The following is a 72,089-nucleotide window of genomic DNA, read 5'->3' on the forward strand; positions in this document are numbered from 1 at the left end:
TGCCTCGACCTAGGTTGTGCAAAACTAAACATGGCGGTGTTCGCCTTAGCAATCTCACTAGGATAAAGACCTCCATTCCAGTCATTATTGAAAGAGATCGTGATACCTCACATCTCAAAATGAGGCTACTTAATGTTAGATCCCTTACCTCAAAGGCAATTATAGTCAATGAACTAATCACTGATCATAATCTTGATGTGATTAGCCTGACTGAAACATGGCTTAAGCCTGAATTTACTGTTAAATGAGGCCTTTTGTTTTCGTCTTTTGAGCTTCTATGAAATCATGAAATGATTGAAATCATGAAATCTATGCAGCCTACTCAATCACTTTTTATAGCTACTGTTTACAGGCCTCCTGGGCCATATACAGCGTTCCTCATTGAGTTCCCTGAATTCCTATCGGACCTTGTAGTCATAGCAGATAATATTATATTTTTTGGGGTGATTTGCATTCAAAGAACACCATACCTACTGTGAAGCATGGGTGTGGAAACATCATTTGGGGCTGTGTTTCTGCAAAGGAACCAGGACGACTGATCCGTGTAAAGGAAGGAATGAATGGGGCCATGTATCGTGAGATTTTGAGTGAAAACCTCCTTCCATCAGCAAGGGCATTGAAGATGAAACGTGGCTGGGTCTTTCAGCATGACAATGATCCCAAACACACCGCCCGGGCAACGAAGGAGTGGCTTCGTAAGAAGCATTTCAAGGTCCTGGAGTGGCCTAGCCAGTCTCCAGATCTCAACCCCATAGAAAATCTTTGGAGGGAGTTGAAAGTCCGTGTGGCCCAGCAACAGCCCCAAAACATCACTGCTCTAGAGGAGATATGCATGGAGGAATGGGCCAAAATACCAGCAACAGTGTGTGAAAACCTTGTGAAGACTTACAGAAAACGTTTGACCTCTGTCATTGCCAACAGGGTATATAAGGGTATATAACAAAGTATTGAGATAAACTTTTGTTATTGACCAAATACTTATTTTCCACCATAATTTGCAAATAAATTCATTAAAAATCCTACAATGTGATTTTCTGGATATTTTTTTTCTCATTTTGTCTGTCATAGTTGTGTACCTATGATGAAAATTACAGGCCTCTATCATCTTTTTAAGTGGGAGAACTTGCACAATTGGTGGCTGACTAAATACTTTTTTGCCCCACTGTAGGTGACCAAGAAGTAGGGATGCACAGGTATGGATAGCCATAGCCTATTGACTAAAAAGTGTAGACATTTTACAATCAGAGTTCTTTGTAGTATGTTAAACACCGTCATTTAATTCTTAGCAAAGGTATGGAGAGCATATTGTATAGTTCTCATCGGTAACGCAATGAATGCTGGGGAGTATTTTTGAACTAATAATGTATTATTATTTTGTTTTTGCTCAATCTGATTGGGTGGGCTTGGCGGGGCCTGGCTCCCCAGTGGGTGAGCCTGTGTCCACCCAGGCCTATGCCCCTGGCTGCTTATAAGGCAAAAGACCCAAACAGAGATCAATGTTTGGAAAGCTGATTGTTTCGCATGCGTTTATGAACATTGCAATCCCACCTGTGTGGTTAACAGGGATGTTGGCTACTACCAATGACATGTATACTGATATGATATAATTTTTGAACTGAAGAATAACATTCATTCCTATGGAGGACAGGTCATTCTAATGAGAACCAATATGGCTTCAGGGCCTCTCATTGACCAATACATAGCATCAGCAATCTAGTGTTTATATAGATCATTGGCTAGGCCTACTACAGTGCTCTTTTTATTCTGTTTGTGAAGCAGTAGCAATTTCCTACGTAAAATATCTGATTAATTTTATTGCAATAAATTATTTTAGAGACCACTCTTTTTAAACAGGGTTTATTGTGCATGGTGTGACTACTGCAGCCCTTCTCACCACCGCCCGATTATATTACATACCGTGTATAGCAGAGACAGAGGCCCCTGAATCGGCAGATTTTCCGAGTCTGATGCGCTTCGATAAAGGAAGGTTGGGGGACATCTGCGCGCTCGGTGAGTCTCATTAGTGCATCATCTGGCAGCATTTGGAACAGTGTGTGTATTTTCGTGGTCGTTTCCGTTTCATTTCATTACAAATTCAATGTCTCTCTTCCATTTGGATTCATTTTTCTATCGTGAACTGCTGTAGCCCTACAGTACGTGCGTGTGTCCAGTTTCAGTAATCTTATCGCTCAAAACCGATGCCATATTAGGGCTAGGCCTACTCCATCTAAATAGCAGTTATGAATTTCTATTTTGCAGTATTTGCCTTTATGGCACTTTGCATTTGCATCGAAGGAGGCAAGAGTCGGATTTGAAAACGCTCACTTCTATGATGGACGCTCTGGTTCTTATTAGTGAGTATACTGTGTCTGAGGTCATGTCAGCGTGTTTTGTGTTAACATGTTTTTTTTATAGCCTATGACATATTACATGCTGATGTTGATGCAGTAAAGCCAAGGCTACCAGAAACAGATTGCTAACATTTTTTTTTCAGGTGTCTGATTTGTCTGCATTTTTGCCCTGTTGGACCACTCTTATTATGCTTTATATCCTCACAACAACATTCAGCACTCAATGCAATACCTCATGTCATTCCATTCCAACATTTAACACAGCAACACATTGATATGTTTAATATGATAGCCCTGTAGGCCTATCTATAGGCTATTTAAAAAAAAAAGCTATAGCCTCATCCTGCCCATCATCACCCCATTCCTCTACATTGAATGTGGTCATTCATTTGTTATGTTAGCCTAAATAGTATTCAACCCAGACCTAAAGGAAACAGGCATGTTTTAAATACACTGAGTGTACACCTTCCTAATAAGTTGCACCTCAGAAGAGCCTCTGTTCATCGGGGCATGGACTCTACAAGGTGTCGAAAGCGTTCCACAGGGATGTTGCCCAATGTTGACTCCAATGCTTCCCTCAGATGTCAAATTGTCTGGATGTCCTTTGGTTGGTGGACCATTCATGATACACATGGGGAAACTGTTGAGCGTGAAAAACCCAGCAACATTGCAGTTCTTGACACACTGAAACCGGTGCACCTGGCACCTACTATCATACCCCGAATGGAATGTTCCTTTAAGCCTAGTGCACACCAAATCCATTAACTTCAATGGGAGGCAATCTGCACTGCTGCGACTCATCTGCCGGACTAGGTTGCAGTGTATGAAGTGTGTCGCATGCGTGGAATTTTTCCAACATGCTTTGCCATGCTGTATCAGAAACAGAAGTAGATAAACCACAGAAGAAGGTGCTAACGTGTAGTGTGATTATTTTTGTTGTGATGCAGTGCATGGTTTGCGACAGTTATGTACCGTATGGCAATGTAATGATGCAGCCTGTGATGTAGTGGTAAAAAAAATAGGTGGGTAATGTCACGCTGGTATAAAGGATTTGGAGACAGGCACAGGAATACACAATAGGGGTTTTTAATATACACAAAACAAACACATATACAAAAACACTGGGCTGTACCCAAACAAAAGAGCGAGGGTAACCTTGTTGAACGACACGGGCCGATAACCGTAATACACAATTTATAAAGTTATAACCGCTGCACCACCGCGTAGGTACTCACACAACCAAAGGACATGGGAACAGTAACCGACAGAGGGAACAGAGGGCACATATATAGCATACTAATCAGGGGAAATGGGAACCAGGTGTGTTTAATCAGACAAGACAGTCCGGGGTTTATGACAATGAAACCTGTTCAGTGAAGCCTAGAAAACCGGTGAGTAGACCTTCGGAACTGGAGAACAGAATGAGCAGCAGTAACGGGGATCCGTTACAGGTAAACTCTGTTCGAGGTGAAAAAAGTAACACACCATATACTTTCAATGCATTTTTCCGCAAACGGTGGGTTAACTGTAAAAAAATAAAAAAAATTTAAAAAAGTAGGTAGCCAAGCTAAAGCTACGTAGTGCTCGCAGGCCACTACACATAGACAACTACCCACAATCACAGGTGGGAAAAAGGCCTGCCTAAGTATGATCCCCAATCAGAGACAACGATAGACAGCTGCCATTGATTGAGAACCACACTCGGCCAGAAACAAATAAATAAAGAACATAGAATTCCCATCCAAATCACACCCTGACCAAACAAATAGAGACATAAGAAGGCTCTCTAAGGCCAGGGCGTGACATGCACTTAGAGTTTGGACTTCTGTTTTGAAGCAATAAAACTGACAATTGTTCATTTTTGATTAAAAGTACTGATGATGGGTTTACTGTTGTTTGTATGTGTGTGCTTAGCGTGACTTTCACCCTGATATTAGCTACTAGGTAGCTACTAGGTAGCTACTTCACGCGCACCTGCGCATAATCAGACTCACCTGGACTCCATCACTTCCCTGATTACCTTCCCTATACATGTCACTCCCTTTGGTTCCTTCCCTAGGCGTTATTGTTTCTTTTTCAGTTTCATGTCTGTGCGTTGTTTGTGTTTCTTGTTTTGTATTATGTTGCGTTTATTTATTAAAACACTCCCTGAACTTGCTTCCTGACTCTCAGCGCACATCGTTACAGTACTGTAGATATGTGGTGGAGTAGGGGCTTGAGGGCACACAGTGTGTTGTGAAATCTGTGAATGTAATGTTTTTAAAATTTTATTAACTGCCTTAATTTGGCTGGACCCCAGGAAGAGTAGCTGCTGATTTGGCAGATCCAATTGGGATCCATAATACAAATACCCTTCACTACTCCACTGATCGCTGATGACATTTCAGTGATGTCATTTCAGTAGCTTTGACACAACCTGGTCTTTTCAACTAATCTGTGAGCTAATGAGTCAGTGTACAGTTTATCGTGTATGCGTGTGCGTGTGCCTTGAAGGAAGCAATAAGCACATGGACATTCTTTGGAAAGACTGTATCGAAGGCCTGTCAATCAAAGCAACAGCTGGGCACCACAGAGGAGAGTGAAAACAAATGACAAGAATGTTGCTGTTGCAGCTAGCTCTCAGTCTCACATCAGAATTAGATGTTCATCCATGTTTCTCAAACGTCAAATTTCAAAGTGTTTAAGGTTAAGTTTAGGCATTAACTTGGAATGGTTTGGCATAGGCTTAAAACAAAAATCTAAAAAACAACTTTCTATCTCTGGATTTGAACTTGCAACCTTTGGAATCAGAGGCTTACACCCATCCACAATCCCCTTCCACAACACCCTAGCAAAACCAAAACCTACTTGAAGGTAAGTGCCTGGTTTCCACGTCATCTCCCGACGTCCTCCGACATGGAAGGACATCGAATACTGACTTGTATCACCGGTGACCAGGCTGGCTGTTGGCCATACCACTATGTGAAGTGCTTATGCAAGGAGAATTAGGGCTCCTGAAGTGCAGACACAGATAGCAATAGAGACATAGGCACATTTCAAAGCCAAGGGGTAATTTATGTTTGATGTAACAGAGAGTTTGCAGTGGAATAGGTCTTTGAGATTGTAATCTATAGTCTATACTACATAGCCCAAAACAAGTGACAGATGGGCATCTGCACTATATCCAGGTGATGAGGATGATAGACATTCTCTGTATAAAGATTTCCCAATATGTTTAAATAATCATCTTATTTCTATATTGATAGATACCAGGCTTGGGGTCAATTCCATTTCAGCTCAGTCAATTCAGGAAGATTGTAAGGAGTAGGTCTGTTGGTGATGTAGTAGTAGTACTATTGTAGTAATTGAGTTATGAACTTTATTGTAGACCGACTATTGTTGACTATTATTTTAATGTCATTAAACAATTTAGATACTTATGTTTCACCTAAATGGCCTAAGAGCCACTTTGAGATTAGGGACATTTGGCTCCTTGTCGACAAATAGTTTTTCTAATTATACTTTTTGATTAACAGTGAGAGTAAAGAAGGGGAAAAAATAACAAGTAAAGAAGGAAAACAATATTTGCTTTTTTGTCTTGTCATATTGGATGACATCCACTGATGCAAATGCACCACACATTCTCAAGCCTTCTCTCCATAGGCTAGAGGTGTCTTCATAGTCTTCACAAAATCTGTTCTTCTTTAAAAGTTGAACGTTTGTCTAAGAATTGCATACATATTTTCTAAACAAAAACAACACAAGATATGACTGATAAATTACAAACGCGTGCATTACAAACAAAATATCTCCTCTTGAGATGTTGCCTGTTGGCGAGGTTTTCGGTTCTTGATGCATTCAGAAGTTGGGACAGGAACGCGGTTGCATGCACTCTCATTCATGAGCATGCTGTTCTAAAGACACATCAGCAAGAAAGATGTGTCGGCATCGAGTAATTGTCTCTGGCCCCCTCCCAGTTAGGGGAAGTGATGAGCTCTACAGCAGTCTCACAACTCAATCGCTGGTTGAAATAAGTTTTCTGCCCCTCCCAACAGATATAATTTGTAGATAATTGGCCCTCTTTCTGGGACTCACCCACAAACAGAACCAAGCCTGACCTGCTGAGGAGTGACGGACTCCATCCTAGCTGGAGGGGTGCTCTCATCTTATCTACCAACATAGACAGGGCTCTAGCTCCACTATGAAATAGGGTACAGGCCAGGCATCAGGCTGTTAGCCAGCCTGCCAGCTTAGTGGAGTCTGCCACTAGCACAGTCAGTGTAGTCAGCTCAGCTATCCCCATTGAGAGTGTCTGTGCCTCGACCTAGGTTGTGCAAAACTAAACATGGCGGTGTTCGCCTTAGCAATCTCACTAGGATAAAGACCTCCATTCCAGTCATTATTGAAAGAGATCGTGATACCTCACATCTCAAAATGAGGCTACTTAATGTTAGATCCCTTACCTCAAAGGCAATTATAGTCAATGAACTAATCACTGATCATAATCTTGATGTGATTAGCCTGACTGAAACATGGCTTAAGCCTGAATTTACTGTTAAATGAGGCCTTTTGTTTTCGTCTTTTGAGCTTCTATGAAATCATGAAATGATTGAAATCATGAAATCTATGCAGCCTACTCAATCACTTTTTATAGCTACTGTTTACAGGCCTCCTGGGCCATATACAGCGTTCCTCATTGAGTTCCCTGAATTCCTATCGGACCTTGTAGTCATAGCAGATAATATTATATTTTTTGGGGTGATTTGCATTCAAAGAACACCATACCTACTGTGAAGCATGGGTGTGGAAACATCATTTGGGGCTGTGTTTCTGCAAAGGAACCAGGACGACTGATCCGTGTAAAGGAAGGAATGAATGGGGCCATGTATCGTGAGATTTTGAGTGAAAACCTCCTTCCATCAGCAAGGGCATTGAAGATGAAACGTGGCTGGGTCTTTCAGCATGACAATGATCCCAAACACACCGCCCGGGCAACGAAGGAGTGGCTTCGTAAGAAGCATTTCAAGGTCCTGGAGTGGCCTAGCCAGTCTCCAGATCTCAACCCCATAGAAAATCTTTGGAGGGAGTTGAAAGTCCGTGTGGCCCAGCAACAGCCCCAAAACATCACTGCTCTAGAGGAGATATGCATGGAGGAATGGGCCAAAATACCAGCAACAGTGTGTGAAAACCTTGTGAAGACTTACAGAAAACGTTTGACCTCTGTCATTGCCAACAGGGTATATAAGGGTATATAACAAAGTATTGAGATAAACTTTTGTTATTGACCAAATACTTATTTTCCACCATAATTTGCAAATAAATTCATTAAAAATCCTACAATGTGATTTTCTGGATATTTTTTTTCTCATTTTGTCTGTCATAGTTGTGTACCTATGATGAAAATTACAGGCCTCTATCATCTTTTTAAGTGGGAGAACTTGCACAATTGGTGGCTGACTAAATACTTTTTTGCCCCACTGTAGGTGACCAAGAAGTAGGGATGCACAGGTATGGATAGCCATAGCCTATTGACTAAAAAGTGTAGACATTTTACAATCAGAGTTCTTTGTAGTATGTTAAACACCGTCATTTAATTCTTAGCAAAGGTATGGAGAGCATATTGTATAGTTCTCATCGGTAACGCAATGAATGCTGGGGAGTATTTTTGAACTAATAATGTATTATTATTTTGTTTTTGCTCAATCTGATTGGGTGGGCTTGGCGGGGCCTGGCTCCCCAGTGGGTGAGCCTGTGTCCACCCAGGCCTATGCCCCTGGCTGCTTATAAGGCAAAAGACCCAAACAGAGATCAATGTTTGGAAAGCTGATTGTTTCGCATGCGTTTATGAACATTGCAATCCCACCTGTGTGGTTAACAGGGATGTTGGCTACTACCAATGACATGTATACTGATATGATATAATTTTTGAACTGAAGAATAACATTCATTCCTATGGAGGACAGGTCATTCTAATGAGAACCAATATGGCTTCAGGGCCTCTCATTGACCAATACATAGCATCAGCAATCTAGTGTTTATATAGATCATTGGCTAGGCCTACTACAGTGCTCTTTTTATTCTGTTTGTGAAGCAGTAGCAATTTCCTACGTAAAATATCTGATTAATTTTATTGCAATAAATTATTTTAGAGACCACTCTTTTTAAACAGGGTTTATTGTGCATGGTGTGACTACTGCAGCCCTTCTCACCACCGCCCGATTATATTACATACCGTGTATAGCAGAGACAGAGGCCCCTGAATCGGCAGATTTTCCGAGTCTGATGCGCTTCGATAAAGGAAGGTTGGGGGACATCTGCGCGCTCGGTGAGTCTCATTAGTGCATCATCTGGCAGCATTTGGAACAGTGTGTGTATTTTCGTGGTCGTTTCCGTTTCATTTCATTACAAATTCAATGTCTCTCTTCCATTTGGATTCATTTTTCTATCGTGAACTGCTGTAGCCCTACAGTACGTGCGTGTGTCCAGTTTCAGTAATCTTATCGCTCAAAACCGATGCCATATTAGGGCTAGGCCTACTCCATCTAAATAGCAGTTATGAATTTCTATTTTGCAGTATTTGCCTTTATGGCACTTTGCATTTGCATCGAAGGAGGCAAGAGTCGGATTTGAAAACGCTCACTTCTATGATGGACGCTCTGGTTCTTATTAGTGAGTATACTGTGTCTGAGGTCATGTCAGCGTGTTTTGTGTTAACATGTTTTTTTTATAGCCTATGACATATTACATGCTGATGTTGATGCAGTAAAGCCAAGGCTACCAGAAACAGATTGCTAACATTTTTTTTTCAGGTGTCTGATTTGTCTGCATTTTTGCCCTGTTGGACCACTCTTATTATGCTTTATATCCTCACAACAACATTCAGCACTCAATGCAATACCTCATGTCATTCCATTCCAACATTTAACACAGCAACACATTGATATGTTTAATATGATAGCCCTGTAGGCCTATCTATAGGCTATTTAAAAAAAAAAGCTATAGCCTCATCCTGCCCATCATCACCCCATTCCTCTACATTGAATGTGGTCATTCATTTGTTATGTTAGCCTAAATAGTATTCAACCCAGACCTAAAGGAAACAGGCATGTTTTAAATACACTGAGTGTACACCTTCCTAATAAGTTGCACCTCAGAAGAGCCTCTGTTCATCGGGGCATGGACTCTACAAGGTGTCGAAAGCGTTCCACAGGGATGTTGCCCAATGTTGACTCCAATGCTTCCCTCAGATGTCAAATTGTCTGGATGTCCTTTGGTTGGTGGACCATTCATGATACACATGGGGAAACTGTTGAGCGTGAAAAACCCAGCAACATTGCAGTTCTTGACACACTGAAACCGGTGCACCTGGCACCTACTATCATACCCCGAATGGAATGTTCCTTTAAGCCTAGTGCACACCAAATCCATTAACTTCAATGGGAGGCAATCTGCACTGCTGCGACTCATCTGCCGGACTAGGTTGCAGTGTATGAAGTGTGTCGCATGCGTGGAATTTTTCCAACATGCTTTGCCATGCTGTATCAGAAACAGAAGTAGATAAACCACAGAAGAAGGTGCTAACGTGTAGTGTGATTATTTTTGTTGTGATGCAGTGCATGGTTTGCGACAGTTATGTACCGTATGGCAATGTAATGATGCAGCCTGTGATGTAGTGGTAAAAAAAATAGGTGGGTAATGTCACGCTGGTATAAAGGATTTGGAGACAGGCACAGGAATACACAATAGGGGTTTTTAATATACACAAAACAAACACATATACAAAAACACTGGGCTGTACCCAAACAAAAGAGCGAGGGTAACCTTGTTGAACGACACGGGCCGATAACCGTAATACACAATTTATAAAGTTATAACCGCTGCACCACCGCGTAGGTACTCACACAACCAAAGGACATGGGAACAGTAACCGACAGAGGGAACAGAGGGCACATATATAGCATACTAATCAGGGGAAATGGGAACCAGGTGTGTTTAATCAGACAAGACAGTCCGGGGTTTATGACAATGAAACCTGTTCAGTGAAGCCTAGAAAACCGGTGAGTAGACCTTCGGAACTGGAGAACAGAATGAGCAGCAGTAACGGGGATCCGTTACAGGTAAACTCTGTTCGAGGTGAAAAAAGTAACACACCATATACTTTCAATGCATTTTTCCGCAAACGGTGGGTTAACTGTAAAAAAATAAAAAAAATAAAAAAAAGTAGGTAGCCAAGCTAAAGCTACGTAGTGCTCGCAGGCCACTACACATAGACAACTACCCACAATCACAGGTGGGAAAAAGGCCTGCCTAAGTATGATCCCCAATCAGAGACAACGATAGACAGCTGCCATTGATTGAGAACCACACTCGGCCAGAAACAAATAAATAAAGAACATAGAATTCCCATCCAAATCACACCCTGACCAAACAAATAGAGACATAAGAAGGCTCTCTAAGGCCAGGGCGTGACATGCACTTAGAGTTTGGACTTCTGTTTTGAAGCAATAAAACTGACAATTGTTCATTTTTGATTAAAAGTACTGATGATGGGTTTACTGTTGTTTGTATGTGTGTGCTTAGCGTGACTTTCACCCTGATATTAGCTACTAGGTAGCTACTAGGTAGCTACTTCACGCGCACCTGCGCATAATCAGACTCACCTGGACTCCATCACTTCCCTGATTACCTTCCCTATACATGTCACTCCCTTTGGTTCCTTCCCTAGGCGTTATTGTTTCTTTTTCAGTTTCATGTCTGTGCGTTGTTTGTGTTTCTTGTTTTGTATTATGTTGCGTTTATTTATTAAAACACTCCCTGAACTTGCTTCCTGACTCTCAGCGCACATCGTTACAGTACTGTAGATATGTGGTGGAGTAGGGGCTTGAGGGCACACAGTGTGTTGTGAAATCTGTGAATGTAATGTTTTTAAAATTTTATTAACTGCCTTAATTTGGCTGGACCCCAGGAAGAGTAGCTGCTGATTTGGCAGATCCAATTGGGATCCATAATACAAATACCCTTCACTACTCCACTGATCGCTGATGACATTTCAGTGATGTCATTTCAGTAGCTTTGACACAACCTGGTCTTTTCAACTAATCTGTGAGCTAATGAGTCAGTGTACAGTTTATCGTGTATGCGTGTGCGTGTGCCTTGAAGGAAGCAATAAGCACATGGACATTCTTTGGAAAGACTGTATCGAAGGCCTGTCAATCAAAGCAACAGCTGGGCACCACAGAGGAGAGTGAAAACAAATGACAAGAATGTTGCTGTTGCAGCTAGCTCTCAGTCTCACATCAGAATTAGATGTTCATCCATGTTTCTCAAACGTCAAATTTCAAAGTGTTTAAGGTTAAGTTTAGGCATTAACTTGGAATGGTTTGGCATAGGCTTAAAACAAAAATCTAAAAAACAACTTTCTATCTCTGGATTTGAACTTGCAACCTTTGGAATCAGAGGCTTACACCCATCCACAATCCCCTTCCACAACACCCTAGCAAAACCAAAACCTACTTGAAGGTAAGTGCCTGGTTTCCACGTCATCTCCCGACGTCCTCCGACATGGAAGGACATCGAATACTGACTTGTATCACCGGTGACCAGGCTGGCTGTTGGCCATACCACTATGTGAAGTGCTTATGCAAGGAGAATTAGGGCTCCTGAAGTGCAGACACAGATAGCAATAGAGACATAGGCACATTTCAAAGCCAAGGGGTAATTTATGTTTGATGTAACAGAGAGTTTGCAGTGGAATAGGTCTTTGAGATTGTAATCTATAGTCTATACTACATAGCCCAAAACAAGTGACAGATGGGCATCTGCACTATATCCAGGTGATGAGGATGATAGACATTCTCTGTATAAAGATTTCCCAATATGTTTAAATAATCATCTTATTTCTATATTGATAGATACCAGGCTTGGGGTCAATTCCATTTCAGCTCAGTCAATTCAGGAAGATTGTAAGGAGTAGGTCTGTTGGTGATGTAGTAGTAGTACTATTGTAGTAATTGAGTTATGAACTTTATTGTAGACCGACTATTGTTGACTATTATTTTAATGTCATTAAACAATTTAGATACTTATGTTTCACCTAAATGGCCTAAGAGCCACTTTGAGATTAGGGACATTTGGCTCCTTGTCGACAAATAGTTTTTCTAATTATACTTTTTGATTAACAGTGAGAGTAAAGAAGGGGAAAAAATAACAAGTAAAGAAGGAAAACAATATTTGCTTTTTTGTCTTGTCATATTGGATGACATCCACTGATGCAAATGCACCACACATTCTCAAGCCTTCTCTCCATAGGCTAGAGGTGTCTTCATAGTCTTCACAAAATCTGTTCTTCTTTAAAAGTTGAACGTTTGTCTAAGAATTGCATACATATTTTCTAAACAAAAACAACACAAGATATGACTGATAAATTACAAACGCGTGCATTACAAACAAAATATCTCCTCTTGAGATGTTGCCTGTTGGCGAGGTTTTCGGTTCTTGATGCATTCAGAAGTTGGGACAGGAACGCGGTTGCATGCACTCTCATTCATGAGCATGCTGTTCTAAAGACACATGCAAAGAATCAGTTTCGTCCAGGTCTTGAACCAAAGAGGCGACCCAGCTAGCACATTTGGTTCCTTGAATGTTGTGGTTATGTTACAGTGCTTTGCAAAAGTATTCATGCCCCTTGGATTTCTTCACATTTTATTGTGTTATAAAGTGGGATGAAAATGGATTTAATTGTAATTTAATTGTAAATATTATCTAAAGATTGATAGAAATGAAATAACTAAAATATAGTCAATACATGTAATAAAAGCCTTTGGCAGCGATTACAGCTGACCTGTGCGTCTTCTTGGGTAAGTCTCTAAGAGCTTTACACACCTGGATTGAAAAATATAATCCCATTATTATCTTCATCATTCTTCAACCTCTATCAAGATGTTGTGGATCATCACTAGACAGCAATTTTCAAGTCTTGCCATAGATTTTCAAGCAGATTTAGGTCAAAACTGTGACCTGGCCACTCAGGAACATTCACTGTGATAAGCAACTCCAGTGTAGATTTGGCCTTGTATAGTAGGTTATTGTCCTGCTGAAAGGTGAATTTCTCTCCCAGTGTCTGGTGTGAAGCAGACTGAAGCAGGTTTTCCTCTAGGATTTTGCCTATGCTTTTCTACATCCCGTTTCTTTTTATCCATGAAAACTCCCCAGTATTAACCGATGTCAATCAATTTGCCCCAAACATAATGCTTTGAATTTAGGCCCCAAAGTGTATTCCTTTGCCATGTTTTTTTTTGCATTTATTTTAGTGTCTTGTTGCATAGGCCTCTGCTCCCGAGTGGCGCAGCGGTCTAAAGCACTGCATTTCAGTGCTAGAGGTGTCACTACAGATTCTGGTTCTATTCCAGGCTGCATCACAACCGGCCATGATTGGGAGTCCCCTACGGCGGCGCACAATTGGCCCAGCGTTGTCAAGGTTGGGGTTTGGCCAGGGTAGGCTGTCATTGTAAATAAGAATTTGTTCTTAACTGACTTGCCTACTTAAATAAAAGTTAAATAAAATACAAGATGCATATATTGGAGTATTTTTATTCTGTATTTATTTTAATTTTTTTACTCTATCATTTAAGTCATTATTGTCGAGTCACTACAATGTTGTTGATCCCATCCTCAGTTTTATCCCATCATAGCCATTGAACTCTGTAACTGTTTTAAAATCACCAATGGCTTCATGGTAACAGCCCTGAGCAGTTTCATTCCTGTCCTGCAGCTCAGTTTATAAGGATGACTGTATCTTTTGTGTGTCTGGGTGGTTTAATACATAATCTACAGCATAATTGTTAACTAGACCATGCTTAAAGAGATTTTTAACGTCTGATTTGATGTTGTTACCCATCTACCAATCACTACCCTTCTTTATGATGTCAACCCCTATTATTTCACACAGTGTGAGTCCATGTAACTTGTTATGTGATTTATTAATTAAGCCAAATTTTACTCTTGAACTAATTTAGGCTGAATAATTATGCAACAACTATATTTTAGTGATCTAGTTTGTATTATTCTTTTAAAAAATAATTATTGCAGAGTATTTTGAGTAGATTGTTGACAAAAAAAAAAAGACAATTAAATACATTTTGCAGCACAATAAAATGTGAAGAAATCCAAGGGCTATGAATAGTTTCCAAGGCACTGTATATTTTTGGTTTAACATTGATTTCGGGTACGAAGCCATAGGTTTCCTGACCAGTAAACCCAAACGTTTTTTAAACCTTCTGAGAAAAGAAGTGAAAATGTTGCCTGTTCTGGGAATGTTTAATTTTAGCTTGCAGGGAGGTTCTGAGAATGTTTTACTCTGGTTCCTTTAAAGTTTCCTGGGAGTATGATGATGCTGAGAATGGAAGGTATATGTTTTTAGCTAACTTTGGTAATGTTCAGAGAACGTTCTAATAATGTTTTCTTGTGATTTTTTAATGTAGTTTTCTTAACTTTCTTGGAAAATTTGAGAGCATGAATTTAAATAGAACCATGTGGAAACCTGTGGGAAACGTTATGCTGAAGTACTGACATTTCCACAGTTGAATGTTGTTTCTTAACGTTCTTTGAACTATACAGAACAATAAAGTGTTGGTGCCATGTTTCATGAGCTGTAATAAAAGATCCACGAAATGTTCCATACACATAAAATGCTTATTTCTCTCATTTTCTCTCCCAATTTTGTGCACACATTTTGTTTACATCCCTGTTTGTGAGCATTTCTCCTTTGCCAAGATAATCCATCCACCTGACAGGGGTGGCATATCAATTAAACAGCATGATCATTACACAGGTGCACCTTGTGCTGGAGATAATAACAGGCCACTCTAAAATGTGCAGTTTTGTCACAAAACACAATGCCACGGATGTCTCAAGTTTTGAGGGAGTGTGCACTTGGCTTGCTGACTGCAGGAATGTACACCAGAGCTGTTGACAGACAGAGAATGTAATGTTCATTTCTGTACCATAAGCCACTTCCAATGTCGTTTTAGAGAATTTGGCAGTACGTCCAACCAGTCTCACAACCGCAGACCACGTGTAACCACGCCAGCCCAGACCACGTGTAACCATGCCATCCTGTAATAAGCCCTTTTATTACAGAAAAACATGACCATGACCAGGAGAGTGGAGGCAGCAAGAAAAGGGAGCCAGCGATTTGAGGGAACACGGCTGGCAAGGAAGCCCGAGAGGCAGCCCCAAAAATGTATTGGCGGGGGCACACGGGCAGATTGGCGGAGTCAGGTAGGAGACCTGAGCGAACTCCCTGTGCTTACGTACTGGCAGGCACCGTGTTATGCGGTGGAGTGCACGGTGTCTCCAGTGCACGTTCACAGCCCGGTACGTTACATCGCAGCTCCTCGAATCGGCCGGGCTAGAGTGGGCGGAGGGATGGCATCTGGTCTCCAGTGCATCTCCTCGGCCCACGTTATCCTGCTCCAACTCTGCGCACTGTGTCTCCAGTGCGTCTGCAGAGCCCAGTGCGTCCTGTGCCTGCGTCCTCACCCTTCACTCCGGCGCTGCCGGAGTCTGCCGCCTGTCCGGCACTGCCGGAGTCTCCCGTCTATTTGGGGCCCTGCAAGGGTCCCCAGTCCGAGGTCGGCGGCAAGGGTCGCCGCTCCAAAGGTGCCACTTAAGTGGGCCAAGACTATATGTGGAGTGGGGTCCACATCCCGCGCCAGAGCCGCCACCGCGGACAGATACCCACCCAGACCCTCCCCTATGGGTTTAGGTTTTGCGGCCGGAGTCCGCCCTGACCGTAGATTGCTTTGTAGGTTTCTATTTTTAGTTTGGTCAGGGTATGATGTGGTTGGGGAATTCTATGTTGTAGGTCTAGGTTTTCTTTTTCTATGTGTTTGGCCTGGTATGGTTCTCAATCAGAGGCAGCTGTCTATCGTTGTCTCTGATTGAGAGCCATACTTAGGTAGCCTCTTTTCCCATTTTGAGTTGTGGGTGATTATTTTCTGGTTAGTGTTTGTTGCACCTGTCAGAACTGTTAGTTTATCGTTTTGTTGTTTTTGTTTGTGTATTCATTATTGATTAAAAGTATTATGGATACGTATCACGCTTCACTTTGGTCCTCCTCTCCTTCCACCAACGAAAATCGTTACACCCTGCTTTAGCCCACTGCTGTAAAAGGCTAACCAGCCAAGTTTGAACCTCCGACTGTGCCCTTGGGTATGTGATTTCACCATGAAAATGAAAGATACTCACGAGTGCTGTCCTGTTTGCCTGGAGTGGAAACATGCTCAGGAGGCATTTGGCTCTGACCAGTTTGTATGACCATTGTCTTTGGCTGGGATCAACTTTCATTGGGTATCAGGCTGACTTTATGATTGGGCCTGCTGGCAAAGGGTCTTCCGGTGAAGCGACCTCTGGAATGGGCTTGTCTGAGGCCGGGAGAGAGCAGCAGCCGAGGTTGGAGTTGATAGCGGTGTCGTCCCAGCCGATGATGTACTATCCCTGGTTGGCTCTGGAAGGTTTTCAGGGTATGAATCGGATGACAGTCTGGGGCAGCTTAAAGCCCTGGCGTTGCTTATGTAACAGTATAACTTTAGACCGTCCCCTCGCACGAACCAGGGACCCTCTGCACACATCAACAACAGCCACCCACGAAGCATCGTTACCCATCGCTCCACAAAAGCCACGGCCCTTGCAGAGCAAGGGGAACCACTACTTCGAGGTCTCAGAGCAAGTGACGTCACCGATTGAAACACTATTTAGCGCGCACCACCGCTAACTAAGCTAGCCGTTTCACATCCGTTACACTCGCCCCCCTTTTGACCTCCTTATTTTCCGCAGCAACCAGTGATCCGGGTCAACAGCATCAATGTAACAGTATAACTTTAGACCGTCCCCTCACCCATACCCGGGCGCGAACCAGGGACCCTCTGCACACATCAACAACAGTCACCCACGAAGCATAGTTCTAAAACATGCATTGATTTTGCAGAGAGCCACATCAAGTTACAGAAATACTCATCATAAATGTTGATGAGAATACAAGTATTACACATGGAATTACTTCTCCTTAATGTGTCAGATTTCAAAACTGCTGTTCACAAATGCTCTCCATCCAACCTCACTGAGCTCGAGCTGTTTTGCAAGGAGGAATGGGAAAAAAATGTCATTCTCTCGATGTGCAAAACTGATAGAGACATACCCCAAGCGACTTACAGCTGTAATCGCAGCAAAAGGTGACGCTACAAAGTATTAACTTAAGGACGCTGAATAATTTTGCACGCCCAATTTTTCAGTTTTTGATTTGTTAAGAAAGTTTGAAATATCCAATAAATGTCGTTCCACTTCATGATTGTGTCCCACTTGTTGTTGATTCTTCACAAAAAAATACAGTTTTATATGTTTATGTTTGAAGCCTGAAATGTGGCAAAAGGTCGCAAAGTTCAAGGGGGCCGAATACTTTCGCAAGGCACTGTATTTGGAAATGTCCCAATGGTTCATGCATTTAAAACAAGATTTGCAATGTCAGTTACCTGTGTGATATAATCTGTCTGAGTAGTAAAATGTTAATAATTTAACATATCTTCTGCATGTGGTAAGCTCTTACCTACCTACCTACCTACCTATGTACGTATGTACTTACTTACTTAGTCCTCTTCTTTCCTATGCAGAACATAAGGCATTCCACATGTAAGCTACTTGCCTAGTACTTATAATAGTTTCTACCCCCGGATCACCATCACCCTCAGAAACCATGGCACAGCCCACACCTCTGGAAGCCTCTCTGGGAGCTCTCATCATGACATTCGACAAGCACGCTGGTAGTGGAGATGCTAAGACCCTCAACAAAAAAGAGCTAACCAACCTCATCAAGGCAGTGCTGCCCAACATCGCTGGGGTGAGTCATTGCAACACCTTGGGACAGTTTCCTGGACACAGATTAAGCCTATAGTCCTGGACTAAAAAGCACTTTTGATGAAGTGTATCCATTGAGTAAAGCTTTTTTTTTAAGTCCGCCCTTTTATGAGATGGAAAATGCTTTTCTAATGCTAACTTTTATTGTTAAAGATGTAGCCCGGGAACTTAAGTACATATCATATCATACCATTTTTTGGGCTGGATGTAGGATATCATACAAAATGGATGATATTTGAGCAAAACGCTACTGAAGTTCTATCAACACATTGACTGTAGTACTTGCTCTGGTAAAACACTCGACCACTGCTACAATGAGATATAAACGGACACGGCAACTGAGTTCATCAGGAAGTGTATAGGAGATGTTGATCCCACTGTGACTATTAAAAACTACCCAAACCAGAAAACGTGGATAGATGGCAGCATTCACACAAAAATGAAAGTGCGAACCACTGCATCTAACCATGGCAAGGTGACTGGAAATATGGTTGAATACAAACAGTGTTGTTGTAAGCAATCAAAAGGGCAAAATGTCAGTACAGAGACAAAGTGGAGTCGCAATTCAATGGCTCAGACACGAGACGTAAACGCCAGCAAAAAAAGAAACGTCCCTTTTCAGGACCCTGTCTTTCAAAGATAATTAATACAAATACAAATAACTTCACAGATCTTCATTGTAAAAGGTTTAAACACCGTTTCCCATGCTTGTTCAATGAACCATAAACAATTAATGAACATGCACCTGTGGGACGGTCCTTAAGACACTAACAGCTTGCAGACAGTAGGCAATTAAGGTCACAGTTATGAAAACTTAGGACACTAAAGACTGACTCTGAAAAACACCAAAAGAAAGATGCCCAGGATCCCTGCTCATCTGCGTAAATGTGCCCTAGTCGTGCTGCAAGGAGGCATGAGGACTGCAGATGTGGCCATGAGGCTGGACTGAGGGCTTGTAGGCCTGTTGGAAGGCAGATCCTCATCAGACATCACCGGCAACAACGTCGCCTATGTGCACAAACCCCCCGTCGCTGGACCAGACATGACTGGCAAAAAGTGCTATTCACTGGTGTATTGCTGTTTTGTCTCAAACAGGGGTGATGGTCGGATTCGAGTTTATCGTCGAAGGAATGAGCATTACACCGAGGCCTGTACTCTGGAGCGGAATCGATTTGGAGGTGGAGGGTCCGTCATGGTCTGGGGCAGTGTGTCACAGCATCATCGGACTGAGCTTGTTGTCATTGCAGGCATTCTCAACGCTGTGTGTTACAGGGAAGACATCCTCCTCCCTCATGTTGTACCCTTCCTGCAGGCTCATCCTGTCATGACCCTCCAGCATGACAATGCCACCAGCCATACTGCTCGTTCTGTCCATGATTTCCTGCAAGACAGGAATGTCAGTGTTCTGCCATGGCCAGCGAAGATCCCATTTAGCATGACCTGTTGGATTGGAGGGTGAGGGCAAGGGCCATTCCCCCTAGAAATGTCCGGGAACTTGCAGGTGCCTTTGTTGGGAGAGTGGGGTAACATCTCACAGCAAGAACTGGCAAATCTGGTGCAGTCCATGAGGAAGAGATGCACTGCAGTACTTAATGCAGCTGGTGGCCACACCGGATACTGACTGTTACTTTTGACTTTGATCCCCATTTGTTCAGGGACACATTATTTCATTTCTGTTAGTTACATGCCTGTGGAACTTGTTCAGTTTATGTGTCAATTGTTGAATCTTGTTATGTTCATTCAAATATTTACACATTAAGTTTGCTGAAAATAAACACAGTTGACAGTGAGAGGACATTTATTTTTGTTGCTGAGTTTATGTGGCAGGGTCTACAGACAATCACGGATTACAAAGGGAAAACCAGCCGCGTCGTGGACACCAACTTCTTGCTCCTGGACAAGCTAAACACCTTCTTTGAGGATAACACAGTGCCCCCAACACGGCCCGCACCCAAGGGCTGTGGGCTCTCCTTCTCCGTGGCCGATGTGAGTAAGACATTTACATACACAGACCAGATGGCTGGAGTGTTTACGGATATATTATTTTCCTATCCCAGTCTGCTCTCCCAACTTGCTTCAAGATGTCCACCATTGTTTCTGTACCCAAGAAAGCAAAAGGTAACTGAACTAAATGACTATCGCCCCTTAGCTTCTGTCATCATGAAGTGCTTTGAGAGGCTAGTTAAGGATCATATCACCTCTACCTTTAGGGAACAGGGGAGTCATTTGTTTAACTGAATGCATTCAACTGAAATGTGTCTTCCACATTTAACCCAACCGTGGGTTAACTGCCTTGCTCAGGGGCAGAACAACATATTTTAACCTTGTCAGCTCAGGGATTTGATCCAGTAACTTTTTGGGTACTGGCCAAACGCTCTAACCACTAGCCTACCTGCCGCCCCAACCTTATCTGACACCCTAGACCCACTTCAATTTGCTTACCGCCCCAATAAAGCCACAGACGATGAAATCGCCATTGCACTGTACACTACCTTATTACATCTAGACAAAAGGAATACTTACAGTGGGGAGAACAAGTATTTGATACACTGCCGATTTTGCAGGTTTTCCTACTTACAAAGCATATAGAGGTCTGTAATTTTTATCATAGGTACACTTCAACTGTGAGAGACGGAATCTAAAACAAAAATCCAGAAAATCACATTGTACGATTTTTAAATAATGAATTTGCATTTTATTGCATGACATAAGTATTTGATCACCTATCGACCAGTAGGAATTCTGGCTCTCACAGACCTGTTAGTTTTTCTTTAAGAAGCCCTCCTGTTCTCCACTCATTACCTATATTAACTGCACCTGTTTGAACTCGTTACCTGTATAAAAGACACCTGCCCACACACTCAATCAAACAGACTCCAACCTCTCCACAATGGCCAAGACCAGAGAGCTGTTTAAGGACATCAGGGGTAAAATTGTAGACCTGCACAAGGCTGGGATGGGCTACAGGACAATAGGCAAGCAGCTTGATGAGAAGGCAACAACTGTTGGCACAATCATTAGAAAATGGAAGAAGTTCAAGATGACGGTCAATCACCCTCGGTCTGGGGCTCCATGCAAGATCTCACCTCCTGGGGCATCAATGATCATGAAGAAGATGAGGGATCAGCCCAGAACTATACGGCAGGACCTGGTCAATGACCTGAAGAGAGCTCGTACCACAGTCTCTAAGAAAAAAATTTGTAACACACTACGCTGTCAGGGATTAAAATCCTGCAGCGCATGCAAGGTCCCCCTGCTCAAGCCAGCGCATGTCCAGGCACGTCTGAAGTTTGCCAATGACCATCTGGATGATCCAGAGGAGGAATGGGAGAAGGTCATGTGGTCTGATGAGACAAAAATAGAGTTTTTTGGTCTAAACTCCACTAGCCTTGTTTGGAGGAAGAAGAAGGATGAGTACAACCCCAAGAACACCATCCCAACCGTGAAGCATGGAGGTGGAAACATCATTCTTTGGGGATGCTTTTCTGCAAAGGGGACAGGATGACTGCACCGTATTGAGGGGAGGATGGATGGGGACATGTATCGTGAGATTTTGGCCAACAACCTTGTTCCCTCCGTAAGAGCATTGAAGATGGGTCGTGGCTGGGTCTTCCAGCATGACAACGACCCGAAACACACAGCCAGGGCAACTAAGGAGTGGCTCTGTAAGAAGCATCTCAAGGTCCTGGAGTGGCCTAGCCAGTCTCCAGACCTGAACCCAATAGAAAATCTTTGGAGGGAGCTGAAAGTCCGTATTGCCTAGCGACAGCCCCGAAACCTGAAGGATCTGGAGAAGGTCTGTATGGAGGAGTGGGCCAAAATCCCTGATGCAGTGTGTGCAAACCTGATCAAGAACTACAGGAAACATATAATCTCTGTAATAGCAAACAAAGGTTTCTGTACCAAATATTAAGTTCTGCTTTTCTGATGTATCAAATACTTATGTCATGCAATAAAATGCAAATTAATTACTTAAAAATCATACAATGTGATTTACTGGATTTTTGTTTTAGATTCCGTCTCTCACAGTTGAAGTGTACCTATGATAAAAATTACAGACCTCTACATGCTTTGTAAGTAGGAAAACCTGCAAAATCGGCAGTGTATCAAATACTTGTTCTCCCCACTGTATATAAGAATGTTGTTCATTGGCTATAGCTCAGCATTCAACACCATAGTACACTCCAAGCTCATCATTAAGCTCGGGGCCCTGAGTCTGAACCCCAACCTGTGCAACTGGGTCCTGGACTTCCTGACAGGCCGCCACCAGGTGGTTTGCTGATCCTCAATACAGGGGCCACTCAAGGGTGCATGCTCAGCCCAATCCTGTACTCCCTGTACACCCATGAAAGCGTGGCCACGCACGCCTCCAGCTCAATCATCAAGTTTGACACAACAGTAATAGGCCTGATTACCAACAATGACGAGACAGCCTCCAGGGAGGAGGTGAGGGCCCTGGTGGAGTGGTGCCAGGAAAATAACCTCTCCCTCAACGTCAACAAAATGAAGGTGCAGATCGTGGAGAAGAAGGCTCTACAGCGCCTCTTCGTCCTCAAGGGGCTGAAAAAAATTGTCTTGGCCTCTAAGACCCTCACAAACGTTTACTGATGCACAATTGAGAGCATCATGTTGGGCTGTATCACTGCCTGGTACGGAGACTGCACCGCCCACAACTGCAGGGCTCTCCAGAGGTTGGTACGGTCTGCCCAACGCATCACTGGGGGCACACTGCCTGCCTTCCAGGACAGCACCTGATGTCACAGGGAGGCCAAAAAGATCATCAACCATCCGAACCACGGCATGGTCACCATTATCCAGAAGGCGAGGTCAGTATAGGTGCATCAAAGCTGGGACCGAGAGACTGAAAAACAGCTTCTATCTCAAGGCCATCAGACTGTTAAATAGCCGTCACTAGCCGGCCACCACCCGGTTACTCAACCCTGCACCTTAGAGGCTGCTGCCCTAATATACATAGACATGGAATCACTGGCCACTTTAATAATGGAACACTAGTCACTTTAATAATGTGTAGATATTGCTTTACTCATCTCATATGTAAATACTGTATTCTATTCTACTTGTATTTTAGTCAATGCCATTGATCGTCCTAATATTTATATATTTCTTAAATCCATTCCTTTACTTTTAGATTTGTGTTTATTGTTGTAAATTGTTAGATACTACTGCACTTTTGGAGCTAGGAACACAAGCATTTCACTACACCCGCAATAACATCTGCTAATAATGTGTATGTGACCAATACAATTTGATTTGATTTGACATAGCGCACAATTGCGCAACATTTTTATGGACCATTTTGTCTAGTGAGCACTATTTTCAAAACTACTGGCTGAAATTATACAAAAGCTCTGTAGCATCAATGTAGCCCTTTCCCGCAGTCAAATGGCTAGTGGCTTCATGGGTGCAATGTTATTAATATTTTGCATAATTTCCTAATTAATAAACTTTACTTTTTTTAAACAGACAAAAATATAGTGTTTCTATGGCAAACAGTTTTGGTATATAAAGTGTAATATTGGGATGCAAACTCAAAATAATACATTTCAACTCTATATCTGACATGGTACAGGTGACTTCTTTTTTTTAAGCCCATAACCATGCGTGTGAGGTGTATACTTTGGTAGATTTGTTTAAGACTACCAAGAAAGACTCTGTATGACCCTGCTTTAGCCCACTGCAGTAAAAGCTTTTAAGTGTGTCATGATTTTAATCAAAAATACACTCGAAAAAAGTTTTATTGAACTTTGACTGACTTGCTATATTGCATGGTGTCTCAGCCATTCAGTGCGAATAACAGTTAAATACAGAAATCCTAATGTATTGTGTCTCCCTTGTGATCTTATATCCCATGCCTGTCACGCCCTGACCTTAAGTTATCTCTGTTTTCGTTATTATTTTGGTTAGGTCAGGGTATGACGAGGGTGGGTATGCTTGTTTGGCTTGTCTAGGGTTTTTGTATTTCTAGGGTTTTTTGTAAGTCTAGGTAATTGTATGTCTATGGTGGCCTGAATTGGTTCCCAATCAGAGGCAGCTGTTTATCGTCTTCTCTGATTGGGGATCCTATTTAGGTTGCCATTTTCCCTTTTGGTTTTGGGGGTTCTTGCCTATGTGTGGTTGCCTGTCAGCACTTGTTTTGTATAGTGGCACGTTTGTGGTGTTTTGTTAGTTTGTTCAGTGTTCTTTCTTCATTAAAAGAAGAATGTATGCATATCCCGCTGTGCCTTGGTCTCAATGCCCACATTCTCTTGACATGAGCGGAAGGGTGTTTGACTGTTTTGGTTGTATGTTGTGTGGAGTGTCAGTCATTAAGTGTGAATGACAACAAAATACAGAAATCCTAATGTTTTGTCTTCCTATATTATATTGATATAAGCAGAATGATGACAATGCTGGACCAGAACACTGACGGTTCTGTGGACTTCAAGGAGTACATCACCCTGATTGGATCCCTTGCATGTGCAACTGTGTTCTATAGTGGAAAATGCATGCTGCCATATGCTTTGTACAGTGTATTACATTACACTAGTGCACCCTGCCCTTCTGAGCGGTAAATAATTTGAAATTAATCATTTGATTCAATGCAATTCTCCCCTCCTGTAAATCAAATATGTATCTGTTCAGATTTTTGGTATCTGGATAGGCTACCAATGTTATCATCTCTGGAGGAATGTGAAAAAAACAGCATATTTCCCTTTGGATCATGGCACTTGCTTTCATGACCGTTAAGTCAGCAAGATGTGCGAAATGGCCGCTTGCTGCCTTGTGTGTCGCTGACTTGGTGGAGTGTGTTTTGATAGGCCTACCATGAACCCATGTTATCAATATCTATTAAAAAACGTATTCTACAATAGAAATAGTGTAACAGCTTTCTTCGGTAGAAGGAGAGTCAGACCAAAATGCAGCGTGGCTATTGAGATTCATGTTTAATAAAACATAAACACAAATCAATACAAAAACAATAAACGTAATGTGAAAACCGAAACAGCCTAAACTGGTGCAAACTGACACTAAGGACAATCACCCACAAAACACTCAAAGAATATGGCTGCCTAAATATGGTTCCCAATCAGAGACAACGATAAACACCTGCCTCTGATTGAGAACCACTTCAGACAGCCATAGACTTAACTAGAACACCCCACTAAGCTACAATCCCAACACACCACATACAAAAACCCATGCCACACCCTGGCCTGACCAAATAAATGAAAATAAACACATAAATACTTTGACCAGGGTGTGACAAATAGAGTTAGGCCTACTATTGTGATGCATGATTGCAATGCAATTCCCCCATTTAGCTAATCAAAATGTGTCTGGATATACTGGTAGTATTTTCAACTCCAGTGCATTAAAAAAAACTCCCATTGGCCTATTTCCTGTCGGATCATGGAGCATGCTTTCTCTTTAAAATTATATGTTTTGATAGGCCCATTATGAACCCATGTTATCTATATCTATTGTAAAAACAGTAGGCCTGTAGGTTAGGGCTGGCCCAGCATGTCTGATGCGCAGGAAGCACATCCAAACTAGGAGTGAGATGTACATTTCACCTCTCACAGAGTGGGCTGACTAATCTACCAGCTCACGTTTGTTGCCTATGTTTAGGCCTAGAGCTTGTTTGACTCATTATGTACAGTACCTTGCTTTATTTAACAGCATTATTTGAAAGGCTTTGAGGGTTAGTTTAAGAGTTGGGGAAAACAGGGCAGTGAGCCATGAGATCTGCCTTTGCAAATGTTATGCACAGGGAATAGGGTGCTATAAACGCAGCAGCACTGTTGATAGTATACCTTGGATTGCTGCATGTTGCATATTAATACTTCTAATGTGATGCATAATTGCCATGGTAATTTGGATTGTCCAGTCAATGCGCAATTGATTCTACAGAATCAAAATTGGGCTACAAGTGCTTACATAATTTATATTGTGACAGCATGATATCCCAGGGATACCGGATATTCCAAAACACAAAAAACAGGAAAATAAATAAACACAAAACACAAGGGGACGTGCTTTCTTTAAGCCTAAAATGAAGAAAATCAATGACCAAATCAACCGCAGTTGAGAGGCTTACAGTATTATAATATACTGTAGATTCTACATTAATAAATGGCTGTTTCATTTTCATTTGTTTGTGTTTTCTTTGTGAATAGGTTTTGTGGATTAAGGAATTTATAAGGAATGAAAGGTTTTATGAATAAAATAAAAAACTAACTAGTAGGCTAATCCTGTACTCCCTGTTCACCCACGACTGCATGGCCAAACACGACTCCAACACAACAGGGGTAGGCCTGATCACCGACAACGATTAGACAGCCCATAGGGGGGGGGGGGGGGGGGGGGGGGGGGGGGTCAGAGAACTGGCAGTGTGGTGCCAGGACAACGACCTCTCCCTCAATGTGAGTAAGACAAAGGAGCTGATCGTGGACTACAGGAAAAGGCGGGCCGAACAGGCCTCCATTAACATCAACGAGGCTATAGTGGAGCGGGTCGAGAGTTTCAAGTTCCTCGGAGTCCACATCACCAACGAACTATCATGGTCCAAACACACCAAGACAGTTGTGCCCTCTTTTCAGTCTCGCCCTCAGGAGACAAAAGATTTGGCATGGGTCCCCAGATCCTCAAAAAATTATACAGCTGCACCATCGAGAGCATCCTGACTGGTTACATCACCACCTGGTATGGCAACTGCTCGGCATCTGACCGTAAGGCGCTTACAGAGGGTAGTGCGTACGGCCCAGTACATCACTGGGGCAAAGCTTCCTGCAATCCAGGACCTATATAATAGGTGGTGTCAGAGGAAAGCCCATAAAATTGTCAGAGACTCCAGTCCCCCAAGTCATAGACTGTTTTCTCTGCTACTGCATGGCAAGTGGTACCGGAGAGCCAAGTCTAGGACCAAAAGGCTCCTTAACAGCTTCTACCCCCAAGCCATAAGACTGCTGTGCAATTAATCAAATAATTACTTTTTTTGTATACTGCTGCTACTCGCTGTTTATTATCTATGCATAATCGGTTCACCCATACCTACATGTACCTATTACCTCAACTAACCTGTACTCCTGCACACTGACTCTGTACCTGTACCCGTGTATATAGCCTCGCTATTGTTATGTTATTGTGTTACTTTTTATTATTTTGTATTTTTTTACTTTAGTTTATCTGGTAAATATTTTCTTAACTCTTCTTGAACTGCACTGTTGGTTAAGGGATTGTAAGTAAGCTTTTCATGGTAAGATCTACTACACTTGTTGTATTCGGCGCATGTGACAAATAAAGTTTGATTTGATGCTAAAATTGACTTTTGGGCACTAGAGTCCTCTATACATCTCTATGGGTTAACCCACTTGATGGGAATTGTAAAGTGGCTCATATAGCAAGAATCGCGACACTGCCCCCTCTGAATGCACCTTCCAGTTTTTTACTTCTCCGCCTCTTCACACGTCGGTGGGGCAGGGAAGAGAACCTGGGTCGCTGGATTGAAAGGCAAACACCATCGCGCTAATAGGGTTAACTCACCCGGTGGGAATTGTGTAAATGACTCATATAGTGATGATCACTACAAAATATGTTATCTTTGCTGTTAATAAATGGGCCAAAGACCCAAGTACGTTTTGTAAAGCATTTACGAACATTTGCAATCCCAATTGACAGTGGTAAACAGGCATGTCCTGTTTACCATTTTTTTACACCAGTAATTTATTACGTAAAATATACATTTAACTGAGGCCACTTTAACATGGTTTATTAGGCTACACATGCTCTGACTACTGTAGCCCTTACCCCCGCCCCATTATATTGCAGTGTACCAGCAGAGACCGAAATCCCTGAAGCGTGGCACCGTGTCCAAAATTGATGCGATTCCGTAGAGGAGGGCGGGAGAAATCTATCAAGAGGGCGGGAGTAGCATATCAAGCGCATAATCTGGCAAACACTCTGAAAGGGGTGTGTGCATTTTCATGATCGGATTATCGTTTAGACCTAAATTGAATTTCGTTACAAATTGAATTTCTCTCTTCCATTTGGATTGATTGTTCTATTGCGTTGTATAATGTAGGCTATAGCCTTACGCGCTTGCGTCCATTTCCAATTTTATTGCGCAAAACATATGCCGTATTAAAGCAAGGCCTTCTCCATCTAAATAACGTGATCATCCAGGAGTTATGAATATCTATTTTGCAATATTTGCCTTCATGGCACCTGTTGTTATTGTTATGATAACGGTAGGGGTATCATGTGTAATTCATCGAAGGAGGCACAGTCGGATTGAACGCTCACTTCAATGATGGACGCTCTGGTTCGTGAGTAGCCTGTGTCTGTGATCGTGTCAGTGTGTGATTTGTCTGTGTTTACACGTGTTGTTGTTTTCCCGTTGTAGTTATAGCCTATGACATTTTATAGGCTAATGATGATGCATGCAGACAAATCTTCCTTTCACCCCTCCTTGTGGCGGGCAGAAATACCCCCTCCCCCCACCCCCCTTCAGTTTCTATCCTCTCCGGGAGCATCGCTCCGATTACCATGGAAGAAACCTTCCTATCATGGCGCCTAGATTCCAGGTGAAGGTAAGAAATGCGCTGTTCTGGTAACCAAGCCGGTAACATACAGACATCGCATTGCACAGCAATTTGCGCTGTAATAGGCTATTTGGACAAATTGCTTGTGAGGACCAGTGGTATGTGGAGGATCCTGCCTGCACTCTAAAAAAATGTTGTTTTTATGGTGATTAACTGTCTGCCAGTAAATTAGGGGAGACCAGGGTTGTTTGTAACATAGTATAGTTGTAACACTCTCAATATCTCCAATCAGGAACAAGCTAGAATTATGTGACTGGCTGTGCACATGCTCAGTTTAGTCCTCAACCCTCATGTGAAGAAACACGGACCTGTGATAGACAGCAGATTTCATTGACAAGAATCTGATTTGGAGGTAAGAAATACTTTTTTTTACCAAAATTGTTTTTGTGATGGCATTACCTGCATTGTAGTTAGATTCACCAAATTTGTATCAGGTTCATAACCAGTGTGTGTAGATTGATGTAAGATAACAATGCAAGGGTCAGGGTTAGTTGTAACAAGCCTTCAGGGGTATGGGTTCAGTGCTGGGAATGCAAATTATGGGCCTGTCATGCCAAATAGTGTCCGCCCCCCGCATCGCAATACGATTTGATGTGATTGTCTAACAAGTTGGAAGACAAGGGTTGTTGAAATACTAGTCTAAGTAAATTTGCTCTGTTTTCTTTCTCTCTGTTTCTCTCTCTCTCTTTCTCTCTCTCTCCATCTCTCTCTCTGTCTTTCACTCTCTTCCCACCTCCCGCTCTCCCTCTCTCACTTTCATCTTTTCTGTCTGTCTGTCTGTCTGTCTCTCTCTCTCTCTGTCTAGCGAAGAAACTTAGCTAAGGGCAGTTGGAGCTACCATAATTGCTCACACCTATCCATTTGATTGATCAAGGTTAACTTGTAGCTAGATACCTCAATATGACAGACATAACTAAATGTATAGCTAGCAACACGTAGATGACCAACCAGATGGCTAAGTGTTGAAAACGGTTGTTCAATAAATCCTTCCAGTGATCTAATTGAAGTTAACTATTAAACTTTACCCTGTGAATTTCTCTGCCCTACGAATGTTGCAACTCTTGTTCAAGATCAGCGATGCCTTCATAGTATTCCACCTGATTGGAAAGATAAAACAAAATCTCCTCGAGAGATGCCATTAAAGTGCAAGCTACATACATTCAGAAAGCTACAAAAACAGTTAGCTAGCTATCGTTAGCTAAATAAAACTGGCTAGCTAGCTGACAAATCAGGCTGAAGTACAGTGCATTCTTAAAGTATTAAGACCCTCACCCTTTTTCCACATTTTGTTATGTTACAGCCTTCCTTATTCTATGGATTAAATAAAACAATTTCCACATCACTCTACACACAATACCCCATGATGACAAAGTGGAAACAGGTTTTTAGGCATTTGCTAATTTATTGCAAATAAAAAACAGAAATACCTTATTTACATAAGTGTTCAGACCCTTTTCTATGAGACTCTAATTGAGCTCAGAGCATCCTGTTTCCATTGACCATCCTTGAGATGTTTCTACAACTTGATTGGAGTCCACCTGTGGTAAATTTAAATTGATTGGACATGATTTGGAAATGCACACGTCTATATAAGGTCCCACAGTTGAAAGTGTATGTCAGAGCAAAAACCAAGCCATGAGGTCGAAGGAATTGTCCGTAGAGCTCAGAGACAGGATTGTGTCGAAGGCACAGATCTGGGGAAGGGTAATTTCTGCATCATTGAAGGTCCCCAAGAACACAGTGGCCTCCATCATTCTTAAATGGAAAAAGTTTGGAACCATCAAGATTCTTCCTAGAGCTGGGCGCCCGGCCAATCAGTGTAATTGGGGGAGAAGAGCCTTGGTCAGGGAGGTGACCAAAAACCCGAAGGTCACTCTGGCAGAGCTCCAAAGTTCCTCTGTGGTGATGAGAGAACCTTCCAGAAGGACAACCATCTCTGCAGTACTCCACCAACCAGGCCTTTATGGTAGAGTGGCCAGGCGGAAGCCACTTCTCAGTAAAAGGCACATGGCAGCCTGCTTGGTGTTTGCCAAAAGGCACCTAATGGACTCTTAGACCATGAGAAAGAATATTCTCTGGTCTGATAAAACCAAGATTGATTGAACTTTTTGGCATGAATTCCAAGAGACACTTCTGGAGGAATCCTTACACCATCCCTATGGTGAAGCATGGTGGTGGCAGCATAATGTTGTGGGGATGTTTTTCAGCGGCAGGGACTGGGAGACTAGTCAGGATTGAGAGAAAGATGAACAGAGCAAAGTACAGAGAAATCCTTGATGAAAACCTGCTCCAGAGTGCACCCGACCTAAGACTGGGGCGAAGGTTCATCTTCCAACTGGACAATGCAGGAGTGGTTTCGGGACAAGTCTTTGAATGTCTTTGAGTGGCCCAGCCAGAGCTCGGACTTGAACCCGATCAAACGTCTCTGAAGAGACCTGAAAATCGCTGTGCAGTAACGCTCCCCATCCAACTTAACAGAGCTTGAGAGGATCTGAAGAGAAGAATGGGAGAAACTCCCCAAATACAGGTGTGCCAAGCGTGTAGCATCATCATACCCAAGTACTCAGTAAAGGGTCTGAATACTTAAATGTAATATTTATTTTATTTTATTTATTTTTGCTAAAATTTCTAAAAACACATTTTGGATTTGTCATTATGGGGTTTTGTGTATAGATTGATTTAATATTTTTTTAAATCCATTTTAGAATAAAGCTGTAACGTAACAAAATGTGGAAAAAGTCAAGAGGTCTGAATACTTTCCGAATGTACTGTAAATACATAGCTAGCGATGTCAATCTAAAATCAATCTAAAAACAGCTTACATTTTTTCTTCCTATTTGACAATATTTTCTTATATAAAGACAAATATCAAAGAAATAGTTTTTTTTTCCTTTTCAGTATTTTCGGTCTTCTGAAGCAGTAGGTAGTCAGCAAGTATTCACCGTAAAAACAACGTCCTTGTAGAGCGATTCTGAGGTAATATATTTGCTCGGACCGAGTGAGCACTTATGAGGTGAAATAGATCTAGAACGTCGTCCCTCTTCCGCGACGCTACAAGGTAAAATAGAGTCAAGCAACCAGCATAGCAAAGGACTCTTTGTTTCATTACGTAGGCCAGTCAGAATTTTGAAGTTCAAGCAACAGCCCTATCAATGGAACCTAGAGGTCATTGAATCCCATTGTGACGCAGGGGGAAGGGACACTTTTTGGCATGACAGGTCCCACCAAGCCTGTACCCCAGGAATACCCTACCACTGTCACAACTGTGACTCTGATTCAGTGAGCATGTCCAAGATTCAGTCACACACACACACACACACACACACACACAGCACCCCTCTGTCTCTCTCAAACTCACTCACTCACACACACACGCAAACACACACCACAAACATTCAGCTGTTTTGTTCCGTTGTTTAGTTGTCAGATGTTTTTGGTTAGTTGAGAAGGGACAGTTAATGGAGTGTAAAAATACTAAACATTTTATGATTTGTATTATTTATTATTTCTGCCACACAAAAATATATGTTAAACATGGCAATGTTGTTCTCATGGTCTGAATAAAGGATTTCAATATTTTGTTGCATGTCATGATTTATGCAATTTTGCAAACTGTTTCACCCCAAGCCCTGTTACATCTGACCCGGGAGGTGGTGTAAATTGTCATTTCACTCCTTGTATTTGAGGAAAAAGTCACACCTTGTCAGTTTGATTTAGAGAAATAACACCTATACCAATTCGTATCAAATTTTGAATTTAGTACCTCAAACAATCTCTGAGAAATTGACAAAAATGCAAAAATGTTACAGCCATCCCTGGTCTTCCCTACATACCATTTTGGGGAGGGGGGGGATTTTTTTAAATCGGCTGATTAGACTGAAAAACAAAATAGTACATTGATCATTAGGGTAGAATGCAGGAAGTAAATACTTTTAAACATTTTTGAGAAATTATTCTTCTCTTAATGATTTTTTTCCTTAAAGTGTACTATTCATATCTGTTTAGTTCTTTACCTACACACGCTACTTTGTCATAAAAATACTTAGAATGTCTCAAACATGAACATTAATTTACTGTTCATGCATTCACAAGAGTTCAAATGTCAGTTACTTGTGTGATATCATCCTCTGAGTAAATGTATGAATTTAACATGTATATTCTGCATGTGGTAAACTCCTACTTTACATTACTGTATGTAGTTTCACTTACTTACTGACTTAGTCCTCTTTATTCTGATGTAAAACATAAGGCATTCCACAAGTAAGCTGCTTGCCTAGTAGCCTACTTATAATAGTTTCCACCCCCAGGATCACCATCACCCTCAGACACCATGGCACAGCCCACACCCCCAGGATCACCATCACCCTCAGACACCATGGCACAGCCCACACCCCTGGAAGCCTCCCTGGGAGCCATAATCATGACATTCCACAAGCATGCTGGCAGTGGAGATGCCAAGACCCTCAGCAAGAAAGCTAACCAACCTCATCAAGGCAGAGCTCTCCATCATCGCTGTGGTGAGTCATTGCAAGACCTCGGGCCAGTTTTCCGGACACAGATTAAGCCTATAGTCCTGAACTAAAAAGCACTTTCAATTAAGATTATCAATTGAGCATGCCTTTTTTTGTGAAGATGGGAGCCGCAGTGAGGACAAGGCCGGCCCAACCGCTGTTGTTATTTTTTTTGCTTTGTTGACAATGCATTGGTGAGGAGCGTCGTGCAATGTGATAAAAAGGAAATGCATTACGTATTGTGCTGTTCTATAGCGCGTGCAAGGATATCCGTGTGAAAAGTACAAATTGTTTGCAGTAACGTTTTTTGTTGTAATATCGCAAACGGTCGTGCCAGTTTTAAAGTCCAGTACTAGGCTTAATCTGTGTCTGGGAAACTAGTCCTTCACAAACTAGCAAATGCTATTTTTTTATTGTTATGTGTTGTGATTTTAATAAAACATTTACATGAAATAAAGTTGAATTGAGATTGACTGATTATAATGCATGGATTCTCATTCATTTAGTAGCCTACTAATGACAGCAAAGTATAGATATCCTAATGTATTGTCTTCCTTGTGATCCAATCTCCCCCCCCCCCCTACTAATGACAGCAAAGTATAGATATCCTAATGTATTGTCTTCCTTGTGATCCAATCCCCCCCCCCCCCCCTACTAATGACAGCAAAGTATAGATATCCTAATGTATTGTCTTCCTTGTGATCCAACCCCCCCCCCCCCCCCCCCCCCCTTCACGTTCTCTTGACATGTGCGAAGTGTCAGCCATTCAGTGCGATTGACAACAAAAGACTGAAATCCTAATGTATTGCGTCTTCCTTGTGATCTTGTATTACGTTGTCATGAGCAGAAGGGTGGTCCTGAAGGGGATGACCTGATGACGATGCTGGACCAGGACGGCGACGGCGCTCTGAACTTCATGGAGTACTTTACCCTGATTGTATCCCTTGCCTGCATGTGCAACTGCGTCTTGGAAGGGAAAATGTGTTTGCATTTCGTGAAAAAACCTGCCTGCCTCCATCTGCTTTCTACAGTGTATTGCATTAGGCCTACATGTCACACTAATGTCTCATATCTCATTGGGTAAATGGGTAAATGCCCTCCTCCCTGTGTCCACACGCATGCACGCACGCCCGCACAGACACAAAGGGTTGAATAACTCGGCAATAATTATGAGACTGATCATCAAATACATGCACCCACATGGATTCATTGTCAGAAAGTAGCTCAGTTGGTAGTGCATGGCGCTTTCGACAACAGGATAGTGGGTTTGATTCCTGTGATCACCCGTTGTAAAATGTAGGCGCGCATGACTAAATCGCTTTGGATAAAAGCCTCTGCTATAAATGGCGTATAATGTTAGATTATATTATTATATTAAGATCTCAAGAATGCTGCTAAACATAGCATAGCATGTGAGATAGTAAACATTGTGTGTAGGCTATGTGTAGGCCTAAGTATTTACCGTGATATGTTTTATCTTTGCTGCTAATAAATGGGCAAAATCCCGAACCAAAGATCCACGTTTGGAAAGTGGTTTGTTTTGCACACGTTCATGAACATTTGCAATCCCGCCTGTGCTATAGACTCTAGTGTACTTTTTAAAATTCTGTTTATAAAGCTGTAGCAATTTTTTTAGTAAAACAAATAAATAAATTAAGGTCACTCTTTTTAGTAACAGGCCGGGTTTATTACGCATGCTCCGACTACTGTAGTCCTCACCCCGACAGAGACAGAAAAACTGAATCGTGGCAGAATTTCCGAGGCTGATGTGATTCGGTAAATGAAGGTTGAGAGACGACAAGGTGGGGAGTAGCCTACCAAGCACATAATCTGGCAGGATTTGGAATGGTGTGTGTATTTTCATGTTCGCTTTCATTTCATTTGGTTACAAATTCCATTTCTCTCTTCCATTTGGCTTCATTTTTTATTTTGTTAAGGTTTTTTTGGAGGTTGTAGGCTCATGCGCATGCGTCCATTTCCAATAATGCGCAAATGTTTATTATGGCTAAATACGCTATATTGATCCAGGAGTTATGAATATCTATTTTGCCGTTTTTGCCTTCATGACACCTGTTGTTATTGTTATGATAACGGTAGGCCTATCATGTCTAATTCATCGAAGGAGGCACAATCGGATTGAACGCTCACTTCTTCAATGATGGACGCTCTGGTTCGTATTAGTGTGAGTAACATGTATGTATCTGGTCATGTCAGTGATTTGTATATGTTTACATGGTTTGTTGTTTCCCCGTTGTAGTCTACTAATAGCCTATTACATTTTATAGGCTAATGATGCAGGCAGTAGCCTAAAGCCTTGGCTACCAGAAATAGATCACCATTTATTTTCAGGTGTATGATTCGCCCCCATATGCATCTGTCGGACCCCTCTACGACATAATTTCTAACATTTAACACGGCTCAATGTAACACATTGGTATCTTATTTTTAGGTGATATAGGCCTGTCTATACACTGTTTTCTAGAAAATCTATTCCCCTTCCACCCCATTCCTCTACCTTGAATGTGGTCATGAATTCGTTATGATGGCCTAACTATTCTTCAACCTAGACCAAAAGGAAACATATATTTATGTTTTAAATAACACTATCATTTACCATACTATTCCCATTAGGCAATATTCCAATTTCCATTGAATTCACCTGCAAATATGTGGATGCCTACCAAATGCATTTGAACCACTTATAGGCCTTTTATAGGCGTTACCCTTTTTGGGCAACATTTTTGAGAACTAGGCTATAAGGTGCTCTATCATGTATATATATTTTTGGGGTGGACAACAAAAATGCTAAAGAAATGTAGACCATATGCCTACTCAAATGCAACATTAGACACTGGAAACAAATAAAGGAGCCGTGCAACTAAAATGCTACGCGTTTTGTGCATGCTCCGGGGATGCGCATGGACCACGGATGCTCGTTACCATGGAGACGGGATGCAGGAAAGCGGCGCGGTCTTGCGCAGCAGAGGGGGAGATAAAAAAAAAAACTAGGGTACCGAATATTGCACAGCGCAATGGGCTAACCTAGTTTTGAAAAATAAGAACAATGAAAGACTGAAAATAACTATTTTTTACGCACTATATTAACAGGAATGAAAAGGGAGTCCTTAAATATTTGCATCTCACAACTCTCCCATGCCACACCTTGTGGCGGGGCAGAAATACCCCCGGCTTTCAGTTTCTACTATCCCCTCTGGGTGCGTCGCTCAGATTACTATGGAAGAAACCTTCATATCATGGCGCCTCGATTCCAGTTGAAGGTAAGAAATACGCTGTAGCACAACGCGTGTTCTGGAAATCAAACCGGTGACAGACAGACATCGCATTGCAAATCAATTTTCCTATTTGGAAAACTAATTTGTGGGCGTCAATAGATTGTAGCCAGTGTAGCATAGCCTGTCTAGCCTATTACTAATTTAGTCGCCGGCTGTTTTGAACAGAACAAGAAAGGACAGGACGGATTTGACATTGGTGAATGACAGCGAGACAGGATCTCTAACCATGTCCTGCTGGTAAATTATAAATGATCTTTCAGGTCTGCATGTTTTTTATGATGTGATGTGTGTGTGGATTGTTTGGTATTGCTTCATATAATACCCCCAAAAAATCGCTTTGGTGCAATTTCAACAAGTAGGCTGGCTATGTGGTACATTTTCACAACTGTAAGCACAAAAATCCAAACGAAAATGGCTCATGTTTCAAAACTCTAAGCACATTTTAAATTGACTGAGTACAATAAATGAATTCACAGTCACTTGTTAATTGCATCAAATCACTCTTTCAAGTTGGATACATATTCAATCGAAGTATCTGCTTTTCAAAATGCAATAAGCCTACTTTTGATATGATGTTCTTGTCATTTGTTAACAATACAATTAACTATCATTTAATCAAACTGCTCAAAACTGTTAACTGCTGGACCAAAAGTAGTGTATAGTTAACGTATATACTGTACACTGAACAAAAAAATAAACACAACATGCAACAATTAAAAATATTTAACTTACATACAAGGAAATCAGTCAATTGAAATAAATTCATTAGGCGCTAATCTATGGATTTCACATGACTGAGAATACAGATATGCATATGTTGTCATGGATACCTTTAAAAAAAAAGGTAAGGGTGTGGATCAGAAAACCAATCAGTATCTGGTGACCACCATTTGCCTCATGCAGCGCGACACATCTCCTTCGCATAGAGTTGGTCAGGCTGTTGATTGTGACCTGTGGAATATTGTCCCACTACTCTTCACTGGCTGTGTGAAGTTGCTGGGTATTGGCAGGAGCTGGAACACACTGTCGTACACATTGATCCAGAGCATCCCAAACATTCTCAATGGGTGACATGTCTGGTGAATATGCAGGCCATGGAAGAACTGGGACATTTTCAGCTTCCAGGAATTGTGTACAGATCCTTGAGACACTGACTGGGCCATGCATTATCATGCTGAAACATGAGGTGATGAATGACAAGACAATGGGCCTCAGGATTTCTTCAAGGTATCTCTCTGCATAAAAATTGCCAATCGATAAAATGCAATTGTGTTCGTTGTCCGTAGCTTATGCCTGCCCATACCATAACCCCACTACCACCGTGGGGCACTCTGTTCACAACGTTGAAACCACTCGCCCACACTGCACCATACTGCCCGGCAATCTACCTGGCATAGTTTAAACCGGGATTCATCTGTGAAATGCACACTTCTCCAGCTTGCCAGTGGTCATCGAAGGCGAGCATCTGCCCACAAGTCTGTTATGACACCAAACTGCAGTCAGGTTAAGACCCTTGTGAGGACGATGAGCACGCAAATGAGCTTCCTTGGGACGGTTTCTGACAGTTTGTGCAGAAATTCTTCGGTCGTGCAAACCGAAGAACCAAAAAGGGTTCTTCAAATGGTTCTCCTATGGGGACAGCCGAAGAACCCTTTAAGGTTCTGGATAGCACCTTTTTTCCCCCTAAGAGTGTAGTGTACAATGCACTGCTGAAAGATCTGGGTTGTATATAGCAATATATTCCACTCGCTATCTGAATTTCATTGATGCACTGTAAGCAAATCCATTTTGTCAAGCAGATAGATAGGTGGTACCGCATCAGTTGACAAGTCACGTAGAAAACATGATCTTGTACAATCTTGCATGGGGCAGAAAACACTATGATACGTTTTTAGCAAACTGCTTTAAAATGCCCCTATTTCTGATGATTTGTCCTATGTATGTACTGTATATGGATAATAAAACGGTAACACTGACATATTTCTCAACGTCCTCACAACCCGCCATTGGATACAAAAAACGAAATGGTTCATGTCAATTTATAGTCAAGTACTGTATGGAAAATGCGATTGGATTAAATGGTAGTTAAAATGACTAAATGGTGAGCCTATCATTATCTGATGTATTGGTGACTGAACCAAATGTGCACATGGTATTTCACGGAAAACTTAGATTTTTCATGAATGGCTCAGGGGTGAAAAATGTGTGAAACCCCAATGAATGCACAGTCAAAGTTTCTGAACATAAGATAGGGGGCATTACAAGTGTTATCGGTTAAGAGTTTTTTACTTAAAATTTTGAAAATGTACCACTTATATCTGAATTTTTTTCCAAAGTGATTGAAAAAAACTGTAATGTGGGAAATGTATCAATTGATTTAGGCTGTGCTATATTTAAGCAATAAGGCACAAGGAAGTGTAGTATATTATCAATATACCACAGCTACAGTGAGGGAAAAAAGTATTTGATCCCCTGCTGATTTTGTACATTTGCCCACTGACAAAGAAATTATCAGTCTATAATTTTAATGGTAGGTTTATTTGAACAGTGAGAGACAGAATAACAAACAAAAAAAATCCATAAAAATGCGTGTCAAAAATGTTATACGTTTATTTGCATTTTAATAATGAGGGAAATAAGTATTTGACCCTTCTGCAAAACATGACTTAGTACTTGGTGGCAAAACCCTTGTTGGCAATCACAGAGGTCAGACGTTTCTTGTAGTTGGCCACCAGGTTTGCACACATCTCAGGAGGGATTTTGTCCCACTCCTCTTTGTAGATCTTCTCCAAGTCATTAAGGTTGAGGCTGACGTTTGGCAACTCGACCCTTCAGCTCCCTCCACAGATTTTCTATGGGATTAAGGTCTGGAGACTGGCTAGGCCACCTTTTTCTTGAGCCACTCCTTTGTTGCCTTGGCCGTGTGTTTTGGGTCATTGTCATCCTGGAATACCCATCTACGACCCATTTTCAATGCCCTGGCTGAGTGAAGGTTCTCACCCGAGATTTGACGGTACATGGCCCCGTCCATCGTCCCTTTGATGCGGTGAAGTTGTCCTGTCCCCTTAGCAGAAAAACAGCCCCAAAGGATAATGTTTCCACCGCCATGTTTGACGGTGGGGATGGTTTCTTGGGGTCATAGGCAGCATTCCTCCTCCCATAGGCAGCATTCCTCCTCCTCCAAACACGGCGAGTTGAGTTGATGCCAAAGAGCTCCATTTAGGTCTCATCTGACCACAACACTTTCACCCAGTTGTCCTCTGAATCATTCAGATGTTCATTGGCAAACTTCAGACGGACATGTATATGTGCTTTCTTGAGCAGGGGGACCTTGCGGGCACTGCAGGATTTCAGTCCTTCACGGCGTAGTGTGTTACCAATTGTTTTCTTGGTGACTATGACTCTAGACTTGCATGGAGCCCCAGGCCGAGGGAGATTGACAGTTCTTTTGTGTTTCTTCCATTTGCGAATAATCGCACCAACTGTTGTCACCTTCTCACCAAGCTGCTTGGCGATGGTCTTGAAGCCCATTCCAGTCTTGTGTAGGTCTACAATCTTGCCCCTGACATCCTTGGAGAGCTCTTTGGTCTTGGCCATGGTGGAGAGTTTGGAATCTGATTGATTGATTGCTTCTGTGGACAGGTGTCTTTTATACAGGTAACAAACTGAGATTAGGAGCACTCCCTTTAAGAGTGTGCTCCTAATCTCAGCTCGTTACCTGTATGAAAGACACCTGGGAGCCAGAAATCTTTCTGATTGAGAGGGTCTCAAATAGTTATTTCCCTCATTAAAATGCAAATCAATTTATAACATTTTTAACATGCGTTTTTAATTTATTTTTATTTTTTTCTCACTGTTCAAATAAATCTACCATTAAAATTATAGACGGATCATTTCTTTGTCAGTGGGAAAACGTACAAAATCAGCAGGGGATCAAATACTTTTTTCCCTCACTGTAAGTGCTGTTCTTAAGCACGACACAATGCAGAGTGCCTGGATACAGACCTTAGCTGTGGTATATTGCACATATACCACAAAACCCTGAGGTGCCTTTTTACTATTATAAACTGGTTATCAATGTAATTAGAGCAGTAAAAATAAATGTTTTGTCATACCAGTGGTATATGGTCTGATATACCACAGCTGTCAGCCAATCAGCATTCAGGGCTTGAACCACCCAGTTTATATTGTTGCTTAAATCATATAATCAAATGCAAATAATGTAATTCAAGTGGATGTGGTTAGTTTAGAAAATTCAAAGGGAGGTTGTTATCCTCTTCCTCTCCCCTCTCCCCTCTGCAATCAATATAATGGATATTAGGTTAAGTAGTTTTCAATGTAATCTGTCTGATTAAATTGTGGCAGTGTGTGTGTGTGTGTGTGTGTGTGTGCGTGTGTGTGTGTGTGTGTGTGTGTGTGTGTGTGCTATCAATGTTAATGCATTCCTGCAGCAGTTACACTCTCATAAAAAAAGGGTTCCAAAAGGGTTCTTTGGCTGTCCCCATAGGAGAACCCTTTTAGGTTTAATGTTGAACCCCTCTGTAGAAAAGGGTTCTACCTGCAACCAAAAATGGTTATTCAAAGGGTTCTCCTATGGGGACAGCCGAAGAACCCTTTTAGGTTCTGGATAGCACCTTCGCTGCTACAGTTTACAGGGGGATTTCCTTCATTCATTCACTCACTCATTCACTCATTAATTCATTAATTTCCTTCACTCAGAGTAGGAATGCTGATCTAGGATCAGGTCCCCCCTGTCCATGTAATCTTACTCATTATGATCTAAAAAGTTAAACAGCTAGAATCTAGCCGCTAGCTGTTTTAGCCAAAGCTTTATGTCTCAGACCTCTGTCAAGGGCAACCACAGAAGCAACACACCTAGTCTTGGACCTATCAGTGCCCACTGTCTAGCTCTAAGGGACACGCTATCTTCAGCATTACAAATGCATTTCCTCCATTCATCCTTCCGATCTAGGTCTGTATTCATAAAACGTCTCAGAGTAGGAGTGCTGGTCTTGGATCAGGTCCCACTGTCTATATAGATCTTATTCATTATGCTCGAAAAGGCTCAACTGATTCTAGATCAGCACTTCTGCAGGAAACTTTATGAATACACCCAGGTATGGTGTGTGTGACAGCAGGGAGCACCTGTCTATACAGCAGAGGTGTGTGGAATGAACTCATCGGGACCAGGGGTCACACACACACACACACACACACACACACACACACACACACACACACACAAACTCAGAAACTCACAGACACACACACACTCCGGATCAGGCGTGTGCAGGAATTACAAAATGTCTGGTCCTCCTTCCTTATTGATATTTAACGCGTCTCACACTGTTTTGACAGCCCATTGAGGACAGCTATTTATAAAGCCCACTGTCATAATGTCACGTTAACACTTAGCTAGAGAAATCTCTGCCCTCTCTCACGCTACGGCTGCATCCCAAATGGCACTCTATTATCTAAATCAGGGGTATTCAACTCTTACCCTACGAAGTCCGGAACCTCCTGGTTTTCTGTTCTACCTGATAATTAATTACACTCACCTGGTGTCCCGGTCTAAATCAGTCCCTGATTATAGGGGAACAATGAAAAAATGCGGTGGAATTGGTTTCGAGGCCCATAGTTCAGTTCGATGGCCCTATATAGTGCATTCTTTTTTACCAAGGCCATAAGGCTCTGGTCAAAGTTAGTGCACTATATAGGGACTAGGGTGTAATTTGGGATGTCAGCCTATCTCTCCTCCTTCGACCTCTCAGCCTCTCTGTATCTCACTCAGTTACCGAGCTCATCTCCTGTGCTCTGTGTTCTCGTGACTTGCATGTTTATGGATCTTGAGTGCTGCGGTTTATTGTAGTTGGTGGTGCAGCTATTTGTTTTATTTCTATAACTCTCTTAAATTTTCTTCATGTCATTCCTCTGTTTCTGTCCCGTACATACTTCGGTCTCTTTTCAAAAAATGTATTAAAAATTAATCCCTGGACACCCTCCTTTTTTGTTGTTGTCTTGGTGGGTTCATTTTAGTTCAATTAATTACAGTAATTCCCTTGAATATCAATGTAGTAGAGACTCCCCATTTATATTACATTTAGGTCATTTAGCAAACACTCTAACCAGAGCGACGTACAGTAGTGGCCCACAACCCTGACCTTGCAAGCGCCATGCTCTGCCAACTGAGCGACATGGGACAGCCTTAGCTCTGTCTATCTGCTGTACCTGTGTGATTCATTGACTCTCTCCATCTCCCTCCTCCCTAGTCTAACATGAAGAGCATGGAGCGCGAGCTGCATTGCCCGGTGTGTAAGGAGATCGTCAAGCAGCCTGTGGTCCTGCCGTGTCAGCACAGCGTCTGTCTGATGTGTGCCTCCGAGGTCCTGGTTCAAAATGGCTACCCTCCTCCGGAGTTGCCGCCCGAGCCCAACTCTCCTGCCTCCACCCCCAACACCCGCTCTCCCCACCAGGCACGCAGGCCCATGCCCAGCAAGGCCGACCATCGACCCATTGACCGCGTGCTACGTTCAGGTAATGTTTGTGTGTGAGTGTGTGCACATGAGAGAGAGTGTGTGTGTCTTTAGATTCAATGTCGAATGTGACGACCAATAGGACTAGTCTGGGGATGCGATGGGAATACACATCCTACTCTGATTCTTGTTTTTACTCTATTCTCCTCCACCCTTTACCCATCCCCTCTCCCACCCTGTATCCAGGATTTGGTACCTATCTGTCGCCGGGGCGACGGCGTAAGGAACCACCCCATGCAATGTTATTTCCATGCCCGCCCTGTGGGAGGGAGGTAGAGCTGGGAGAGAAGGGTCTGGCTGACTGCCTGCGTAACCTTACCTTGGAGCGCATTGTAGAGAGGTAACACACACACACTTATACACACTTACGCGTATGCACAATCATATGGAGGGGAGGTGTCGGTTCATGGTCTTGTGACCCCTTACGTGAAAAATCGAGAATTTCACGTGATCCCATGTGATCTTATCTGAAGTTAATGTGATAACATGCAAAACACATGATCACATTTGGTGTTCCGAAATTCTGAATTTTCCGTGAAATCGTGGTTCTTCTGTAAGGGAGGATGTAGCCCTCCCTGCCTGCAAAATCAGTGTCACCATCAGGAAGGAATTTCTGTTTAAGATTTTTGTTTCCCAAGAGGTTCAGATCTCACATTTGAGTCATTTAGCAGACACTCTTATCCAGAGCGACTTACAGGAGCAGTTAGGGTTACGTGCCTTGCTCAAGCGCACCTTGACAGTTTTTTCACCTAGTCGGGGATTTGAACCAGCGACCTTTCGGTTATTGGCCTAACCTCTTAACCGCTAGGATACCTGCTGCCCCTGACACACACACACACGCGCACACACACATGCACGTGCACAAACACACTCAGACAAAGATACCTATAAAAACAGCATTCACACTGTGTGGTGGTCGGTTGTTACATGCCTCTATGCTGCAGGGTAGGCTATAGTGTAACATTTCACTTAGTAGCAGCTTTAGCCCCTTAAATAGTGAGTGAGAGAGCGTGTCCAAGTTCTGCGTCCCAAATGGCACCCTGCTAAAAAGTAGCGCGGACCCTGGTCAAAAGTAGTGCACTACATAGTGGGAATAGGGTGCCAAGTGCTGACTCTTGTTAATCAGCGTGAAGCTGCGCTAGAGAGGAAGCTAGCAGAGCTCCTGCAACCTGCAGCAGGACATACACTACACTTCCACTGGACTACTGCAGTGTAACTGCAAGCAACTTATTTCCCCCCTGTACAGTAATCTCTTTATGATATTTATCACCATGTCTTACCCATCCACTCTCTCTCTGTCTTGGCACCGTTTTCTCCTTCCACCGTATTCTTTTTTGTCTCTCTTTTTTCCCACTTCTTTTCACCTTCACTCACCCCCTTTCCACTTCGATCCAGCCCTAATTCGCCCAATGCTCTCTCTTTCTCTCCCCTATCCTCCTCCCTTTAATCATTCCCCTCTCCTCCCTCCCCACTCCCTCTCTCCCCTCCTCCTCTCAGATACAGACACACAGTGAGCCTAGGCAGTGTGGCTGTGATGTGTCAGTTCTGCAAGCCTCCCCAGTCCCTGGAGGCCACTAAGGGCTGCGCCGACTGCCGAGCCAGCTTCTGTAACGAGTGTTTCAAGCTCTACCACCCCTGGGGGACACCGCGCGCCCAGCACGAACACGTCCAGCCCACCCTCAACTTCAGGCCCAAGGTGAGGCCTGCCTCTCTCTCATCCCTCTCTGTCCTCTCTCATCCCTCTCTTCTCTCCTCTCTCTCATCCCTCTTGCCTCTACTCCTCAAGGTTCTGTCGTGTCCTGAGCATGACCAGGAGCGTCTGCACTTCTACTGTAGGACGTGCCAGCGGTTGCTGTGCCCGCTCTGCAAGCTGCGCCGCGTACACGCCGGGCACAAAGTGGCACCAGTCGCCCAGGCCTACCAGACTCTCAAGGTGGGCATCTGGGTGCAATAGCTTAATTGGTTATAGCATGGTTCCTGCATTGGCCTTATACTGTACAATATACTGAATAATGTATGTAATACCTTTTAGCTGCTTTGCATAAAAGTATCTGCTAAATGGCAATAGTTGTTATACTCAGTGGCATTAGTGGATATCACATGCAATGGAGATTGGCCCTCAATGGTTGGTGGTTAGTCTAGTAGTACAGTGCATGACAGGAAAGGGGTAAGAGTAGCCATTGAACTGTGTGTTTAGATCATCCAGTGTGTAAGAGATGAGTACAGTTAAAATGTAGTGCAATACAGAGCTACTGTTGTGCATTAGGATTTAAGTCTGGTCTGGGTGTTAAACTCTTTGTTTGTTGTCACTGTTTATTTGTCAGGACAAGATTACCAAGGAGATGAACTACGTTCTGGCCAACCAAGAGACGGTGCTGGGCCAGATCACACAGCTGGAGAGTGCTATCACTCAGACAGAGGTGACTAAATAATACTGCAGTCTGCAGAGCTCCAGAAATACCCCACCAGAGGAGTATACTACAAAGCAGCTAACTTTGATAAAGAACCAGCAATAACTATAGATTTTCTGGTTTGTGAAGAAAGTTTAACTTCGACATGTGTTTTTGGTTGTTGAGTCAATTAGACCATGGCCATTTCAAGTTATTTCAGAATATTTAGGCAAATTAGGATCATTGATCCTACTGACCACACCACGATGGACAACACTGTTTACCACAGTAAGTAAACATCATATGCTACTGTATTCTGTATATAAAATATCTTGCTCTATGGTCCTAACTTGTGTGTTGCTGTGTAATACATAATCTCTGTGGTCCACCTAACCTCTCTGTGTGTTGCTGTCTGACTGTGTTAATCACAGAATGAAATAGAACACAACTCTAGAATAATATAGATTCATATACAGTATATCTCTATGGTCCTAACCTCCCTGTGTGTTGCTGTCTGTCCCCAGGCCAACAGCGTAGCGGCACGGGAGCAGCTGTCCCAGAGCGTGAGGGACCTGACTGCCCTCCTCGCCGAGCGCCACGCCTCATTGACCGAGGCTCTGGAGAGGGCGAGACAGAAGCGGGGTGAGGCGTTGGCGGGCCAGGTGGCGGAGAGGCGGAGCCTGCTGGAGCATGCAGGCCTCATGGCGTTGTCCCAGGAGCTGCTGAAGGAGACGGACCCGCCCTGCTTCGTCCAGGCAGCGCGCCAGACACACAGCAGGTACACACAATAGGTCTGACTGGCTGGACAGCAGACAGCGTGGCAACTTAAACAATAGCACCTTATTGTTATACAAATAACACCCTATTCCACATAGGGTTCTGGTCAAAAGCACTGTAGGGAATAGTGTGCTATTAGGGACGCATACCCAGGACTCTTTAACTCCCTAGTTTTGTTGTTTGTTAATTTTTCTGTTCCTTTGTTTGTTTGTTTCTCTGTTGTTATTGTTCCATTTCTACTCCCACTCCTTCTATCAATGTCTATTGTCTATGCTTCTTTCCTTTTTCTGTGTGTTTTCGTTGCTCATCCCACATCACCAGAAAAATAACAAATGGACACAAGAGGGAACCATTATACATACCTGTTAGATCAAAATAACATGGCGTGGTTTTAGTGATGTTGTTCTTTGTTAAACTCAGCAAAAAAAGAAACGTCCTCTCACTGTCAACTGCGTATATATTTTCAGCAAACTTAACATGTGTAAATATTTGTATGAACATAACAAGGTTCAACACCTGAGACATACACTTAACAAGTTCCACATACATGTGACTAACAGAAATGGAATAATGTGTACCTGAACAAAAGAGGGGTCAATATCAAAAGTAACAGTCAGTATCTGGTGTGGCCACCAGCTGCATTAAGTACTGCAGTGCATCTCCTCCTCATGGACTGCACCAGATTTGCCAGTTCTTGCTATGAGATGTTACCCCACTCTTCCACCAAGGCACCTGCAAGTTCACAGACATTTCTGGTGGGATTGGCCCTAGTCCTCACCCTCCAATCCAACAGGTCCGAGACGTGCTCAATGAGATTGAGATCTGGGCTCTTCGCTGGCCATGGCAGAACACTGACATTCCTGTCTTGCAGGAAATCACGCATAGAACAAGCAGTACGGCTGGTGGCATTGTCATGCTGGAGGGTCATGTCAGGATGAGCCTGCAAGAAGGGCACCACATGAGGGAGGAGGATGTCTTCCCTGTAACGCACAGCGTTGAGATTGCCTGCGATGACAACAAGCTCAGTCCGATGATGCTGTGACACACCGCGCCAGACCATAATGGTTCCTCCAACTCCAAATCGATCCCGCTCCAGAGTACAGGCCTCAGTGTAACACTCATTCCTTCGACGATAAACGCGAATCCGATCATCACCGCTGGTGAAACAAATCCGCGACTCGTCAGTGAAGAGCACTTTTTGCCAGTCCTGTCTGGCCCAGCGACGTTGTTGCCGGTGATGTCTGGTGAAGACCTACAAGCCCTCAGTCCAGCCTCTCTCAGCCTCACCCTGTAGCGCTGTCTTAGGCGTCTCACAGTACAGACATTGCAATTCATTGCCTTGGCCACATCTGCAGTCCTCATGCCCCCTTGCAGCATGCCTAAGGCACGTTCACGCTGTCACAAACGTCCTAGTGAGGAGACCAAAGAGCAGCGTGATGTGAATACACCCTTTTAATGATAGATGAAAACAAACACGAAGTACACTAAACAAACAAACAAACAAAATATCAAAATGAACGTGAAGCTATACTACAAACGTTCAGGCAACTAGACATCGACAATAACCACGAAATACCCAAAGAAGATGGCTGCCTAAATATGGTTCCCAATCAGAGACAACGATAAACAGCTGTCTCTAATTGAGAACCAATCTAGGCAACCATAGACACACATAAACACCTAGATGATAAACAACCCCATAAACCTACAAAACCCCATGTCACACCCTGACCTAACCAAAATATATAAAGAAAACAAAGAATACTCAGGTCCCGGTGTGACACACGCAGATGAGCAGGGACCCTTGGCATCTTTCTTTTGGTGTTTTTCAGAGTCAGTAGAAAGACCTCTTTAGTGTCCTAACTTTTCATAACTGTGACCTTAATTGAAAAGCTGTTAGTGTCTTAACAACTGTTCCACAGGTGCATGTTCATTAATTGTTTATGGTTCATTGAACAGGCATGGGAAACAGTGTTGAAACCCTTTACAATGTAGATCTGTGAAGTTATTTGGATTTTTATGAATTATCTTTGAAAGACAGGCTCCTGAAAAAGGAATGTTTGTTTTTTTGCTGAGTTTAGTTGTGCTCCAACCGGTGTTCACTGTTTCCAATGATAGTTTGTCTGACTGACAATGGATCCGTGGCATGAAACATGTACAGTCCCTTCCGATCTACACACAAATACCCCATGATTTCACAGTGGAATTATGTTTTTAGAAATTCATAAAAAATGAAAAGCTGAAATGTCTTCAGTCAATAAGTATTCAACCCCTATGTTTTGGAAAGCCTAAATAAGTTCAGAAGTAAAATTGTGCTTAACAATTTGCATAATAAGTTGCATGGACTCATTCCATGTTCAATAATAGTGGTTAACCTGATTTTTTAATAACTACCCCCATCTCTGTACCCCAAACATACAGTTAGTTTCAAACCTGTAAGGACCCTCAATCGAGTAGTGAATTTCAAACACTGATTCAACCACAAAGACCAGGGAGGTTTTTCAAAGCTTCGCAAAGAAGGAGACTGATTGCTAGATGTGTAAAAAAAAAAAAGTTTAAAAAAGCAGATGCTGAATATCCCTTTGAGCATGGTGAAGTTGTTAATTAGACTTTGGATGGTGTATCAATAAACCCAGTCACTACAAAGATAGAGGCGTCCTTCCTATCTCAGTTGCCAAAGAGGAAGGAAACTGCTCAGGGATTTTACCATGAGGCCAAAGGTGATATTAAAAGAGTTACAGAGTTTAATGGTTGTGATATGAGAAAACTTAGGACGGATCAACAACATTGTATTTACTCCAGACTGAAAAGAAGGAAGCCTGTACAGAATAAAAATACAAAAACATGCATCCTGTTTGCAACAAGGCACTTAAATAATACTGCAAAAAATGTGGCAAAGAAATTTACTTTTTGTCCTGAATACAAAGCGTTGGGGCAAATCCAACAACACATAACTGAGTACCACTCTTCATATTTTTTGAAGAATGGTGGTGACTGCATCATGTTATGGTATGCTTGTAATCTGCAAGGACTAGGGAGGTTTTTAGGATAGAAAATAAATAGAATAGAGGTACACACAAGCAAAATCCAAGAAGAAAACCTGGTTCAGTCTGCTTTCCTACAGGCACTGGAAGACAAATTCACCATTATTCAGGACAATAACCTGAAACACAAGGCCAAATCTACACTGAGTTGCTTACCAAGATGACACTGAATGTTTCTGAGTGGCCGAGTTACAGTTTTGACTAAAATCGGTTTGAGAATCTATCGCAAGACTTGGAAATGGCTGTCTAACAATGGTCAACAATCAACTTGACAGAGCTTAAAGAATGTAAAAAAGAATAATGGTCAAATATTGTACAATCCAGGTGTGCAAAGCTCTTAGAGACTTACCCATAAAGATTCACTGCTGTAATCACTGCCAAAAGTGATTCAGGGGTGTGAATACTTATGTACATTTAATATTTCTGTATTTAATTTTCAATAAATTTGCCCCCAAAAATGTGAACATGTTTTCATTTTGTCGTTATGGGGTATTGTGTGTAGCTGGGTGAGAAAATGTTTTATTTAATCTATTTTGAATTCAGGCTGTAACACAACAAAATGTGAAATAAGTCACTGTATGTGAAAATGAACATTCCAAAAATGAACTGCAAAGCACACTGGGTATTATTATTGGCCTTTTTTGGGGATCATGTCTTGATGGGATACAGCTTAGCCTAATTCTCCTAACCTGCTACGTTAATTTGCCTAACCCTCTGCATATGTACTTGTCACACCCTGACCTCAGAGAGACGTTTTATTTCTCTATTTGGTGAGGTCAGGGTGTGATGTGGGGTGGGCATTCTATGTTTTGTATTTCTTTTGTTTTGGCCGAGTGTGGTTCCCAATCAGAGGCAGCTGTCTATCGTTGTCTCTGATTGGGAATCAAACTTAGGTAGCCTGTTTTCCCACCTATGTTGTGGGATCTTGTTTTTTGTTAGCTCTGTGAAGCCGGCAGAACGTGACGGTTGTGATGCCGTTTGTTGTTTTTGTTTGGTGTTCTGAGTATTAAACAAGTCAAAATATGTTTCATATTTGACATTCTTCCAATAGCCACCCTTTGCCTTGATGACAGATTTGCAAACTCTTCTACAATGTAGAAAATAGTAGAAATAAAGAAAAACCCTTGAATGAGTAGGTGTTCTAAAACTTTTGACTGGTAGTGTACATGTTACAGAAATACTGCCTATCTCTGTGTGTATTACCCTAATGATAAAATTGACTCCCTCCCCCAACTTGTTGTATGTCTCGTCTACTCCCAAACAATTCATCTAAATGTATCTCCCTTTCTCTCTCCCTCCCCTCTCTCCATCTCCCCCCCTCCACGCTCTCTCCAAGGTTATCCACGTCCATCGAGGGGCTGCAGTGTTTCTCTCTGGCCGCTGATCCCTCCTTCAGACACTTCCAGCTGGATGTCTCCAAAGAGCTCAAACTCCTCACAGACCTGCAGTTCATCCAGGGTGAGACAGAGGAGGAGAAAAAGATAAAGGAGGGGACCTGGGGCTAGGGAAGGGTAGCGGGATAGAGTCCACAAGAGAGAGGATAAGAGGAGGTGGCTGGGGAGGCATAGAGGGATAGTCAGCCAGAGAGAGAGGAGAGGAAGATGAAGGTGGGGTCTAGGGGGGCATGGAGGGATGGAGTCAGCCAGAGAGAGAGGAGGATAACAGGGGGGGATATGAAGGTGAAGGAGGATAGAGTCAGCCAGAGAGAGAGTGGAGGATAACGGAGGGGGATATGAAGGTGAAGGAGGATAGAGTCAGCCAGAGAGGGTTAAGGCAACGTCATCTCGCTGAGTCTACCTTTAATTATGTCATAATACTGCGTCTTCAACTATGTATTTCACGGTAAGGTCTACGTATTCGGGTGCATGTGACAAATAAAGTTTGATTTGATTTGTTTACAAACTGTTTATTTATTTATTTTACCTTTATTTAGCTAGGCAAGTCGGTTAAGAACAAATTCTTTTTTTCAATGACGGCCTAGGAACAGGGGGTTAACTGACTGTTCAGGGGCAGAATGACAGATTTGTACCTTGTCAGCTCGGGGGTTTGAACTTGCAATCTTCCGGTTTCTAGTCCAACGCTCTAACCACTAGGCTTCCCTACAAACTGTAATGAACATCTGGTAGTATTGCATATACAGTATAATCAAGCCAGAGAGAATTGTATGTTTGTGAATCTAACATCTGACTGACAGCTGTAATGTTTTCTCCCATCAGCCCCTCTGGCCCCTGTAATTGACACCCAAAAGACCCTGGCCTATGACCAGCTTTTTCTGTGTTGGCGGCTGCCTCAGGAATCCGCTCCCGCCTGGCACTTCTCTGTTGAGTTTCGTCGCCGTGGGGTGGTGCCAGGAGGCGGGGCCAGAGGTGGTATCCAAGGACGATTGGCTGCGGCCCGCTGGGGCTGGCAGCGGCTGGAGGAAGTGGGCGGGACCAGTGCTGTGATTGACAGGTTGGAGATGGACAGTGTGTATGTGTTGAGGGTGAGAGGCTGCAACAAGGCCGGCTTCGGGGAGTACAGTGAGGAGGTGTACCTACACACCCCGCCAGCACCAGGTGAGGTCTATACACTGTTCTAAAGGCGCACACACACTATACACACACACACACACACGCGCACACACACACACGAACACACACACTTGGCCTCATTATAAGTCTTGGTATAGCTGGTATGCATCAGAACAGTATCCATGGAGATCATCTTAATGACAAATGTCTCTCTTTTTCTGCCCATTCCCATACTTCTTTCTGCCCATACCATCCATCTCTCCTCCCATCCCTCTCTTTACCCATCCCATCTCTCTATCCAACCTAGCTTCTTTCCTCTTTACACTTTGTCTTCACATATCTCTCCTCATCTCACTCATTCCGCTCTTAGATCCAATCTCCCAATCCACATTTCTACCTCTGCCTGTTAGTGTGAGCATCTACACCCTTTCTCATTTTTCCTCTTGTTGCTTTGCACATACAGTGCCTTGCGAAAGTATTCGGCCCCCTTGAACTTTGCGACCTTTTGCCACATTTCAGGCTTCAAACATAAAGATATAAAACTGTATTTTTTTGTGAAGAATCAACAACAAGTGGGACACAATCATGAAGTGGAACGACATTTATTGGATATTTCAAACTTTTTGAACAAATCAAAAACTGAAAAATTGGGCGTGCAAAATTATTCAGCCCCCTTAAGTTAATACTTTGTAGCGCCACCTTTTGCTGCGATTACAGCTGTAAGTCGCTTGGGGTATGTCTCTATCAGTTTTGCACATCGAGAGACTGACATTTTTTTCCCATTCCTCCTTTCAAAACAGCTCGAGCTCAGTGAGGTTGGATGGAGAGCATTTGTGAACATCAGTTTTCAGTTCTTTCCACAGATTCTCGATTGGATTCAGGTCTGGACTTTGACTTGGCCATTCTAACACCTGGATATGTTTATTTTTGAACCATTCCATTGTAGATTTTGCTTTATGTTTTGGATCATTGTCTTGTTGGAAGACAAATCTCCGTCCCAGTCTCAGGTCTTTTGCAGACTCCATCAGGTTTTCTTCCAGAATGGTCCTGTATTTGGCTCCATCCATCTTCCCATCAATTTTAACCATCTTCCCTGTCCCTGCTGAAGAAAAGCAGGCCCAAACCATGATGCTGCCACCACCATGTTTGACAGTGGGGATGGTGTGTTCAGCTGTGTTGCTTTTACGCCAAACATAACGTTTTGCATTGTTGCCAAAAAGTTCAATTTTGGTTTCATCTGACCAGAGCACCTTCTTCCACATGTTTGGTGTGTCTCCCAGGTGGCTTGTGGCAAACTTTAAACGACACTTTTTATGGATATCTTTAAGAAATGGCTTTCTTCTTGCCACTCTTCCATAAAGGCCAGATTTGTGCAATATACGACTGATTGTTGTCCTATGGACAGAGTCTCCCACCTCAGCTGTAGATCTCTGCAGTTCATCCAGAGTGATCATGGGCCTCTTGGCTGCATCTCTGATCAGTCTTCTCCTTGTATGAGCTGAAAGTTCTTGGTAGAGGTCAGGTCTTGGTAGATTTGCAGTGGTCTGATACTCCTTCCATTTCAATATTATTGCTTGCACAGTGCTCCTTGGGATGTTTAAAGCTTGGGAAATCTTTTTGTATCTTCACAACAGTATCTCGGACCTGCCTGGTGTGTTCCTTGTTCTTCATGATGCTCTCTGCGCTTTTAACGGACCTCTGAGACTATCACAATGCAGGTGCATTTATACGGAGACTTGATTACACACAGGTGGATTGTATTTATCATCATTAGTCATTTAGGTCAACATTGGATCATTCAGAGATCCTCACTGAACTTCTGGAGAGAGTTTGCTGCACTGAAAGTAAAGGGGCTGAATAATTTTGCACGCCCAATTTTTCAGTTTTTGATTTGTTAAAAAAGTTTGAAATATCCAATAAATGTCGTTCCACTTCATGATTGTGTCCCACTTGTTGTTGATTCTTCACAAAAAAATACAGTTTTATATCTTTATGTTTGAAGCCTGAAATGTGGCAAAAGGTCGCAAAGTTCAAGGGGGCCGAATACTTTCGCAAGGCACTGTATCTCTACCTCTTTTACATGTATACCATGCATCTCTTGTTCTCCCAGCCACCCTCTTTTTCCCTCTCTCCCATAATGAAATCTCAGAGTGTGTTGATGAGGTTTGCTGTTTGTTAAGACCTGAGGCTTGACAAATCAGTTTGGTTGGTTGAGATCCATGCTAATGGGTCTGAGAAGTCCTGAGTGGTCAATGTATCCCTTGTCTCCCCTGGTAAAGTATTCTATCCTGTGATATTTCCCTCAGGAATATTAATCCCCAAAATGATCCCAGTTTAGGAAAGATGCATCCCCTCTTTTGATTGACCTTTGGCTTTGAATGTTTTCTATCCGTTTCCAGTTTGTTGATGGACAGTTTGACTCCCTTTCTATTAGTCCTTGTCTCCTCTCCTCATTCCAGAGGACTTGCATGTTGTCCATACCTCTCCTCCTCTCTTAACGCTCTTAGTTCTTTCCTTGCCCTGATTCTAAGTCTAAGTCTATCCCTGTATTTACCTCCTCTGTACCCTTATCTTCTACCTCTCTCCTATTTCACTTCTTTACTCCATCCCATCAAAACCCTCCCCTTCCCGCTTCTCTCTTTCCTAAAAATGCACTCCTCCTTCCACCCTCCCTCCCTCTCCCTCCATCTCCCTCTCCTCCTGCCTCCCTCCATCGCACTCTCCTCCCCTGCCTTCCTCTCTCAGTGTTAAATTTTTACCTGGACTCTCGCTGGGGTCTCCATGCCGACCGGCTGGTGGTGAGTAAGGAGCAGCGCTGCGCCCGGAGCGTCCCCGGTCTGTCCCTGCTGCAGGCCGCCGACCTAGCGCTCACTTCCTGTCACCTGACTGCAGACCTGCTGGTGGGCGACGTGGCCATCACCCAGGGCAGGCACTACTGGGCATGCTCAGTGGAGCCCGGCTCCTATCTGGTCAAGGCAAGTGGAATGGCTGGGAAGAGAGTTTTGCCCAATCCCATATCGTCCCAGAAAGCCCCGTGCCCTATTCACCTGTAGAGAACTGAGAAGATTTGACAGGTGAAATCCATTTGGTAATAACTCCACCTTGCCCTCTGATAGGCTAGGTGGACGTTTACCCATATTTCTTATGCCAATCAAATCCTCTCAGATCTCCGCTACTGCATAGGGCTTAACCTCACTAGGGGACGTGGGATGGTAGCATCCCACCTGGCCAACATCCAGTGAAATTGCAGAGAAATTGCAGAGCAACCACGGTGTCAGATTACAAGAAGGCTTTACGGCGAAAGCATACCATGCGATTATCTGAGAACAGCGCCCAGCAGACAAATCATTACAAACAGTTACCAGCCAAGTAGAGGAGTTACACAAGTCAGGAAGAGCAATACAATTAATAACTTACCTTTGATGATCTTCATATGGTTGCACTAACAAGACTCCCATTTACTCAATAAATGTTTGTTTTGTTCGATAAAGTCCCTCTTTATATCCAAAAACCTCCGTTTTGTTTGCGCGTTTTGTTCAGTAATCCACAGGCTCAAATGCAGTCACAACAGGCAGATGAAAAATCCAAATAGTATCCGTAAAGTTCGTAGAAACATGTCAAACAATGTTTATAATAAATTCTCAGGTTGTTTTTAGCCTAAATAATCGATAATATTTCAACCGGACAATAACGTCGTCAATATTAAAGGTCAACAAGAAAGGCGTGGTCTCGGTCACATGCATGAAAAAGCTCTGGGACACTGCAGTGTCCACTCATTCAGAGTGGTCTTACTCCCTCATTTGTCAGAATACAAGCCTGAAACAATTTCTAAAGACTGTTGACATCTAGTGGAAGCCATAGGAAGTGCAATTTGAGTCCTAAGTCAATGGATACTGTAATGGCATTCAATAGAAAACTGCAAACATAAAAAATCCCACTTCACGGATGAATTTTTCTCAGGTTTTTGCCTGCCAAATCAGTTCTGTTATACTCACAGACATTATTTGAACAGTTTTGGAAACTTTAGTGTTTTCTATCCTAGTTTCTGGGCCTGAGTAGCAGGCGGTTTACTTTGGGCACACTTTTCATCCGGAGGTGAAAATAATGCCCCTACCCTAGTGAAGTTAAAGAGCAATTTGGGATTGGCCCTTACTGTACTGTAGATGGCGTGGTGTATTTTGTATGGTTTTGTAGGCTATATACAAAAATGTGTATGAAAATGAATGTGTGATCATATGTGTTTTTGCATGTTGACCTCTTGGGTAATAATGTACTCGTCGGAAATTATTGGCACCCTTGATAAAGATGAGCAAAAAATTAATAATACAAAATACTGGGCTATATTGTACGCAAAACAAATGTGAAAATAATCATATTGTATGATATTATTATTGCTCAGAGAAAAAGTTATAGTTAACAACTCGTATTTTTCTCAAAAAGACAGGGGTCAAAATTATTGGCACCCCATTTTCAATACCTTTCAATAACTCACCATGCAAGTTATTTTTCAAAAAATATTTTATGAGATTGGAGAACACACTGTGAGGGATTCTAAACCATACCTCCGTACAGGATTCTTGATATACTTCGTCTGTGCTTATGGACTGCCCTATTCAATTCAAACCACAGGTTTTCAATGGGGTTCAAGTCCGAAGATATGGCCATTGAAAAATGTTGAGTTTGTGGAAATGTACCAGTTGTGGATATCGATGTGTGCTTGGGGTTATTGTCTTTCTGGAAGATCTACTTGCAGCCAAGTTTCAGCCTCATGGCAGAAGCAACCAGTTTTTTTCCTAAAATGTCAAGGTACTTGGTAAAGTTCATGATGCCGTTGACCTTAACAAGGGCCCCAGGACCAGTGGAAGCAAAATAACCCCATAACATCAAAGATCCTCCACCATATTTTACAGTAGATATGGGGTTCTTTTCTGATTATGCGTTACTTATTTTTCGACGACAAACCCACCACTGGTATGCATGGCCAAAGATCTCTATTTTTACGTCATCCAACAAATGTAAATGCCTGGAGTTGCCTAAACGGCATTGGCACTTTGATTGGAACCGGTGCTATGGTCAGATTAAATGAAAATAGAGCTGTTTTATCACACACACCAAAATAATGATGACAAAAACAACAATTTAAACGGAGAAAAATATATATTTCTTGTTAAACAAAATCTATTTCTCTGAGCAATTGTATTAGTATAAAATAATGTAATTTAAAAATATTCTGGAGCATACAATATAGCTCAGTATTTGTATTATTATTTTATACTGTCTTTTTTGCTAATCTTTATCAAGGGTGCCAATCATTTTAGACCCCGTTGAATGCTGCTGCGCCTTTTCAGTGCCTCTATCTGTTCCGCAGGTGGGGGTGGGCCTAGAGGCCAAACTACAGGAGTGGTTTCATCTTCCCCAAGACATGGCCAGTCCCCGGTGAGTGGTGCTGGAGGTTAAGGCTGTAAAGTGCATGGAGTACAGGAAGTAGTCAATGGGAAAATATGTTGAGGAGAGACTGACCTACATCAGGGCTTGTATTCAAAAAACATCTCAAAGTAGGAGTGCTGGTCTAGGATCAGTTTTGCCTTCATCAGTTTATGCCTACAGCATAATGAATAGAATTACATGGACAGGTGGACATGAAGATCAGCCTTCCTACTCTGAGATGCTTTATGAATACAGGCCCTAGTTGTGTATGTATGACTCATCTCTCTCTCTCTCTCTCTCTCTCTCTCTCTCTCTCTCTAGCTATGACCCAGACAGTGGTCATGACAGTGGGGCGGAGGATTCCCTGGACTCCCCTCCCCCCTTCTCCTTCCTCACCATGGGGATGGGCAAGATCTTCCTGCCCCACGGTCCCAACCATCATAACAACCATGGTTGCCCCGCCAATGGCACCAGCCCTCGCCGCAGCCCTACCATCTCCAACGGGAACATCCCCGCCTCCTCGCCTACGGGCCTCACCTACCCCCTGCCTCCCAGGCTCGGGGTGTGCCTTGACTTCGAGAAGGGTCGCGTCACTTTCTACGATGCCCACTCGCTCCGTCCACTGTGGGAAGGGCCTGTCGATTGCTCCGGCCCCGTTTGCCCGGCTTTCTGTTTTATTGGCGGAGGGGCGCTGCAGTTACAGGAGCTTGTGGCCAATCGGATGGCAGACCAGACTCCAGTCAGGAGGGTCACCATCCAACCCCGTGTCACTAATCTGAATAACTAGGCCAGATTCAATCCGAAACCACGGCGTAGCGCGCTTGACATTTAAAGGTAATTTCCAATTGTGACAACATCTGCCGCGTTTACCTTGAATGCGATCTCCGCAAATGCGGTAACATTGCCTTTAAAACGCGCATCAATCATCTGAGGTGATTGATTGGACATAGAATGTAAAGTTAATTGTAAGCTATTTACTTGGCCGGAGCAAAAAGTTAGTAACCTCAGAGATTGTGTTGTTTTGTATTTCATTTGTATGAGAAAAATAGTTTTTATTGCAACCAATATGCAAATGTCTAACTTTACTGCATTATTTTGGGGGTTTGCACATTTTATTTTGTCAGAAATACTAAATTGCTTAAGTAGTAGCTGTCAAATTACACACACAGCAATTATGTAATGTCTCATATCTCTGACACTTGCACTATTAACCACACTATACTGTATATATACTGTATATATTTACAGTATATATGTTTATATATATATATGCAAGAACAGATATAGTTTAGAAACACTCTTTCTCAGTCATGTTATGTCTGGGTGTTCATCTAGGTCAGGGGTACTCAAATCTTACCCTACAAGGTCCCGGGCATCTGCTGGTTTCCGTTCTACCTGATAATTAATTGCACCTACCTGGTGTCCCTGGTGGAACTGGCTTTGAGGTCCAGATTTGAATTTGACGGATCTATGTTTTTTGATACTTCATATAACAGGTTCCCCTTCACTGTGTACTAACACTTTTCACACGTCTATGTCTGTGTATCTCCAATGGTAAAAAGTCCTGACTGTTAGTGAAATCTTCCCACTCACTCCATCACAACCCCAACCAAAGTGATTTCTCTGGACTAAATACTGTTGTAATTGAGTAGACAGTAGATTTAGTTAGGTGGATAACATGAACATGAGGCAATACTGTAATTAAGAACTGAATGATACTGCTTCGGCTTCAGCCACCTTTATCACTTGCTTCTTGATTAATACGTTTGTGCATTGATTGTTTTTCCAATGTTTAACTTCTGCAGTGTGTGCGTGCATGCGTGTGTGCGTGCGTGTGTGTGTAGGAGAAGGAGCGAGAATGCAGTAATTCACTTGTCTGATAATCATATTGATCACCATTGGCTAATGATAATTTTGGCTTTTAGGGAATATTTTGGATTATTTCAAAGTGGGCTTGATTGTAAATAATGAGCAGTGCTTCTTATGAATGATAAGCTTTCTAGAAATGTAGGTTGTCTCTGAAATGGCACCCTATTCCCTATATCGTGCACTACTTTCGACCAACTCGATTCTTGGTCAAAAGTGGGACGCAGACGAAATGTAGACTTCTCCTGCTGGCAGAATGTTTGTAAAAATAAAAAACATAGACCAACAATTAACTCGAAATAAATACAAATTCTGAAAATAAGCTAAATCTGTCCTCCTTATTGTTTTGGGTGGTAGTAGTAGTCAAACCAGCTTCAGTTCATTGTCCTTTGCATTGTCCTTTGCAAAATGTGTCACATATTCTGAGTACTTTCATGTCAAAACAGACTCTTGCCATTCACTTTTTATATAACAGTTAATTTAACCTATTTTGTGAGGGGAACCTACAAACTGCATAGGGGTGACTACTGCAAGTGTTTTGACCAATGATGTACAGTACCAGTCAAAAGTTTGGAAACACCTACTCATTCCATGGTTTTTCTTTATTTGTAATATTTTATAGACTGTAGAATAAGAGTGAAGACATCAAACTATGAAATAACACATGGAATCATGTAGTAACCAAAGTGTTAATCAAATAAAAACAGATTTTATATTTGAGATTCTTCAAAGTAGCCACCCTTTGCCTTTATGAAAGATTTGCACACTCTTGGCATTCTCTCAACCAGCTTCACCTGGAATGCCTTTCCAAAAGTCTTGAAGGAGTTCCCACATATGCTGAGCACTTGTTGGCTGCTTTTCCTTCACTCTGCGGTCCAACTCATCCCAAACCATCTCAATTTGGTTGAGGTCAGGGGATTGTAGAGCCTGGAGGTGTGTTGGGTCATTGTCCTGTTGAAAAACAAAGATAGTCCCACTAAGCCCAAACCAGATGGGATGGCGTATCGCTGCAAAATGCTGTGGTAAACATTCTGGTTAAGTGTGCCTTGAATTCTAAATAAATCACAGACAGTGTCACCAGCATAGGCCCCCCACACCATAACACCTCCTCTTCCATGTTTTACGGTGTGAAATGTAGTATCCAAAAAAGCGTTAAAAACAGCTCGGTATATTCAGCTTGTCAACACTTCTTACAAAAACAAGTAGTAATGAAGTCAATCTCTGTTCCGCTTTGAGCCATGAGAGATTGACATGCATATCATTAATGTTAGCTCCCTGTGTACTTTTAAGGGCCAGCTGTGCTGCCCTCTTCTGAGCCAATAATCATTTTCCTAAGTCCTTCTTTGTGGCACCTGACCCCAATACTGAACAGTAGTCCAGGTGTGACAAAAATAGGGCCTGTAGGACCTGCCTTGTTGATAGTCTTCTTAAGAAGGCACAGCAGCACTTTATTATGGACAGACTTCTTCCCATTTTAGCTACTGTTGTATCAATATGTTTTGACCATGACAGTTTCATGGTCAACTCCAGGGTTACTCCAAGCAGTTTAATCACCTCAACTTGCTCAATTTCTACATTTTTTATTACAAGTTTTAGTTGAGGTTTAGGGTTTAGTGAATGATTTGTCCCAATCACAATGCTTTAAGTTTTTGAAATATTTAGGACTAACTTATTCCTTGCCACCCATTCCAAAACTAACTGCAGCTGTTTTTTAAGTGTTGCAGTCATTTCAGTCGCTGTAGTATTATTTGCTATCCAATGGTACCAATTATATGCCTATCCTGGATTCTGGGCCTGAGTAACAGGCAGTTTACTTTGGGCATGTCAGTCAGGCGGAAATTCTGAAAAAAGCCATAACAAGTTAAGTGTTGCAGTCATTTCAGTCGCTGTAGTAGCTGTCATGTATAGTGTTGAGTCATCCACATACATAGACACACTGGCTTTACTCAAAGCAGTGGCATGTCATTAGTAAAGATTGAAAAGTAAGGGGCCTAAACAGCTACCCTGGGGAATTCCTGATTCTACCAGGATTATGTTGGAGAGGTTTCTATTAAAGAACACTCTCTGTGATCTGTTAGACAGGTAACTATTTTTCCACAAAATAGCAGGAGGTGTAAAGCCAGAACACATATTGTATGTTTTTCCAGCAGCAGACTATGATCGATAATGTCAAAGGCCTCACTGAAGTCTAACAAAACAGCCCCCACAATATTTTTTATCAGCAATTTCTCTCAGCCAATCATCAGTCATTTGTGTACCAGGTGCACCTGTGTAATGATAAGGGGGAGGATAAGCCTGGGAATTTGGGGAATTTTGCTTAAAATCATCAAAAAAGTGATCTTATAACAGTAAACCTTTTTTTGGGATACACGTAAGGCAATTCTACGTCTTCTGGTATATTTTGGTTAAACTATCTCCAATTCAATGGGATTGCAACCCTCTGCATGCACAATGCATTCTTCCATCCCATGTGCAGTGTACTCTTCCATCACATGTACAGTTGATTCTCAAGATCTTGCGCACTAATGGGATGCTATTGAGCCCACACTACTACACTGTCTCAGCCAAGGACTACATGCTTTCTGGTAAGTTTTGATTATAATACTGGGTGAGTGAATATATTTTATGTGACATTATTTTTTGTTAACTAATAAATAGTAGCCTACAGCAAAGTGTGTTTAAAACATTTCTAACTTGTTAACAATTTCTGCTAGTTTGTTTTTACTACCATGTGGGTTTTAGCTTGTACATTTGCAAATACTGTGTCAAATCATGTGTGAAGAATTCAACAAGATGCAGAATAATTTGGTCAAGTGCATAAAGTTCCCTCAGTGCTCACAACAAGCAACCTCTGACAAAAGTCCCTCTACTTATATTCAAGGTGAAAATTATGAATCAGACACCTTATAGCAACAGCTCACGGTCCCCCTGGAATCAGAAGTTGTTTTTGACTCAATGGAGGAACGTAGTCAGAGAAATGCTGATGAATGTCTTGCTCGAGCCGTGTATGCAACTGGTTCACCTCTGATGCTCACAGCCATTGTGTATTGGAAGAGATTTCTGAATGTTCTTCGCCCAGCATATATCCCTCCAACCAGAACAGAGCGGCACGTTTGCTCTTAATTGTAACCAGAGGGCTGATATAAATACTATGCATGCCAGCCTCTCTTGGCTAAGAGTTGAGGAGAGACTGACTGCATCACTTCATTCTTGTTTATTCTTTTAAGAAACATTAATGTGGTGAAAATCCCAAATTGTTTACATAGTCAACTTACACATAGCTCTGACACACACACTTATTCCACCAGACATGCCACCAGGGGTCTTTTCATAGTCTCCCCCCCAAAAAAATTCTGGTCAAATTCAAGAAAACATACGGTATTATATAGAGCCCTTATTGCATGGAACTTCCATCCATCTCATATTGCTCAAATAAACAGCAAACCTGGTTTCAAAAAACAGATAAAGCAACACCTCGTGGCACAACACCTCTCCCCTATTTGACCTAGATAGTTTGTGTGTATGCATTGATATGTAGGCTACGTGTGCCTTTTTAAAAATGTATGTAGTTCTGTCCTTGAGCTGTTCTTGTCTTATGATGTTCTGTATTATGTCATTCTGTATTATGTTTCATGTTTTGTGTAGACCCCAGGAAGAGTAGCTGCTGCTTTTGCAACAGCTAATGGGGATCCCAATAAAATACCAAGTACCAAACCAGACATGCTTTATCTACTAATTTGCTGGATGCAGAGTTCAACAGAGTTCAAGTGAAGGTCAAGCAAATCATAGAGAAAGCAGACTGTATTGCAATCATCTCTGATGGGTGGTCGAATATTCGTGGGCAAGGAATAATTAACTACATAATCTCCACCCCTCAACCAGTACTCTACAAGAGCACAGACACAAGTCTCGGTCTCTACATTGCAGATGAGCTGAAGGCAGTCATCATTGACCTTGGACCACAGAAGGTATTTGCACTGGTGACAGACAATGCTGCGAACATGAAGGCTGCTTGGTCTAAAGTGGAGACCATCTCTCGTATCACACCCATGGACTGTGCTGCTCATGCATTGAATCTGCTCCTCAAGGACATCATGGCACTGAAAACAATGGATACGCTCTACAAGAGAGCCAATGAAATAGTTATGTACAGTTGAAGTCGGAAGTTTACATATACCTTAGCCAAATAGATTTAAACTCAGTTTTTCACAGTTCCTGACATTTAATCATAGTAAAAATGTCCTGTCTTAGGTCAGTTAGGATCACCACTTTATTTTAAGAATGTGAAATGTCAGAATAATAGTAGAGAGAATGATTTATTTAAGCTTTTAGTTCTTTCATCACATTCCCAGTGGGTCAGAAGTTTACATACACTCAATTAGTATTTGGCTCAATTAGTATTTGCCTTTAAATTGTTTAACTTGGGTCAAACGTTTCAGGTAGCCTTCCACAAGCTTCACACAATAAGTTGGGGAAATTTTGGCCCATTCCTCCTGACAGAGCTGGTGTAACTGAGTCAGGTTCACAGGCCTCCTTGCTTGCAAATGATTATTCAGTTCTGTCCACAAATTTTCTATAGGATTGAGTTCAGGGCTTTGTGATGGCCACTCCGATACCTTGACTTTGTTGTCCTTAAGCCATTTTGCCACAACTTTGGAAGTATGCTTGGGGTCATTGTCCATTTGGAAGACCCATTTGCGACCAAGCTTTAACTTCCTGACTGATGTCTTGAGATGTTGCTTCAATATATCCACATAATTTTCATGCCTCATGATGCCATCTATTTTGTGAAGTGCACCAGTCCCTCCTGCAGCAAAGCACCCCCACAACATGATGCTGCCACCCCCACAACATGATGCTGCCACCCCCGTGCTTCACGGTTGGTATGGTGTTCTTCGGCTTGCAAGCATCCCCCTTTTTCCTCCAAACATAATGATGGTCATTATGTTCAAACAGTTCTATTTTTGTTTAATCAAACCAGAGGATATTTCTCCAAAATGTACAAACGTTTTCCCCATATGCAGTTGCAAACCGTAGTCTGGCTTTTTTTTATGGCGGTTTGGTTAGGTGAGAGGCTCTTAACCTTAGCAGGTGAAACGCCGGAGGGTCCGTTTAATGCCCATCTTTCGACATTTGAAGATAGCAGTTTGACTTTAATCTTTTAATGCACTTATGAGTCATTATTTTTTTCATTTTACGATTTTTTTTTCCTAAATAAGGCCTCGAGGGACATGCAATTTTTCTTACAAGATGACGTATCAGCCTGAAATATAAAAAAAATCTAAATTTCAAGATAGCAGTTTGTTTGGTTTGATCATCTCATGTACTGCTGCAACTTTATTTTATTCATTTTCACATATATTGTTTTTCTACCAAAAAATTACTATGTCCAGAGTCTCTGTCATTGCACTATATTGAGCTGTGCACCTGGGGAATGAACGGGTTACCAGGTGCATTTTTCATTGTGGTTCTTAATGGCTTCATGGGGTTACTGGGGTCCATTGCTTCGCAAGGAGGCACCCCCACCCGGGTTCTGCCAACAGGGTGACTGAATGTTGATAGGCCGGTAACCTCATCTCCGGAGATGATTCACTCAGCCTTTCAAATATTTTCAAATGATAGGATGTCTATTTAACACAACTTTTTCAACATTTGAAGATAACATTTTGTTAAATGTTATCCTTTCATGTACCGCTGCATTGTTATTTAAATCATTTTTAAAAAATGTATCTACAAAAAAATGACTAAGTCTAGTCTCTGTCATTGCACAACCTGGGTAAAGGAAGACCGCCATAAAATTGACAAAAATGAATGGCAACTTATTGCCATTGGGCGAACCATGGACACAATCACAAATACCACTCAAATGGATGGCAGTTCTTTCAAACCTTATGTCAAGTGGAACATGGCAAATGCCAAGTGAGTGTCATACCCCAAAATCCCAAAGATGATGAGCACGCGCCACCATTGATTGTCACATGGCAAATGGTCACAAAGTCAAGACACAAGGGTCAAATGTTGAAGATCCCCCCCCAAAAAATGATTTTTTTTGGTCAATTATACATATGTAATATCCGTAGGAACATACATTTGCCTTATTTTATTAAGTTTGTCCATAAGGCCTATGTTTTGTCCATTTGCAATATATGATCATAGGGGGTAAAAAGTCAGTGAACCATGGCTGAATGGCATAAGAAATGTCCAAATGCCATAGATAAGTATTGAACATACCAAATCAGGATGTTATGTCCATTTGCCATATATGATCATAGGAAGTCGGCTTCCGAACCCAAAAGTCAGTAAACTATGTCCAAATGCATAAGAAATGTCCAAATGGAATTTAAACTGACCAAACTATATATATATCGCCTGAATCAAACTAGAAGGTCTATTTTTCATATTTGATCATAGGAAGTCATAGGAAGTAAGAATTTGCAGCAATGAGAGAGAAGCGGGACATTTTTCTGAATATTTTTTGAAAAACGTCCAAAATGACCAGGGGCACCCTCTATTGGTTGGGAATGGGTGGCCATGGACCCCTTGCACCCCCCTTAAGGCATTAAAACTATTTTTAAAATGTGCTACTGTTAATCCGTTCAGGTTACTAGATTGACATGCTGATGGTAAACCAGGTTGACATTCGTGATGGTAAATTGTAAGACATTGCAAATGGACAGCCGTGTACGGTCTCTCTAATATACTGCAGAAATGCCCAATTGATGGCCCGTTGAACTCGGGATGGCCGGGTAGTGATAGTGGTTCCTCTCCATCGCTCGTTAGCGTTGATTTCAGCATGTCAATTTGGTGATGATTCATCAATGTTTAAACTTATTGCAAAAGGACAAAAGTCAGCCATCAAGTCAGCGTCCATCAGTCAATAAGATATCATTCTGACACCAAACTGATACATACTGACACCAAACTCACTTTGTCCAACATGTTTAGAAGCCATCTATCACATATTTCAGAGTAGGCCCAAAATTCACAGCGCCTTCTGTTTAAGGAAGCCATAGAAAAAGGAATCTCGTTGATATCCCATTCACTGCTCAATAGGGACGCATAGGAAGGGACTCTTATTTTGAAACCGCTGCGTTCCTGATTGGATTTTTCTCAGGCTTTTGCCTGCAATATCAGTTCTGTTATACTCACAGATAATATTCTTACAGTTTTGGAAACTTTAGAGTGTTTTCTATCCTAAGATGTCAATTATATGCATATTCTATTTTCTGGTCCTGAAAAATAGGCCGTTTACTTTGGGAATGTTATTTTTCCAAAAACAAAAAAAGCGCCCCCTAGTTCCAGTTAATGAACTGTAAATCAGTCATTTCTACCATCAGATTTCCAAGAAAAACTCACACACACAGCAAGGATGGAGTGACAGAGTGTGGGGCTTACAGACACACAAAGCCTGCAATAGTTACGATTGTTCAAACTATCAACGAACCGTCAGACCAAGAGCTCTGAAACTTGAGAAACATGTTCTAGAGCTCAAGTTGATAGTGCACGGTGATCTATGTGGCTCTAGAAGGTTCTCAGACCGAGAAACAGCCTCGTACATTTGCAATGACTTCAATTCATTTTGACCATCGCGAAAATGAAAACATTTAGAAAAGTCCCAAAGTCACAAGACTAGGTGCATTGAAACCGCCTCGGCCCATAGAGACGGACCCTTAACGTTTCTGTCCGATAGCTCATTCAAGGACCCCTTAGCAAAGCCCGGGAAAAAGTGGATTTTCAGCACCAAAAAGTACCAGCGAAAGTTGATAGGGCAGACATTCGAATGAGACTTCACTGCCACAAAGGACGCGTGATCGGCTCAAGGTTATGTAGAGTCACCAAAGCGGCCGGGGCACCCGAGAGCGGCCCGCATGGGTTTTGGTTCTGATAAATGCACGCATCCCCGAAGGTCAGCGCTCGTTGGCATGTATTAGCTCTAGAATTGCCACAGTTATCCAAGTAACGTTGGAGCGATCAAAGGAACCATAATTGATTTAATGAGCCATTCGGAGTTTCACTGTACCGGCCGTGTGTACTTAGACTTGTATGGCTTAATCTTTGAGACAAGCATATGCTACTGGCCATTCTCACTAAGCAGAGAACGGCCAGGGCACGGTCCTACCCCATGAGGGGAGGAGGCCCTGGTGCAATCCACCAATCGCCCAGCGGGAGGTCCTGAACTGCCCATGGCTGAAGCCACGGGTGCCGGCGCGCCGCTCGCGCCACCCTAGGGTCAAGAAATCAGCTAAGCTGATCTCCAGACTCCTCAGAGCGATACACCACCTGGAAGCAACCAGCGAGCACTTCTCCGGAGGCCCTCTACCACCTGGCTACCAGACCAAGACAAAGGAACTAAAAGCCCTCTTCACCCCATTTAGAGCATCAAACGACACCCTCAATGAACTAACCATCGCCACCACGCAATGGCTCAGAAAGAACCATGAGATCCTGGAGAGACACTACAGGAATGAGACAGAATACACCCAACACATCCTCTCTGATTACACCAACTGCAGAGGTCGGGTACCTCGGCAGCAGATGGGCAGAAGAACTCCTTCAAAGACCCCCACTACTACCTCTTCTGGAGAGCCTGCTGAACTCCCTCCCTCACCTTCAAGGAGACTGGCCAACCAGAGACAATGGCCAATTCGTCCCCCACTCACCCACACCCCCCAGGCAGTAAAGCAGAGGACGACTCACCTCTCCAGACCTCTCTACACATCACCCCAACTGAGGAGAGACCTCCTTCGCCACGCCAAGACCTGAAACCGCCCCTCTCAACAGAAGAATAACCGGCAGGACTGAACTTCGACCCTCCGGACAAAGCCACTACCTCCCCCACCACGGAAGAAACCTACAAGACAAGATACCCACAGACCGCTACTAGAGTACGCAAGAGAACCCACGAGACCTACAGGGCCTCTACACCCTCTCCAGATCCTGACAGAACCAGCCACCTACAGATCAAGACTGCCCCCAACCCACCGCCCGACCACTAGTACGGCCCAACCCAACCCCAGCACGGACCCCACCCAGACCAGGGAGACCGCACCTGAGGAAACCAAGGCTCAACCCACTACCTCTGAGCTCACAACACTCCACCCCACCCTGGACAGAGACCACCACCTACCAGAACCTACAGACCCGCCAGCACCAACTACCTACAGAAAGACCAAGATACAACTCAACCATTACTCCAAGATACCCATGGTACTTCTCCAAAAGACCAAGCCCCCTCCACCCTCCAACCTATCCACCCGGCATTGCAGAGACCATCAACCAACTCACCGTACTAGAAGAGGGGCTCCCCAACTTTCTGGACCTCTCCACCCCCATTCCTCTTCACTCCACCGGACTACCATCTGCACTGGCTCCAGAGGATCAAGATATCCTAGACGATGCCCTCCTCATGCATGCTGTGACAGAACTCTCCCAGCAGGCTAGAAGAGAGAACACAACAGCCACCAGACGCCACTCAACCAGACACAAGAGGCACCACTACCCTCCACAAGGAAGAAGACCACCAGTACAACACTACCGTGGCACCTCTTCTTCTACCTTCTCCACGATCCTCCACCACAATGACGAACACCAGACAACATCGAAAGGGACACAACACCCCCAGGATCAACCAACCACCGCCCAACAGCAAGACCATCACACCATCACAGACCAAGAGCAGCTCCTCCACACCTCAACCCTCCACCAGCAATGACTCCTCTACACACTCGTCTAGAAACATCGCCACCACCACCTCCTCCACCGCCGCCGACTCCTCATCATCATCATCCCTCTCCTCCTCCACCTTCTCATCCTCGATGTGCTCCCATCACCACCCAAAACCTCTGCCATTGCGGACCAACCCAACACCTACACCTACCACATCCCATCATAAAAAATGACACAACAGACTCCAATCAACACTCTACTCAACAAGATACAAAGCCAAGTGTGGACTCAGCAACGGGCCCCCAAGGCACTAGCCATCAAGGGAGCAACAAAAACACACGGAGGCAACAGCCTTCCTGTGTTTCAACACATCCACTCTCCAATCAAGCCTCTCATCAACCTCAACTACAATCAACCCATTACAACCCACCAACAAACCCTATGACAGAGAGGACCTAAACACTCCTCCAACCTTCAGTCCCTTGGCTCCCCCAACGGGCCGTCTGTGCGCTGAGCCTCCCTTGCAAATCAGGCCCGTCCAAATCCTAACACCAAAGGGTGAAAAGTACGGTAAAAAGGTAACCATCTAAATACGCCTGTGGGACTGGATGGATGGTTTTCCCCTCCAAATCTACCCTTCAACCACATCTTTAAGGCCTTCACGTGACCCTCTCCCCCGCTGCTCCAAGGGGCTTAGAGATGGAGTGCACCTTGGATTCATGCCCGGCATAAGACGCTCTAACAAAGCAATGCTGCCCTACGCATATCCATTCCATATCTCTTTAAAAAAATGCCAGACACTCTCACCGAAGAGTATGCGGGGCTTGACAAACGGCCAACGACATGCCTTTGCTCCCGGCAGAGGTACCCTGTAAGTCACTGGCCTGCTGATTCAGTACCTTGACAGAATGAGTCGGGAAGTTCAGCCTCTGACCGACTGGTGGCCATCGATGTCTCCAATGGAGTGTTGGTGAAATGGGCTTGGGATCACTTGGCACGCTGGAACCTGTTTGTGGCCTTGGAACCTGGAAGGGGGACCAGGTGTAGTTTGACGGGGAAGAGGATCCATCAGATATGAAAACCAGCTTCGGACACTCTGCGGACACCTGGCCCAGTCTCGCTCATACTGATCCGACCACTACAAGACTTGAACAACATAATGACAATAACTCACTGGCTAAGAATGACACCCTATGGGGACCCACAATCCTGGAAGGGTGTGGCCTCACTAGTTCTTGCCATCTGAACCACTGAGTACAAAGGACTGACACTTGGGGTGGATGCCTGACAACCGTAGAGGAGGTTATACTTCCTGGGTTTTTGTCTGCTCAATCTCTCAAGGCCGACTGATTGACATGCTTGGGATGGACACATGGCAACCGACTGAGAAGCTGGGTTCCTGGAAGGGAGTAGCCCTCTATGTGTTTTGCCTGACCCTTAACCAGGTATGTATCTACGAGGACGATGGATGGAGCTCAAAGGGTGGATGCATGACAACCGGCGCAGGCGGGAGTTCAATGTCTCCCCTCACCATCGCCCTGGCGATGACAGGGGAGAACCCAGATGCTCTCATTTCAACCTTTTTGTGAAATATGTCATCTTGCTCTGGCGAAAGTCGGGCGGGGGAAAGAAGGGCAACCTCCCCAACCCCACCTAGCCACCAACCTCTGCGAAACAAAATTATGTCTACTGACAGAATTATCCAGGTAATGAACTCGATTCCATAAACGTTCCAGGGCAACCAACCCGGGTTATCAAAACTGGCATCACCTTTCGGCAAGGCAGAGCCGTAAGACAGACATTGCTCTTTCAACCCCTACTCTGTGTTACATATTTAGGGGAGTCACTCCAACGACTGGGAAAAAATCACTTCTAGCAGGATAGTATGAGAAGGTAAGGTAGGGCCTCTCAAATCCCTTCTTGTAATGACACCTGGTGGGGTTGAGTAGATCTATCTCTGACAGGGTAGTGCGAGGAGGTAGGGAGGGGGCCCTCTAGTAGGACCCCTCTGGTCCCTTCTTATATGACACCTGGTAGGGGCAGGTCGAACTGTCTCTGGCGTGTTAGTGCAGGGAGGTAAGGGAGGCAGCCTTCAAGTAGGGCTCTTTCAACCCCTCCTTGTAGGTCACCTGTTCTCAGGTGTCGATAACGATGCAAACAAGAGTAGCCAACCAGAGAATGGTGGCTCGGCTAGGAGGGGGAACTATGTTCTGGGAGACGGCTGATGGAGCTTCGGCAACATCAGTCTGATCACAGAGCCTCTGTGGTGAAACGTTTAAACGCGCGTCCCTATACTTAGGTAACGCTAAACCGCGAAGGTTTGAATCGAACGCCAAAGAATGAGCATTAAAGGGAGACGGTCGGTGCGATGGTCGGTGCTTAGCGGTTAGGTACTACCAGGTCTCAGGTTTGCCTGAGTAAGGGACTCTACACATTAAAGTGGGAGCTCCCTTTCACGCTTCTCAGAGCATGAAGTGGGATGGCATGTGACTAACCCTTAGCAAAAACATACCGTCTACAGATGGGTCTTAGGTTCCGAGGACCCGGGGGTAGTAACTGCCCCCATGGTGAATAGAGAGGATAAAAATGCTGGCTGAAAGGGAGGTACACTACATGCATACGTGCACATGGTAAGGTGCGCAGGGGCGGAACGGTAACATGTATCACTCACACCGGCAAAACCCACACATAGTGTTACAGTTCCATACAATGCAGAGGCCGCTACCATCCGACGCACGGTCGAATAATCCCACTCTTTTGTCAGCCTCAGGTCTCTTGTGGTGACGGACAGAGTCAAGCAATAGGAATCGGATGCCCTCTCCAGCTGGAGGACGCCAGATACAGTAGCGTTAGTCCTTGGTGACCTCGTTTCCAGGTAAGTAGTACGCAGCACAAGATGGCCTGTAGGCGACTGACGGCCAGTCGGTAAACCGGAAAAGAGTCCACCCCGCCATGCGGATCAACCGGGGGTCAAAAGAGACGAGCCCCGCTTTGAGCTGTCAAAGTGAAGAAATTCAATGAATTCCGGGTAAAGGGCGGGAGTGATTGTGACTGTTAAGGTAGCCAAATGCCTCGTCATCTAATTAGTGACGCGCATGAATGGATGAACGAGATTCCCACTGTTCCTACCTACTATCTAGCGAAACCATAGCCAAGGGTTTTGCGGAATCAGTGGGGAAAGAAGACCATGTCGAGAATGATGTTCAAGAGGTGGACATTGAGGAGGTCCATG

The 72,089-nt window shown here is 43.0% G+C and overlaps 2 protein-coding genes and 1 long non-coding RNA gene across 13 annotated transcripts; all 3 read left to right on the forward strand.

Moving 5' to 3' along the window:
- Positions 1–28,157: 28,157 nt before the first annotated feature.
- On the forward strand, positions 28,158–34,865 carry LOC110488483. Of its 3 annotated transcripts, none has more exons than XR_005041348.1 (4): positions 28,158–28,564; positions 29,073–29,192; positions 33,148–33,357; positions 34,199–34,865. It is a non-coding gene; the product is annotated as an uncharacterized LOC110488483 (long non-coding RNA). The 3 variants fall into 3 exon arrangements; XR_002468419.2 differs by having other exon boundaries at positions 28,160–28,560; XR_005041347.1 differs by lacking the exon at positions 28,158–28,564 and adding an exon at positions 28,573–28,828.
- A 200-nt stretch (positions 34,866–35,065) lies between these two features.
- LOC110488482 (tripartite motif-containing protein 46) lies at positions 35,066–59,513 on the forward strand. 9 transcript variants are annotated; one of them, XM_036971263.1, is made up of 14 exons: positions 35,163–35,199; positions 35,449–35,533; positions 36,810–36,881; positions 42,914–43,178; positions 43,364–43,517; positions 44,675–44,873; positions 44,964–45,110; positions 45,502–45,597; positions 46,092–46,345; positions 50,725–50,846; positions 51,605–51,943; positions 54,644–54,873; positions 57,267–57,334; positions 57,647–59,513. In XM_036971263.1, the coding sequence occupies exons 4-14, from the start codon at positions 42,920–42,922 to the stop codon at positions 58,110–58,112; spliced, it is 2,334 nt and encodes a 777-aa protein (XP_036827158.1). In that variant the 5' UTR covers positions 35,163–35,199; positions 35,449–35,533; positions 36,810–36,881; positions 42,914–42,919; the 3' UTR covers positions 58,113–59,513. The 9 variants fall into 9 exon arrangements, with proteins under 9 accessions (XP_036827153.1, XP_036827155.1, XP_036827152.1 ...); XM_036971258.1 differs by lacking the exon at positions 36,810–36,881 and having other exon boundaries at positions 35,066–35,199; XM_036971257.1 differs by lacking the exon at positions 36,810–36,881 and having other exon boundaries at positions 35,137–35,199; positions 35,449–36,629.
- Positions 59,514–65,836: 6,323 nt separating this feature from the next.
- LOC118946469 (uncharacterized protein DDB_G0271670-like) lies at positions 65,837–69,090 on the forward strand. Its single transcript, XM_036971011.1, has 4 exons — positions 65,837–65,846; positions 67,284–67,867; positions 68,126–68,398; positions 68,614–69,090. The coding sequence occupies exons 1-4, from the start codon at positions 65,837–65,839 to the stop codon at positions 69,088–69,090; spliced, it is 1,344 nt and encodes a 447-aa protein (XP_036826906.1).
- Positions 69,091–72,089: the final 2,999 nt, after the last annotated feature.

The sequence above is a fragment of the Oncorhynchus mykiss genome, chromosome 32 (genome assembly GCF_013265735.2).
Source record: "Oncorhynchus mykiss isolate Arlee chromosome 32, USDA_OmykA_1.1, whole genome shotgun sequence".
NCBI lineage: Eukaryota > Metazoa > Chordata > Actinopteri > Salmoniformes > Salmonidae > Oncorhynchus > Oncorhynchus mykiss.

What these genes read in the sequence shown, in the direction of transcription:
- LOC110488482 (XM_036971257.1), top strand. Translation starts at nt 36,462, where the DNA reads ATGAAAAGGGAGTCCTTAAATATTTGCATCTCACAACTCTCCCATGCC. An exon ending in AGACCTGCAGTTCATCCAGG is followed by an intron (nt 50,847 to 51,604) that starts GTGAGACAGAGG and finishes TTCTCCCATCAG; the next exon opens with CCCCTCTGGCCCCTGTAATT. An exon ending in CAAGACATGGCCAGTCCCCG is followed by an intron (nt 57,335 to 57,646) that starts GTGAGTGGTGCT and finishes CTCTCTCTCTAG; the next exon opens with CTATGACCCAGACAGTGGTC.
- LOC118946469 (XM_036971011.1), top strand. An exon ending in TCACCCACACCCCCCAGGCA is followed by an intron (nt 67,868 to 68,125) that starts GTAAAGCAGAGG and finishes CACCCTCTCCAG; the next exon opens with ATCCTGACAGAACCAGCCAC. An exon ending in ATTACTCCAAGATACCCATG is followed by an intron (nt 68,399 to 68,613) that starts GTACTTCTCCAA and finishes ATGCTGTGACAG; the next exon opens with AACTCTCCCAGCAGGCTAGA.